Below are 69,903 nucleotides of genomic sequence, written 5' to 3'. Positions count from 1 at the left end.
CACTTCTCTGAAGTCTCACAGCCCCACTCACCTCACAAAGGAATGTTATTCGCCGCCAAATGGAAAGAAGCAGACGTCCCAGTAAAGGAAGAATGAATACAAAAACTTGCAGAATACGCAAAATTAATAACCGGAAGAATAAGAAATCAAGATAACAAACTTTTTGTAAAAGAATGGAAGTGGTTTATTGAATATTTACAGATAAATTGTAAACAGATAAGAACATTGGCAGGATTATTGTAATAATCTGCAGTTTTATAAGAGTATACATTTAAAGCAGATGAAAAAATGAGCAAATTAAGTTCATTTGGATATGCAGAAGATATTGAAAATAAACTTGAGGGACCGCAGAAAGAGGGGGGAAGGAAGACGAGTTTTGAAATGTTAAAATGATTGTAAAATTATTGAAATGTATAAACCTGAAAAGCATAAATAAAATAAAGAAAAAGAAAATAGTTTTGTATGTGTTTCAGGAGCCAGTGGTTTTCGAGGAGGTGGCTGTGAGTTTCACAGAGGAGGAGTGGTCCCTGCTGGTTCCAGGCCAGAGAGCATTGTACCGGGAGGTCATGTTGCAGAATTACGGGATGGTGGCCTCTCTAGGTAAGGATGCCTTTGGCCATAGATGAGGCAGGGGGTGTTGTTGGATTCCAACTTCCCTCAGCCCCCACCACTGGCCAGCCCATGCCAAATCAGGTAAACCACTCTATAATTGTTACTCTATGATGGGAATAGGGGGGCTCCTAACCACTCCCAGCAGCCTTATCAAACACCATCTCCCAGAATTCCTTGGGGGAAGCCATGATCATTTAAAGTAGTAGAAAAAAGACAGTCACGGAACCAAAAACTACACCAAACAAATGAAATACCATGAAAATCCCTGAAACGAGAAGTAATCGACTAAAAATATTAAACTAAATAACAAAAATCACAAAGTTTAAGGGAAAAATTAGAAAAACCTAGAATTGAATAAAACCTTAACGGGATGCTGGCTACAAACCTCGTTTCACTGAACTATTCAGTTTCCTCAGAAGGAAACAGAAAAATCATAAACCTTAAATGATTTTAAACAAACTCAAGAGCAGGGCTGAAACGCTCCCCTGAGTTTACAAAAAAGGTTTGAAAACCTCAATAGCAAGTTTAAGACACAGCCCTATTTAAAGCAAGCCAAGCCGTAGTGATAAGGAATTGAGGGACTCGGCTGTGAAAACTCTAGTATTGCCTTTTAAAGTGGCATGATAGTGCTTTTAAATGTGAGGTGTGAATGTGGCCTGACTAGCAGTCTCTGTCCGGGGTTTCAGGCCGGTGAATCTCTCCCAGACGTACCTGGAGGTACCAGGAATTGAATTTGGGACTCTCTACATACAAAAGTAAATTCTGTAGCACCGAGCAACAGTCCTTCCTGCGTGGATGGAAAGATCTTGGAAGCTCTCTTGCGGCCCCTACATAACCAGCTGTTTGATTTTTATGTTTTGAATCCCTAGAATCTCTGCTGATTCCCAAGCCTGACCTCATCTGCTGGTTGGAAGAGGAAGAGCTCATTGAGCAGTGTACTGAGGAAGGGGAGAGTTTTAAAGGTGGGCAAAAGACTCATCTTTTGTTTCTCTCTTTTAGCATCATCATCATCATCATCATCATCATCATCATTTATTATTTATACCCCGCCATCTGGCTGAGTTTCCCCAGCCACTCTGGACGGCTTACAATCGAGTGTTAAAAACAATACAGCATTAAATATTAAAAACTTCCCTAAACAGGGCTGCCTTAAGATGTCTTTTAAAGATAAGATAGCTGCTTGTATCCTTGACATCTGGTGGGAGGGCATTCCACAGGGCAGGCGCCACTACCGAGAAGGCTCTCTGCCTGGTTCCCTGTAACCTCACTTCTCACAATGAGGGAACTGCCAGAAGACCCTCGGCGCTGGATCTCAGTGTCCGGGCTGAACAATGGGGGTGGAGATGCTCCTTCAGGTATACAGGACCGAGGCTGTTTTATTTGTTCACAACTTAGAAGCAGGAAATAAACAAGCATCTCTGTTTATTTCAGGCTGGAAGAGGGAGAACGAGAATGAACTTTATGAGGCTGCTGCGGAGGGAACTGAGACTCGAGATGTGAAAGAGATATTTGTGAGTGAAGATGGACCAGAGATTCAGGTTGGAAAGCCGGCAGTGAAGGACAGATTCCTTTATTTGCAGGATGTGGAGTTCCACGAAAGCTCGTTCCAAAAGGAACCGTGCAAAGTAAGGAGGAGGAACGAGTGCGCTGTGTGTGGGCAGATCTTCAGTCACAAATCGAGCCTTGTTACTCATCAGAGAATCCACACAGGCGAGAGGCCCTATAAATGCGCACTTTGTGGAAAGAGCTTCAACCGAAGGACGCGACTCACTTCACATCAGAGGCTGCACACAGGGGAGAAGCTGTATAGCTGTTCAGACTGCAGCAAGAGCTTTTGTGAAAAATCGAGTCTTAATGCCCATCAGAGAATCCACACAGGAGAGAGACCCTATAAATGCTTGAACTGTGGGAAAAGCTTCAGCCGCAGCTCAAACCTTATTGCTCACCAGAAAATCCACACGACACAGAAACCCCGTAATCACTCCAAAGGCAGCAAGGGCTTCTCTGTTCAGCCTAAGCACATTTCACATGAGAGAATTCACAAAGGAGAGAAGGATCTGTGTAGTTCCGTAATCTTTAGCAAGAGCATCTCTGATGACATGAGTCTTATTGGACATCCAGAAATATATGCGGAAGAAGATCCTTATAAATGTTTTGACTGTGGGGAAAGCTTCAGTAAGAGCTCCAACCTTTTTAAGCATCAGAGAATTCACTTAGAGCAGAAACCATACAAATTCTGTAGCAATAGCTTTTCAGACAAATCCAGTCTTATGACACATCAAGGCATCCACTCGGGAGAAAAAACATATAAATGCTCAGTGTGTGAAAAGAGCTTCAGTCGCAACTGGAGCCTCCTTACACATCAGAGATACCACAGAGGGGAGAAACCTTATAAATGCTCGGACTGCAGCGAAAGCTTTTGCGACAAATCAAGTCTTATCAGGCACCAGAGAATCCACACAGGAGAGAAGCTCTATAAATGCTTCATTTGTGAGAAGAGCTTCAATCAGAGCACAAACCTTTTCACACACCAGAGAATCCACACGGGAGAAAAACCGTATAAGTGCATCGAGTGTGGGAAAAGCTTTAACCAGAGCTCACATCTTATCAGGCACCAGAGGCTCCACACTGGAGAGAAACCCTACAAGTGCTCGGAATGTGGGAAGAGCTTCACTCAGAGTCCAAATCTCATTCGGCACTGGAAAATTCACGCCAGACAGAACACGTAACGACGGCTTTTTGACTTTTATGGAAAAAAATAAAAGCATCAATCAGCGCACAAGAGAATGACACATTAGATGACGTCTTACGAGAGAAGGAAATTGCTCACACAAATGAGAGGTGGAAGATTCCTGCATTGAAGGTGGTAGATTGGATGACCCATTGGGTACCCTCCACTTCTATGATACGGTCGTGCAGCAGAAGAGTTTCATGTGCATGTAACGTTTTCCTAGATCCCTCTGGGGTTTTTCCCCTGCAGAGACTGCAGCCCCATCCTAGTAGTATAAGCAAGGTAGAGCTATAGAGTTGGAAGTGTGAATGTGCTAAGTTTTCATTAATAAACCAAAACAAAAAATAAATGTAGTGCTCAAACAACTGATAAGAACATAAGAAAGAGCCCTTCTGGATCAGGTTCAGCTAGACTGGTGACTGGGAGTGGCTGCCGAGACCATATAATACCAGTCCTGAGAGACCTGCATTGGCTCCCAGTACGTTTCCGAGCACAATTCAAAGTGTTGGTGCTGACCTTTAAAGCCCTAAACGGCCTCGGTCCGGTATACCTGAAGGAGCGTCTCCACCCCCATCATCCAGCCCGGACACTGAGGTCCAGCTCTGAGGGCCTTCTGGCAGTTCCCTCCCTGCAAGAAGCAAAGTTACAGGGAACCAGGCAGAGGGCCTTCTCAGTGGTGGCACCTGCCCTGTAGAACGCCCTCCCATCAGGTGTCAAGGAAATAAGCAACTATCTTACTTTTAAAAGACATCTGAAGGCAGCCCTGTTTAGGGAAGCTTTTAATGTTTAGTGCTGTATTTTTTAATATTTTGTTGGGAGCCTTATTATTATTATTATTATTATTATTATTATTATCATCATCATCATCATCTCACAGTGGCCAACCAGATGCCCCAGTGTGAAGCCACCAAGCAGACCCTGAGCACAAATGGTACCCTCTCCAAACTGCAGTTCCCAGCACCTAGTATACTGCCTCCAACTGTGGAGGCCGATCATGGCCTCTGTTGTGACAGAGCGTTAGATACTAGATGGTCAGTTTTTTAAAATTTTTGTACCTGTTTCAATCTGCTTGCACTTTGTGCAAGATAAACTTGTTTCCCTCTGTGTTTTTCCTCTCCCTGGTCCTGTATAAAAAATAATAATGCATTTCTTGCAAGATCTGTGCTTGAGATTAGATGTCTTCTTCTTGTTGTTCCAGTCTCCACCACTGCCGTCCAGCTTAGCTTCCCCATTTCCCCAGACGTCCAGAACTAGAGTGCAAATCTAGTAGCTGTTCGAAATGAGATGTTGCCCCAACAACAAGCAAATGAAAGGATTTAGAGAGGCAACTCTGGCGCCTGTCTCCTTCCTGCCAAGCGTGCTTTGTGCTTTCTGGCTCAGATTTTGGCTTAGACCCGTCCCATCTCTGCTCTTGGGGATAATCATGGAGGCTCAAGAGTAGGTGTCGGGGTGGATGTTGGGCACAGGCCAGCAGTAACTCACAAGGCATCAGTGAAATTAATTCTTTATTCAAAAAAACAAAATGTCTCAGGCCTAGTGAGCGCAGCAACTTCCATAACAACAGCTTTCCAGGCAAAGCCAGTCTTCCCAGTAGGCCTTGCCCCTATGAGGCAGGACTGAAGGCCTTCCTACAGTCTTCTCCCTCAGATCCTTCCAGAGCAATCTGAGACTCCAAGGCCTTGTCTGTCGCCGCTCCACCTTCTTCTGGTCCTGGGAGACCAGTGGAGAGGGGAGGAGGAGACACACATGATGCTTCGCCAGCTAACTCAATCTCTGCCTGTGGGCCCCTCACCTCTCCAGGCTCCTCTTCTGCCGCTGGTTCTGAACTGCCCTCTGCCACAGCCTCTCCCTGCTCACTAAACCCTGTTACCTCTCCAGCTTCTGACACCTCCTCCTCCCGTCTTCTCCCTCTAACCCAGGCATCCCCAAACTCAGCCCGCCGGATGTTTTGGGACTACAACTCCCACCACCCCTAGCTAACAGGACCAGTGGTCAGGGATGGTGGAAATTGTAGTCCCAAAACATCTGGAGGGCCGAGTTTGGGGATGCCTGCTCTAACCACTTATTGTTGTCCCACCACCATGCCCTGGGCTCTGAGCCTTCTTCCCCTGGGGGTTCCCCAGTTGCTGCCTGCCACCACTCTTCTGCATCCAGCCAGTCCGTGACATCACGGGGGTGGGGGCGTGTGCATCTAGAGGTGGTGTGTCAGGTCTCTCCCATTCCTCAGCCTTCCTCCAGTGGGACATCTCTGGGTGTTGGGTCTCCAGTCCCTGGTCAGTGGTGGCTGGTGCCCATCGGGGCTGGTAGGGCAGAAGGCAAGGAGCCCAACAGTAGGTGGCGCCAGAGAGCCAATGACATAGAGTCCCCATCCTCTTCCCTGCTGCATTCTCCAAAGGCAACACAAAAGCTGAGGAGGAGGAAGGTGACAGCCAGAGCCGCTTTCTGGACTGCTTGTAAGGGAAAAGGCTGCCTGAAGTTTCCGACTAAACATACGGAAAGTGGCCCATGGGTGATGGAAGTCCACCAACATCGGGAGAGACATAAGTTTCTCCATGTCCAGGGGGTGCTTTGCTAGGGACATCTGCTGTTAAACAGCAACCCATTCTTGACTGTGTGTTGAAAGCCATCAGGAAACCCATTCAGTTAATGGGGGGGGGGGTGTATGTGTCCTGACCTGAACTGGGGAACCACGGTTAAAAAACAGGAAGCAGAGGCAGAGGGACCAACCGTCAGCTTTCACAATGGAGGGATATAAACAGGATCTGTCCTGTAACAAAGGCCAATGCTATTTCAAGCCTCTTGGCTTGGCGTCTTCGGCGAGGATCAATGTTGCTGAGCTCATGGAAGGCACAGAAATGGTTCCCACCCATTCCACAAAACAAGAGCACCCGTAAGAATCTGCTTGGGTTTGGTTTTCCGCAAGGAGGAAAAACCACGAGCTCCTCAAAACAATGGTGGAAACCTGTGGCCCTCCAAATGTTGTTTGCCCATCAGCTGGTGCAAAATGCAGGTATCGCAACTGCTCACATACTGCCCGATAGGTATTTAAAATGGTTGGCATCTGCCTGTCTTGAGAGACAATGGAGTGCGCTGTGGCGATCACACAGGGTCCCAAGACGTTTCACTGCCTATTGATCCCTGTGCCACCACTTTATTTCTCACTGCTGTTGTAAATAAAAATATGCCCTTTTCCCTTATGGGGTATCCAAGAGCCCATATAGAGTCCTTACATAGGTTCCCTATTGGTAGGAGAAAATAACAGAGGCCAACTAGAGAATATTGAGAAGCAAAGCAGCTAGTAAGCTTGATCTTTATTAATCTGTTGCAACAGGGTGCTCCCCTCACTCGCAGGAGAGGAGGAGGACCCAGAAAAATGGAGTGCAAGGCCTTATAAAGACTTTTGAAATTCCCATCCTCTAGATCCAGACCACCCCCAGAAACATTATGCATACATCACAGAAGGGGTGTAACCTAAGACCACCCCTCTGATACATCCCACCTACATCACAGAAATTTAAATGTTGTTTTTCTCCTGTCACAGTTTATCTCCTGTCTGGCAAGTTACTTGATTGGATTTCTTGGGGAGCCTGGCCATTCTTTTGTAGTGGTAAAATACTTATTTCCTGGGCCAGGTCACAGGCTCACACCTTATTCAAACAGACATATCCTTGAGACAGGATTTGTGAGGAAAGAGACAATGGGGAGGCTTTTCCAGTTTAACCTTGCAGAGAAAGGATTTGGTCAGTTAGGAATCAAAATGGTTCCAAGCTGGTCTTCCTGTGTTGATCTATGTATGTGCAGTTATGAACATTACCATATATCTAAGACCATAAAATTCCTATCACATTGCCACCACCCAGGCCCTACCTGGTGAAATACGTATTTAATTGCCTCCCCAAGGGCCCCCCTCCTCAGGGGAAGGACCAGGGCCCCGGAAGGAGCGCAAGTGAAGGCTCTGTTATGACACTGGTACAATAATGAGTCCTGTCAGGGTTAAATTGGAACATAAACTTCTGTTTATTTATTGCAGTTTAACAAGTGTGTGGTTTCATAAATGGTATCGGTCAATTACAATAATGGGGTGCCTATCCAGACCTATAACTTCTGCTACCTGCTCTCACTCACTAAACCACCTCTCAGATATTTACTTGTCTTCCTAGCTCCTAACTGTTCCTGACTCAGCTTAGTTCGCTATACTAACTCAACCTCCCCACAGACTCTATCCCAATTCACTCCCACTCCAACCAACCACCCAACTCCCAACAAACTCCCCCCTTCACCCCTCCCAGAGCCGGTTTTATAGTCCCTCTGACTCCACCCCCTGGGTTCTGATTGGGTAAGCTGTTTAACTATTTCACCTCCCGCACTCTCATATGTTAACATTACATGCACCTCCGAGGGTGAAGTCAAAATGGATGGGGGATCACAGCGCCTGCTGTGGCTACAGAAGCCGGCAACACATAACCACTGCTTCCCAGACACCCTTAACAAACTACATAATTCTTTCGAGAAGCCATGGCTGATTGACGTGGCATGGCACGTGCTTTAAATGTAAAATTGCATATTTTTAATATGTAATGCTGTACTGTTTTTAAAACTGATTGGGAGCCGCCCAGAGTGGCTGGGGAAACTCAGCCAGATGGGCGGCGTATAAATAATAAATTAAAATAATTATTATTATTATATTCACCTGATAATTCTCCCCTCTAGGTAGGCAAAGGTTTTAGCTAACTAGCTAAACAAATGGAAGTTTATTTTGTCCCTGCTTCATGCATGGTCTTTCACAGCACTGCAGGAGGCGGTGATGGCTGCTAACTTTTAAAAGGGGACCAGGCAATCCCATGAAGGATGAGGCTATCAATGGCCCATTGGCATGAAGGATATATGGAACCTCCATCTTCGGCAGCAGTGTACCTCTGAATATGAGATGCGGAAGAGCAGCAGTCAGGAAGGGCAGCGCCTCTCTAGCCTGCCTGGTATCATCTCAAGAGGCATCTGATTGGCCGCTTTGGGAAAACAAGTTACTGGACTAGAAGGAACTTTGATTGGATTTGGTAGAGCTCCTCCTGGTGATCTCATAGTAGGTGTGGAGAAACCTTTGACCCTCCAGATGTTGCTGGACTACAACTCCCATCAACCTCAGCAAGGATTGCCAATGGCTGATGGAATTTGTAGTCCAAACAACAACTGGAAGGCCAGAGAGACCCTGCACCTGCCTTGTAGTAATAAATAGGTAAAGGTAAAGGGACCCCTGACCATTAGGTCCAGTTGTGGCTGACTGGGGTTGCGGTGCTCATCTCGCTTTATTGGCTGAGGGAGCTGGCGTACAGCTTCCGGGTCATGTGGCCAGCATGACTAAGCCACTTCTGGCGAACCAGAGCAGCGCACGGAAACGCCGTTTACCTTCCCGCCAGAGCGGTACCTATTTATCTACTTGCACTTTGACGTGCTTTCAAACTGCTAGGTTGGCAGGAGCAGGGACTGAGCAATGGGAGCTCACTCTGTCACTGGGATTCAAACCACCGACCTTCTGGTCGGCAAGTCCTAGGCTCTGTGGTTTAACCCACAGTGCCACCCGCGTCCTGTAGAAGTAAATAAGTACCGCCTAATTCAATAGGACTGACTCCCCGCAAAAAACATGAAACAGAATGCCCCTTCCGATCGTCAGGAGGAGGGGGGGTTGCGGGATCACGACCCGCTCACACTTGCTCCCGCGAGGCTGGCGCCAGCCTCGCGGGAGGCAGGGATTCCCTCAATTAGCATCCCCTGTAGCGCCAGCCAATCGGCTGGCGGCAGGGGCGGGCCTTAGCAAGGCCACTTAAGGTCGGGGCAGCCCTTGGCTAGCCCCTTTCACCCCTGGAGACGACGCGGTTTCCCACCCACCCGCCCTTTAGGTTTTGCCACTGACCTTGCTATGGGCTTCTGCTGGTCGCCGCAAGGGGCCTGGTAGGAGTTTTTCCATTTGGCTAATTGGCTGGTTTTGTGAGCCACTTGGTTTTTTCGCCTACCTCGTAGCAAATCGTCACAACTCCCTTGGTTTTGGCGGTAGGCATTGGCCGGGGTATTGTCATGCAGGTGAGGTTGTGGGGGAGGAACGCCATCACCTCCCCCAATGCTTGAAGGGTAGTTCGTTAAAGGACTCTGAGGGGCGACGCCTCGCCCGAAACCTACGGAGGCTAGGGCCTAAAGCGCGCCCCCGAGCGGTAACCCCTCGGGGAGTGCCTAGGGATACGCATCTCGGGTGGCTCCCCCTGTTGGTGCTTAACCCTTCCCGGTTAGACGGATAGTCGGTTAGGGGCCAATGCCTAAAGCCAATACCCTTCTTTCCTGTAATCAATAAAGTTGTGGCCATTTTCGCCCATTAACCTAAAACTCTGTGTCCGTTGTCTTCATTTATTCCACCTGTGGGGGGGAGGGAATAGCCACGCAATCACAGCCCAGTACAGTAAAAGCCCATTTTATATATTTTTTAAAACAAAATATAATTGAATTTGACTGTTGAAATGCCATACACGCAAGTAAAATCGCATGACAAAACAGTTCCACATCAGAATGCAGCTTAGGAGGCACTTGTGTTTGATTACTTCGCTGCACGTAGAAAACTGAAGTAGACCATAATCTTTCTCCTTAAAGCTCCCTGTGTGCAGGATGTTTTGTGTTTTACACGGGAAGAGCATCTTAGATCCAGCTCCACTCACATTTCTAAAGATGGTAGAATTCAATAAAAGCGTCTCTTCTGCTGCATGCGCAGATTGGCTTTTAAACTTTACAAGGAAGGGTGTATAAAGGAGGACTCTGAGCCATGGAGACAGGAAAGATAAGAATCGCTCGGCAATGGGCCCCAAAGCTGTAAGCTGGCCACAAGCTACCCATGTGTAGAATAACCAATACCAATAAAAAAGGAAGGGCACCATAGAGATAAAAGAACAAAGTGACTCCCCCAAACCACTTTTCATTGCTGCTCTACAAATCATGCCCTCTTCTATTCTCTTCCCAATTATTCTCCCAAATCTTTGGATTATCTCCTTCCTGGAGGCTGGTAAGAAACTAGCAGGGCTTTTCCAGAGTCGCCCATAGCAGCTGCCAGAACTGAAGACTATTAGCAGCTACAGGCCTCTGGCCATTTCTGATCAACTTTTTTCACTAGTGGGCATCTTTGGAATTTTGAGAAAGCGCCATGAGTGCCAGTCACAAAATGGCTGCCATAGAGTGTGTGGTATGACACAAAATGGCTGCCACGTATCTGTGGGTAGCATAATATGGGGGGGGACGACGACAAAATGGCTGCCACACCTGAAAGAACAGAAAATGTCCATGACCCCAGTATCAATGGGTTGAAAGGAACCCAAATTAGCCGCTGCCACACTTTCTCACAGAGAGAAGCTTTTGGCGCCTCTCCTCAGTTCATAATGGAAATTGGGGTCCTGGCATTCAATGGAAATGCAGACATGTTCAAGGGGAGGTGTTCAAGCCACTGAGAACAGGAACTGAGCAGGAGGAGCATATTGTGGATTTTTGAGGGTATATTTATTGAGACCTTGTACAGGTGCCGCAAGAGATACTGGCAAGGACAATGGCAACTATTGATGCCATGGCGTCAACCCTGGGTACCTGCTCCTTCTCAGGCTATTGTGTGAGCTAGCCTTATGCCTCCTGTCCCATGAGAATTCCCTGATTTCTAGTAAGGTGCATGATTCTGAAAGAATCTCTCTCCCACAACCCTTGAGAATTTACACAACTTCCTCTCCTGTGTGGGTTCTCTGGTGTGCAGTAAGGTCCGATGTGCTAAGGAAGGATTTGCCACAGTGTTAGCAGGGGCCTGGCTTTTCCCTCAAATGCGTTTTCCGATGCCTGGCTTGTACCGAACAGCGACTGAATCCTTTCCAACAGTCTGGGCACTGGTATGATTTTCCGTCCCTGGTGTCTATTAAGTCTTGATTCATTGCGGAATTCCATGCTGCAGTCCAAACACTCGTACGGCTTCTCTCCGGTGTGGATTCTCTGATGATTGCTAAGAGCCGTTCCGTGAGCAAACCCCTTCCCACAGTCGGCGCACTCGTACAGCTTTCCCCTCAGGTGCGTCCTCTGGTGCCTCATGAGGTGCGCGATCTGATAAAATGTCTTCCCACAGCCGGAGCATTTATATGGCTTCTCTTCGGTGTGGCTCCTCTGATGGGTAATGAGGTTCGCGCTCCAAGTGAACCTCTTCCCGCAGTCCGAGCACTTGTACGGCTTCTCTCCCGTGTGGATCCTGCGGTGCCTAATGAGGTTGGATCTGGCGAGAAAGCTTTCTTGGCAGTCTGGACATTCGTACGGTTTCTCTCCTGTGTGGATCCTCTGGTGCCTATTAAAACTTGATTGAGTGCTGAAGCTTTTCTCACACAAAGTGCACAAACTCCTTCCCTTTCCTTTGCGTATCCGTTGTTGCGGGGCTATTTCGCAGGCTGAGCCTTCTGGGCCTGCAATGGCTTCCCTCCTCCAGTCTCCCCTTCCATCGTCTCTCTTGGATCCACCATCACTAAAAAAATCTGCTCCAGCTCTAGACTACGGGCTCTTTTGGACGACATCCCCTGTGGCTCCCCATCGCTGTCACTCATCCAGCCATCACCACCTGAAAAAAAGAGAGCTGCAATAAGAACAGGAGAGGAGAAAGGAAGGCTCAAAAGAGTGAAAGGACCAAATGAATGGACCTATTTATTCAGGGAAATGGAAATACTAATATTAATAGTACTAATAATAAGTAGGCAAAAGGTATAGGACCCCTGTATGGTTAGGTCCAATCAAAGGTGACTTATGGGCATAGCTGTCAACTTTTCCCTTTTTTAAAGGGAAATTCCCCCTTATTCCAAATAGGATTCCTCGCAAGAAAAGGGAAAAGTTGACAGCTATGCCTATGGGGTTGCGGTGCTCATCTTGCTTTCAGGCCGAGGGAGCTGGCATTTGTCCACAGACAGCTTTCCGGGTCATGTGGCCAGCATGACTAAACCGCTTCTGGCACAATGGGACACTGTGACGGAAACCAGAGCGCATGGAAACGCCGTTTACCTTCTCTCTGCCTTTTGATAACTCCTCAGCTTGCAATATCCTGCGGTACCTATTTATCTACTTGCACTGGTGTGCTTTCAAACTGCTAGGTTGGCAGGAGCTGGGACAGAGCAACGGGAGCTCACTCCGTCGAGGGGATTCAAACTGTTGACCTTCTGATTGGGAAGCCCAAGAGGCTCAGTGGTTTAGACCACGGCGCCACCCGCGTCCCTGATAATACTAATACAGTGGTACCTCAGGTTAAGTACCTAATTCGTTCCAGAGGTCCGTTCTTAACCTGAAACTGTTCTTAACCTGAAGCACCACTTTAGTTAATGGGGCCTCCTGCTGCTGCCGTGCCACCGGAGCATGATTTCTGTTCTCATCCTGAAGCAAAGTTCTTAACCTGAAGCACTATTTCTGGGTTAGCGGAGTCTGTAACCTGAAGCGTATGTAACCTGAAGCGTATGTAACCTGAGGTACCACTGTAATACTAATAATAATTCAGTTTAAATCCCATCTTTACTCCTGTAGGGAGTGCAGGGCGGCAAACACGTCAGTAATAAAACATTTTAAAAAGCATTTAGAAACAGTCTAGCAGCAGTCCAAAAAACAGTTCTATCGGCTGTGAGTCCTGGAGGTCCTGCTCCCTGCCTTGCTGGCCTTTTCCCACCTACTTGGGAGGGCGGGGCCTGACTGACTCCAGCTACAAAAGCAGAGGCTGCAGAAGAGGCCAGAGACCATCTTGGCTGCTCTTGCTGCAGACCCAGGTCATGGAGCCCTGAGTTTCCCAAACCACCTCCTGCAGTGAACCATTGACAGGATCGCCAACAAAGGTGGCAGGTTACCTTCTGTGTTTACAATTAATATTCCCCCCCCTCTTGCTAATTATGCTGTATGAAATGTGCATCTTATATTTGACTTCCCTTAATAATGTTTTCTTTTGGAATGCTTGAGATTTATTTATTTTTGCTAACTTTGCTATGTTAAATGTGCATTCTGTAGCTGACCTACACCCTTTGTAACGTTTCATTTTGAAATCTTTAAGATAACATTTTAGTTTCCTGTTAATTAGCTAGCTTTGGATGTATATTTGACTTCCTTCTGTAATGTTTTTCTTCTGGGTTGCTTTACGTTTTAATGCAACTTGCAAACAGCTTTGAGATTTTTCCCCCCTTAAAAATATAAAGCAGTATAGAAGCAAAATGAATAATAGTAAAATAATAATCACCGGGTTGCCTGGAAAAATCCCTCAGCCCTCAGCTGCCTGCATAAACAGGATTGTTTTCAAATTCCTTCTGAATATTATTAAGGCAGGGGCAGATGTAGCTCCACAAACCTCAAGCTCAGGTAATCCGTACCTGGCAAACTGTTCTTCCCTTTCCCAACCTCTCCAATGAGATGCCTCGGAGCAGTTTCAGACAAAGTTCGCTCGGCCTCTGCAAAGCTCACCGCCACCTCCTGGATTAGGTCCAGCTCCTGAAAGAACAGTGAACACTTTCCCCCCTTCTTCTTCATCTTCTTCTTACTTCGAACTGCCGGAACAGCCGGCGTTCTCCATCTGCGCCGAGGGCATTTTGGCCATCCACTTCCCCATAATCCTCTCTGTTTCTGGGATCCGGCGAGCCATGCATATCCTCAGCCAGCCCACAAAGTATGTGCCCCTCACATCCAGCCTGCGGGCCGGCAGTTGTGGGTCCCTTGGTGTGGATAAAAGATAATTTGGTGTCCTCCCACGACGGCTGTGGGCTCTCTATGCTGGAGTTGTGGGGCTGAACCACTCTGAGGAAGTCTTTCCACTGGGCTTGCCAGCTTTGCTGTGAGGAGAGAGAGGAGAGTATGAATAGAAACTAGCTTACTGTGGGGACGCAGGTGGCGCTGTGGGTTAAACCACAGAGCCTAGGACTTGCCGATCAGAAGGTCGGCGGTTCAAATCCCCGTGACGGGGTGAGCTCCCGTTGCTCGGTCCCTGCTCCTGCCAACCTAACAGTTCGAAAGCACGTCCAAGTGCAAGTAGATAAATAGGTACCACTCCGGCGGGAAAGTAAACGGCGTTTCCGTGAGCTGCTCTGGTTCGCCAGAAGCGGCTTAGTCATGCTGGCCACATGACCCGGAAGCTGTACGCCGGCTCCCTCGGCCAATAAAGCGAGATGAGCGCCGCAACCCCAGAGTCGGCCACGACTGGACCTAATGGTCAGGGCTCCCTTTACTTTACATTTACTGTGTGACAGCAGCATTTACACTTGTTGCTCTGTTCGCTTTTGTCTCTAGCGCTGCTGCCTCCTGCTGATGTGTGGCCCTCGAAAGGCTGCCCAGAAAAGGCTCCCCATCCTGATACAGACAACAATCTCGATTCTCCTCGCGCTGTTTGTTATGGGGCCAAAACAGTTCCACCCAGACGGAAGAGGGAGCTATCGGGAGGCTCCAGGGAGCTGCAAGGTTTGCAGAAGTGTGGGCAGGACAGTTGCTTGGCATGCAGAAGGTTGGACCCCCTAGAATCTCCCAAGTGCTGCTAGTAAAGGCTTCCTGCCTGAAACCTTGAAGTGCTGCTACCAGTCAGTGTAGGCAATGCTGAGCGAGACAGACCCAGTTGACCGACTCCGTAGGAGGCTGATTCCTGTGTTCACTTTGCAGGCAGAAAATGCCAGGCAACATCTCAAACTAGGAAGCTACTAGGAGCTTGGGAAATTTGGGAGATCCTCTGCCCGTGAAAGGAGGCAGCAGCCCTGGGGCTGGATGGACTAGTGGTCTGACTCTGGCACAAACTGCTTCCCCCCTCCCCATTCCAACATGTGTTTCACTGCCTTTTGCTAACTCCTCAGCTTGCAATCTTATGCTCTTCTCCCCCCAATGCCCCTTTTCTGCCCCCCAGCCAAATGCACCTTCTACTTACAGGCTCCCCCCGAGAAACAAATTGCAGCCAGCCTGCAGAGGGTTCAGGAGCTCAGCTGGGCAAAGGAGGAAGGTCCTCCACTTTGGACAGCAACCCCCCCCCCGTGGCCCTCCATTTCCTGCCTCTCTAGGAACGAGAGCTCTGTCCCCTTAACCATTCGAGGGCCAAAGTATGCTTGTGTGCCTCTCTCTCTTGCCTGTTTGGGTTGTTTTATAGCAATTTGGGTATTAAAATGCATGCAAAGGAGATGGGGTTTCGTGGCCTCTGCTGTTGCACCCGTTTCTTTCCTTAACCAGGAGGAGCAGGAGGAGGTGGCTGGTCAGAAGGAGGGAAGAATGAGGGGTCCAGATGGAGGAAGAAGGGAAGAAAGGAGGAGAGAAACCCAGCTGAATCCTCCAGGGGGATTTGGAGCAGTCTCTCAGCCAGATCGGATTCTTAGCGGAGTTTGGGTGAGTAAACCTCAAAGTGCAGCCTGGATAGCTCTCTTGGTCAGAGCCTGGTGCTGATAATGCCAAGGTTGCAGGTTCAAGCCCCACATTGGCCAAAACCCCCACATTGACTGCAAGGGGGTTGAGCTAGATGACCGCAGGGTCCCTTTTCGCTCTACGATTCTATGATTAGAAGTCTATTCAGATGTAAGCCCCAGTGAGTGCAGTGGGACTTATTCCCAGGTAAGTGGGTGAACTTCGCAGGGTTGGGGAACCTGTGACGCTCCCTGATAGGACTGGACTACAACTCCCATCATCCTTGTCCTTTGGCCATGCTGGCTGGGACTGATGGGTGTTGGAGTCTAACAAAAATCTGGAAGGCCACAAGTTTTCACCACCAGCACCTCTGGGGTATAGAAATGTAGGGGGAAGCTGTGGTGTTCCTCCAGTAGTTGTGGGACTTCCTGTATGGCCAATGGGCCAGGGATGATGGGAGTCCACCAACATCGGGAGGGATGGAGGTTACAGAATCATAGAACTATTGAGTTTTGAAGGGACCCCGAGGGTCATCTAGTCTAACCCCCTGCAATGCAGAACTATTTTGCCCAACGTGGGGCTTGAACCCACAACCCTGAGATTAAGGCTTTCATTCTCTGCCAATGGTTTCTCCACCTCTGGTGTGTAGGAGGGCAGCCTTCAGCCCCACCTGCGCTATACATTTAGAGCCATATCATGTCACTTGAAACAGCCACGGCTTCCCTGCAAAGGATCCTGGGAACTGTAGTCTGTTAAGGGTGCTGAGAGTTGTTAGAAAAATTCCTATTTTCTCTCACAGAACTAAACTTCCTAAAGTCCTGATCAGAATCCCGCCTGTAAGATCAATCAGCTTTCTGGGAGAAACAAGCAGAGCCTTCTTGCTGGTAGCTCCACTCTTACAAAACAACCTCCAAAGTGATACACATATGATCCTATCAATATAGACCAGACTTTTTGTCCCTCCAAGTGTTGCTGAACTGCATCTCCCATCAGCCCCAGCCAATATGGCCTGTAGTCAAGGCTGATGGGAGTTGTAGTCCAACAACACCCAGTGGGCCAAAGGTTTTACCCACCCTGGGTATAAGCTTTTAAATGGTTTTGATACCCACATATTGAAGGCAGCATTTTCTTTTTAAAAAAATAAAAATGTAGTGCTGCTGTTGATTTGAAAATTGTTTTTAGACTGCTTTATATTATTTTAGACTGTTCATATTATTTCTATTTTATATTCTGTTATTTATCTTCATATTATTTATATTCTTTTAGGCTGTTTATATTAGGACCATTTATATTATTTTAGGCTGCTGTTTTAAGTTCCACTTTTATATCACACAACACTTCTGTGGCTTCACGCTGTGGAATGGCATATAAATTTGCTAAATGTGCTAAATGTGCTTTGGTGTTTTACAGCTGGTTTTCCTGCAAGCTCCCTTGGGTGGGCTTTGCCCTAAAATGCAACCTAGAATATATTATTATTATTATTATTATTATTATTATTATTATTATTATTATTACTACTACTACTACTACTACTACTACTACTACTATGAAGACTGATGAGGGCTTACTGCTAGACTTTGCCCAACATGACACTGAGTTCAATTTTCTGCTCATTCATATGACAAACCTAGACAGCATCTTAAAAAGCAGAGTCATCACCTTGCCAACAAAGGTCCGTATAGTTAAAGCCATGGTTTTCCCAGTAGTGATGTATGGAAATGAGAGCTGGACCATAAAGAAGGCTGATCGCCGAAGAATTGACGCTTTTGAATTATGGTGCTGGGGAAGACTCTTGAGAGTCCCATGGACTGCAAGAAGATCACACCTATCTATTCTGAAGGAAATCAGCCCTGAGTGCTCACTGGAAGGACAAATCCTGAAGCTGAGGCTCCAATACTTTGGCCACCTCATGAGAAGAGAAGACTCCCTGGAAAAGACCCTGATGTTGGGAAAGATGGAGGGCACAAGGAGAAGGGGACGACAGAGGACGAGATGGTTGGCCAGTGTTCTCGAAGCTACCAGCATGAGTTTGACGAAACTGTGGGAGGCAGTGGAAGACAGAAGTGCCTGGCGTGCTCTGGTCCATGGGGTCACGAAGAGTCGGACACGACTAAACGACTAAACAACAACAACAAGATAGTCACCTGACTAGGCTTGGGCTAGTCACTTTCTATAGGCCTCAGTTTTTTCATAGAATTGTTATTGGGAATAGAATTTGCAGAGTAAGGGACTCCTGCAACATTGCCCAGAACTCTTTAGAGCAGGGGTGATGGAACTTGTGGCCCTCAAGATGTTGCTGGACTACAGTTCCCATAATCCATGACCATTGACCTTGCTGTCTGGGACTGATGTGAGTTGGAGTCCCACATACACCTGGAGGTGACAGAAGCATGATGAGATTTTGCAGTCCATATATACGTACACATTTATTTATTAACAATTAATTGCATTTTGACTCCACCCTTCCTGATGGGCAGCTCTTCACTTTACGTTTATCTTCACAACAGCCCTGTGGGGTCGGCTGGGTTGAGAAGTAAACTGGTGCAAAGTACAGGGGTCATTAACTGTTTTGAGAATAAATAATAGATTTTTGGGTACAATATCAAGTAGGTGAGATGGTGGAACGAGAGTCTAAAATTTACAGCATGTGCCACCTTGAAAGAGAATATAAGGAAAATGATGTACCCTTGGTACTTGACACCTACGAAATGGGCAAAGACGTATAGGATGAGTAGTAAATTATGTTGGAAATGTAAAGAGAAGGATGGCGATTTTTATCACATGTGGTGGTCATGTGAGAAAACAAAATCATTTTGGGAACTGATTTGCAACGAATTGAAAAAGATGCTTAAATATACCTTCCCAAAAAAGTCAGAAGCCTTTTTTGCTGGGCTTGATGGGAGAGGAAACTGAAAAAGCAGATCAAAGGTTATTTATGTATGCAACGACTGCTGCTTGCCCAAACAAAACGACTTTGTTTGCCCAAAAATGGAAAGTACAGTACAGGGATTACCAGTGGTGGAGGAGTGGCAGACGAGAATGGTGAATTATGCAGAACTAGCAAAACTAACCTGCAGGATCCAAAACCAAAATTCCGAAGAGATTGGAGTAAATTCATGGACTATATAAATAATAACTGTAGAAATCTGAAGACACTAGCAGGACTGAAATAAATCTTACGACGTGGACTTGACAAAATAAGAAGAAACTGCGGGAAGTAGACTGAAAACGAAAACCTGATGGAGGGAGGGAGGGAAGTCATGGCTCGGCAGAGTGATGGATAAGGAAGTGTGTGGACGACACTTGAAATTTATTGTCTTTGTTTGTATTTTGTTTGTTTAAAATGGAAAATCAATAAAAAAGGATGGGGGGGAGAGAATAATAAACTCTCGTATTTTTTGCTCTATAAGACTCACTTTTTCCCTCCTAAAAAGTAAGGGGAAATGTGTGTGTGTCTTATGGAGCGAATGCAGGCTGTGCAGCTATCCCAGAAGCCAGAACAGCAAGAAGGATTGCTGCTTTCACTGCACAGAGATCCCTCTTGCTGTTCTGGCTTCTGAGATTCAGAATATTTTTTTTCTTGTTTTCCTCCTCCAAAAACTAGGTGTGTCTTGTGGTCTGGTGCGTCTTATAGAGTGAAAAATACGGTGTTCTGTCCTTTGATACCTGAGGTGCATAGCTTCATATAGTGTTCCAGTGGTTTTCAAAGGCTGTGGCAGGAGAGGATGGCAAGGGTGGCAGGAAGATGCAAGGCCTATCAATATTCTACATTGTACTTCCAATCTACTCAATTGCATTTTCTTTCCATTTCTATTACTTTCTTTCACACACTATTAAACCAGCTTTCTACTTCTTTTTCTGTTACACATTCTGTTACGCACAGGGTGGGGGTGAGGGGCGGTGGTGGGACTGAGTGTGGGTATGTATGAATATTTTTAAAGATTGTCTGAAATGAATGAATGTTTGTTTGTTTGTTTGGCCTCTGTTATTTTCTCCTACCAATAGGGAACCTATGTAAGGACTCTTGGATACCCCATAAGGGAAAAAAGGCAGATTTTGTTTACAACAGTTTGTATATCCGTAATATGTATGTATAAATGTATTAATGGGGGGGGTCTACATTGGGAAGGAGCAGTGCTTTTACGTAGCTGCTTTGTTTTATACTGCCTGGATATCCTCCGGTGATATTATATGGTAGCTGTGTTTTATGTTATGAATCAAGCACAGCTAGGAGTTGTTTTGTTTCCCAGTGTATTTCTTATCAGTAAAATATTTGGTATAATGCAAGGAAATGTTTATTTTGAATGTGAACCTCGGGGGGGGGGGTCGTCTACAAACAACAGGTCCCCACGATTCCCCCCCCCAATTTTTTAAATTGATTTTCACAAAATTATAAACCAACAAACAAATAAACTAACATAAATCATAACCTTATTAAAACTAATCTTATTAACATTGTTAAGTGACTTCCTCATATCCCCCTAGTTGAATTTCAATGTATATCATTTTAACGGTTTTCCAAATTCTTATATAATTAACTTAATCACTTAACATGTTTCTTTCTTATTCATTCAGCGTTAAACATATTAATCCATCATTTTACATATTTAAATCCTAAGCCTATCTGGCTATTGCAAGCTTTTTCCAATTAATTTAACTTAACGTATTTAACTAAATAGCCATTAAATTTCATCCATTCTTCCTGGTACTCCTCCTTCTGGTCACGGTCAGGTCAGGTCGGGCTTTGAAAGCTCTTTATGGCTCTTTGGCTTATAAAGCACCTTCGAAACACATCCTTCCCTCTGAAAGAATTCTGGGCCCTGTAGTTTTACCCTGGGCGGAGCCACAATTCCCAGCAAACTACAGCTCCCAGAATTCTTTGAGAGGGAAAATTTGGTATCTGCTTTAAAGGGACAGTGTGCAGGCACTGTCTTTTACGTATGGTGTGTTTGCAGGAAAACAGAGCTGTCCTTAGAGTACCCAGATGTGTGTGTGTTTGTGTGTGTGTGCATGTGCATCAGACTAGCCCTCAAAGTGTTGCGATGTGTTTGCTTGTCTGTGTGTGTTTTGCCTTTGCAATACATCTGAAATGCTTCTCTAAGGGTTAAGCTGACCGAGTCTCTATTCCTAGGATACCTTTGAGGAAGGAGGGTTGTAAACTGCTTTAAGTCACTTCCTGCTTTTCATCTCTCTCTCTCTCTCTCTCTCTCTCTCTCTCTCTCTCCCAAAAAAACCCTCCCCCGGCCACTGTGGGTAAGATCCAGGCTGTGATGTCCATGGCTGGAGGGGATCTGGTGAGTTTCTTGCAAAAGTGTGCATGGGTAGATTAAAGAGAGCGGGGCAGGGGAGATTTGCAGCATGAGAGTTGTCATGAAACTCAAGGGGGTGTCCAATAATTTGCCACATTTGCTCCCTTTCTCCTCCCCCCTTCTTCATCCTCCTCCCCAGCTGGGGCAGATGGAAGCAAGCTTGGCCTTTTAATTTGGAGGGTGGGGTGGGATTTTGGGGAGCCCCCCCCCCAAAAAAAGAGAAAAAAAGGGGGAAGGCAGTTTTCAATTGTGAGAGTGTGGAAAGGGGAGGGGCAAGGAAAACACAGCCCGGTTTGACCCCCAAGGCAAGGAGGGCGGCCGTTGAGGTCACTTTCCCCATCCATCTGAGGTCACTTTCCCTATCCATCTGGCCGCCGCACCTAAAAAACGAATAAACGGGAGATCGCAGAGCTGTGGAAAGGTTCAGAAAAAGTTGTCCAAAATGATCAAGGGGGTTGGAGCATATGATGAAAAGAAAGGTTGTTTTCTGCTGCTCCAGAGAAGCGGACACGGAGCAATGGATCCAAACTACAAGAAAGAAGATTCCACCTAAACATTAGGAAGAACTTCCTGACAGTAAGAGCTGTTTGACAGTGGAATTTGCTGCCAAGGAGTGTGGTGGAGTCTCCTACTTTGGAGGTCTTTAAGCAGAGGCTTGACAACCATATGTCAGGAGTGCTCTGATGGTGTTTCCTGCTTGGCAGGGGGTTGGACTCGATGGCCCTTGTGGTCTCTGCCAACTCTATGATTCTATGAAAAGGTTGCAGCATTTTGTGGGGGGGCATTGTTTATAGAGAAAAGGGAAAGTAAGAGGGGACATGTAAGATTATGCAGGGTGTGTCACAAAAAGTGGGTCACAAAAAGTTTTCCTTTCCTCCCTTCTAATTCTAGAATTTTAGGATGCTAATGAAACCAGATGTTGGTAGACAAGCAAAAGGAAGGACTAGTTTTGCACCTTCGTTCTGAGCCTCATGGAAGCAGCCCCCCCCCCCAGGTGCTTTGCCAGTGGAATATAAATGTTTAATAATTATCTGTACCGGTGGGACTCTCAAATCCTTACATGGGCAAAACGGCTCCCAAGAGGTCGGGAGCAGCAGGCTCCCAAAGTTTGCATGAGCAGAAAAATATACAGTGGTACCTCGGGTTACAGACGCTTCAGGTTACATACGCTTCAGGTTACAGACCCAGAAATAGTTCCTTGGGTTAAGAACTTTGCTTCAGGATGGGAACAGAAATCGTGCTCTAGCGGCGTGGCGGCAGCAGGAGGCCCCATTAGCTAAAGTGGTACCTCAGGTTAAGAACAGTTTCAGGTTAAGAATGGACCTCCGGAACGAATTAAGTACCGTATTTTTTGCACCATAACACTCACTTTTTTCCTCCTAGAAAGTAAGGGGAAATGTCTGTGCGTGTTATGGAGGGAATGCCTACGGGTGGCATGCCTACGGATTTTCCTCCTCTAAAAACTACGTGCGTGTTATGGTCGGGTGCGTGTTATAGAGCGAAAAATACGGTACTTAACCTGAGGTACCACTGTACTTAGGGGGATGAAATTAAGGGAACGCCCCAATTAATTCAAGGGTTTCTGAGGCCTCTCGGTGGTGGTTGTGAGGAGGAAGGGAAAACTGGGAGGGAGGAACGGAATGGAATATTCTGAGAAAGGGCACGGACTGGCTTGCATTCCACACTGCCGTGCTTTTGAACGGGTCCTGATAATAGCAACAAGAACAAATTGCCAAATTCTTCTCTGCTAACTGTCCAGTAAATTCATTTGCGACCTGCGGTAGCCTCCCTTTTTAAAATGAATTATTTATTTGTTCAATTTTAATAATACAACAAGGTGCAGGAACCTGTCTTGCACCAGTTTTCAGAACCAGAGAGGCATAGTAAGTTGACCACAACATAAAAAGCAAAACGTAATCATTTTTTCCCTAGGATTAATATGTTAATTGTTTTCATTAATATATACTAAAATATTTTATTTTATTTAAAAAAACATACTTAAAACAATTCCCGTACTGATGCAGGTCAGGGGGGGATCTCTGCTTAATCGGCTTGTTGGAAGAAGACGGTCTTCAGTAGGAAACAAGAGACGATGCCTGTCTAATATTTGAGAGGAGGGAAATCCACAATATAATTATAATTATTAAAATTTTATTATTTATACCCCACCCATCTGGCTGGTTTTCCCCAGCCACTCTGTGAGGCTCCCAACAGAATATTAAAAACACAATAAAACATCAGACATTAAAAACTTCCCTAAACAGGGCTGCCTTCAGATGTCTTCTAAGTCAGATAGTTGCTTATTTCCTTGACATATGATGGGAGGGAGTTCCATAGGGTGGGAGCCACTGCCAAGAAGGCCCTCTGCCTGGTTCTCTGTAACCTCACTTCTTGCAGGGAGGGAACTGCCAGAAGGCCCTCGGAGCTGGACTTCGATGTCCGGGCTGAACGGTGGGGGTGGAGACGCTCCTTCAGGTATACTAAAGGCCCAATATCACAATATTGTGCAGATGGACCTCCTGATAGGACGGCATTTGCTGGATTCCCCCTCCTGCAGAGTGCAGTGCAAAGTTGGGTATATAAGGAGTGATACGATCTTCTAGCTATAGGGTTTTATATGCCAAAAGCAGCACATTGAACATAGCTCAGCAGCTGACTAGAAGCCAGTATTGCCAATGAGTTTCAACCTAGTCTTGTGTGTGTTTCCTCAGAAGTAGGCATGCATGTGGCTGTAGCTTTAGGCAAAACAGAAGTCCTTACCTCACCTTTTAAAAATAATTATCCCAAGTGTTATAGGTCTCCTCCCTGCCAGTGTTTTGCCGGAGGGATTCAAGCACATTACAGAAAATTAGGTTATGTGCAGTTAAGGTGTTCTCTCTGTTGCAATAAAATGCACTTAAAGAAAGAAATCGACTTTTTGCAGTTAGGAAAGTGGCAGGAAAATGCACTGAACAGTATTTTGCTGCAGGGATTCTACTGCACGCTGGAAATTTAGGTTTTAGAGTGGCTGGGGCTGCCTTAGCTGGATGGGCGGGGTATAAATAGTAAAATTATTATTATTATTCCTTCAAAATGCTCTGTTCCAGCAAACCTGCTTTTTGAAAAATACCCACATTTTGCAGTTAGGAAAGTGACAGTGAAACGCATGGGAAAGTGTGGGATTAATAATAATAATAATAATAATAATAATAATAATAATAATAATAATAATAATATATTATTTATACCCCGCCCATCTGGCTGGGCTTCCCCAGCCACTCTGGGCAGCTTCCAAAAATAATAATATTAAAATACTGTAATACATCAAACATTAAAAGCTTCCCTAAACAGGGCTGCCTTCAGGTGTCTTCTAAAAGTCTGGTAGTTGTTGTTCTCTTTGACATCTGGTGGGAGGACGTTCCACAGGGAGGGCGCCACTACCGAATGAATGACTGATGGGAAGATGCTTAAACACCCTTTTTGTTTTTCTCTGTTCTTCTCATCCTTGGCTTTTCTCTCCCTTTCCTGTAGCGATGAGACCCAATGGCTTTCTGGAACCCTTCAGTTTTGCCTTTCTGATGTGATGTGACTGCCACATTTGGCAGTGTGGCAGAACAGCAGCCTGCAGACTTTTGCGGGCCCACGACGTAGCATCCGACCTCCTCCTGCTCCCCTCCAAATTCTGCCTTTACCCCCAAGAAACTAGAGAGAATGAGAGCAGAACAAGGAGACCCGTTGGCTGTCGGTCTGCAGTTGGAGGCCGCGCTGGAGCACCAAGTGAAGACAGAAGACTCGCAAGACGTGGTCGGCCCCAAAGCGGTGGCCGTGGACCCGTCTGCCGCCCAGGCTGGGAGCAGTAGAGGATGCTGGGAAAGAAATGGAGCAGCGGTTGTCCTGAGCGAGGAGGATGCAATTCCCTTAGACGCGCCTCCACAACGGATGCTGAATTCGACTTGGCCCACGAAGGAACAACCCCTAGCTGAAGAAATGCAGAGCTTCGTGGTGAGGTTGAGTGACGGAGAGGCTTGTATCCCAACCACTGGCCTGGCCAAAGATTTCCTCATGAAGAAGCAAGAAGAAGATGATCAGGTGAGCGAGTTGCATCCTGGTATTTTTTCAAGTGATTATCTGGTGCCGCAGGTGGGTGACAAGTTGTGCATTCTTTCTTTAAAAAAATGTTTAGGGGTACTCTCATTTTGACTCAAGAAAACCACCATTTTATAGTTCAAATTGGGGAAAATAAATACAGTCAATGGACAAAAGGCCTCCATCAGGGGTAGCAAGGGAACTGACGATTCACCGTGCTAGAGAAGAAACTTCTTTTTTTAAAAAAAAATAGTTTCTTCTCCCATTAGATTCACAAAATGTTTAGGGGTATGTGTACGCCTGCGTCCTCCCAGAAAAAAGGCACTGGTAATATGCTGGTCATCTAAGTTGGTCGATTCTCAAATGTTTCACTGTGGCAGGAGTCTCCACTGTTAAGCAAAACAGTGTAAAAGAGCAGTCAAATATTTTAAAATGAGTTGGTAGCAAATGAAGTAAGGCTGATTAAAAAAACAACACTTTTATTTTTAGATCAATTTTGTTCTGAATTTAACAATATTACAAACCACTGGTTTAGGGTGAATAATTAATGAAAGTGGTGGGAAGGAAGGGAATTGGTTACTGGGAAGCCAGCCAGGAAGAGCCAGCCCAGGGCAGCAACGTTTGAAAGCAGAAAACTTAAGGCATCCCCCCCTCCGTGGCAGGCGCGATCATGAGATTGGAAACCGGTTGCCAAGCCTTTAGGTATGTGGCCCTGAAAGCGAAGTTATGGCTATGGCTCAAGCTCTGTTTCAGACCGGTGGGTCCCTTGATTCTGAGGGATAACTTTAAATCTCCATGGGAAGGGGAGATAGTGGAGGAAGTGCAGAAGTGTGGGTTGTCCTCCCTTTATATAGAGTCCATGACGTATAGCCACGCAAAGGCGGTGATTGCGCAAAGATTAAGGGATATTGCCAGACAGGAGGACACAGCCCGTGTGAAACCTGGGTTGTTTCTGGGGGAGCAGTTGTATCGGGCTGCTCCAGCTCGCTACCTGGCGGATATCCACTACGTGGAATACCGCAGACTATTTACTGCGGCTAGGCTGAATGTTCTTGACTCGGCGGTCCTGAAGGGAAGATATGGAGGAGTCCCATATGACCAGAGATTATGCCACTGTGCATTGGGTGAGGTAGAATCCACAGAGCACATTTTACTGAGCTGTCCCAGCTAAAACGATTTAAGACAGTATCTTATAACTCCATACTTACCCCAGCTCAGTTCCCAACAAAGAGGAATCAGACAGCATATCTGCTAAATAAGTCTTCTGGGAAAACAACTTTGTCAGTGGCTAAATTTCTTTTCCTGGCACTCAAGCGTTGGAAACGTATAACTGAATGCCTTGATGTGGGTTATCTGTGAGAGGTCTAGTACTGTGGCCCTACCTTATTTATGTACCCCTATGATGTTATAGTTTATAATTATTGTGTTTTATTTCTGACTATCGGTTGAATAAAGGATATTGATTGATTGAAAACTTAAGGCTTTGAGACAGTTTGCTGCCAGTTTCCTGATCTCAATCTCCGTTTCCTGATCACCGACTTCAGAGAGATCCTTTTGGGGCATCTTGCAATCCTTTGTGTTCCTTTGGGTGGTGCCAAAGAGAAGGCCCTGCGTGCTGAATATATGGGTCACTGCTGGCAGTTGTTTCAGGATCTGGGCCACCGTTGGAAGACTGGAGTCAGGTTTATGTGTGAAGAGCTGGCCCCTTTTATTTTCCTGACTTGGGGGGGGGGTCCCCTCTCTTTGTTCTGTGTGCAGGTGGCATTCATGGATGTGGCTGCTGACTCCCCCCAGGCAGGGGCTCCATCAGACATTTTGCAGAGGCCCCTGTTCAGAGTGACGGCGCACGAAAATGATGGCGACACAGATTTTCCTGGTAAGGATTTCTGGTGCTTGAAGGTCCCTATGGATCACCTATATATTTTGTATTCTTTCTGTCGCTTGAGGCTCCTGCTCTTAAATAAGATGTTAATTTAACCATCCTAGCAAAGTGACATCTTTTATAGCTCCTTGTGTTTCTGTCTTACGGAATTCAATATACGATTCAGCAGCAACAATATAAGGGTTTTGTTACCTTTACCTTACACCATAATTCAAGAGCCTAGTCACTATTTTAAAAACCTTAAACCTGTGGCGGTGAATCAAAAAACTGCGGTTAACATTTGTACTGCGGAGCAGAATGTTTTTCCAATTCTGACTTGATGGGTGAATGCTAACAATTGTCCTTGCAATCCAAACTTTTTAGTTATCCTTACTTCTGAAAGCCTTTCAGTTCAAGCACGATGGACTGGAAAGCGATGCCTTCCTTTGTTCTTTTAATGGAAAATCCTTAACGAAACATTGAGCATTAGCACAGTGGAGAGAGACCGTGTGTTAATCCAGAAGAGTAAGCATAGTTTTGTCATTGGGATCATCCCAACCATTTTGTTCTGGTAAAATTGAGCAATTAATTGTTCACTTTGAGTGCCACTCCTCATTCCAGGTGAAAGATATAGTTTAGTGATTGATTTAGAATAAATGGAGTATGTTGTTAAGTAGCATACATGAGAATACCTTTTTATGTTGTGAACCGCCCTGTGGTCTTTGGATGAAGGGCAGTACACAAATTATTATTATTTGATTATATTTTATTAAGTTACAGTGTTTTTAAGATACACAGTCAAAACAAAATTTCATCCTTTCTCTTACTTTTATCAACTTCTCACCCCATTTTCCATGTTCTTGCTTCTCCCCTTTTCCACTTTATCGTCTATCTATTAAATCATAACTACAGTATAATAATCTAATTGCTTCTGTAGCTCATAGCTCAAATCCTGCTCACACGTTCATCATACTATAATATTTCTTTATAATAGTCTGAAAAGGCATCCGTTCTTCCTTAAAACAGCATTAGATTCTCTTAATTTTGCCAGTTCTGTATAGTCTATTATCCTACAAATTGAATAAATAATTCTAACAATTTTCGTGCACTCAGAACAGGTTCGCAGCTTATCAAAGTATGTTTTATGTTTTCTTTCTTTCTTTCTTTCTTTCTTTCTTTCTTTCTTTCTTTCTTTCTTCTTTACATCTCTCAACACATTTTAGAGTTATTTCTTATCTAGCACACCAATAATGACAGGAGTCGAGTGCCCCGTTTTAAATGTGTTGAGAGGTTAACTGTCTTGTCATCGTGTTGTCTGCTTTGCAGGTGGAGAGCTGTTTGCTGAAATAAGTCATGGCTCATCTTCATTTTGTGCTGAGATAGAAACAGATACTATGGATTCCGATCAGGTGAGGCAAAGACCCTCAAAGGGACTTCCTTTTGTTGCACACACACACCCTGGAGATCCACATTTGGCCCTTGAGTCTTAGGTTCCCCCAGTGATTTTTTTTTCTGGGGGTACACAGGGGTATGCATGCCCCTAAACTTTCTGTGAATCTAACGGGAGAAAATACTATTTTTTTTTTAATTTTTTAGTTTCTTCTCTAGCACGGTGAATTGTCAGTTCTGCTGCTACGCCTGATAGAGGCTTCATTTCCTTTCCTGGTGTTTCCTGAGTCTCAGACAGAAGCGGGCGTTTAATGTGTGAAGCAGTGTGGAATGTGGAAGTGTGGTGTTTTACTGATGAAAGTTTGGCCTCGTTGAGTGGCAATATTTCAATATGAGTAATGCATGTTCTTTGTACTTTTTGTCCATTTACTGTCTTTATTTCCCCCCAATTCGAACCATAAAATGGTGATTTTCTTGAGTCAAAATGAGACTACCCCTAAACATTTTTTTAATAGAAAAAATTGCACTGGGTTCCCCAATCCTGGGATACAGGGAAGTGGAAAGTTTTCCACCTTGCGTGGGACTCTTTGTGAGAATGACTCCCCGCCATCCCCACTTCCTTCCAGGGGCCTGTGACCTTTGAGGAAGTGGCTGTGCATTTCACGGAGGGGGAGTGGGGCCTGCTGGACCCAGACCAGAGAGCCCTCTACAGGGACGTCATGGTGGAGAACTATGGGAACGTCGCCTCTCTGGGTAAGGATCCCTTCGCTCTTTGGTGGAGGGACACTGAGGAAGGACTTGCAGCCCCTGTGGCAGAGAATCGGGCCTTGCATGCAGAAGGTCCGAGGTTCAGTTCTGGGCTGCGAATGTTCTCTGCCTGAAACCCTTAAAGGCTGCTGCCAGTCAGTGTAGGCTATCTTCTTATAATCCTATCACGGCTCTGGGTGAAGTCATCTCAAATATGTCAGCTGGATAGCTCAGTTGGTTAGAGCATGATACTGAGTGCCAGTGTGGTGTAGTGGTTAAGAGCGATAGACTCGTAATCTGGGGAACCGGGTTCGCGTCTCCGGTCCTCCACATGCAGCTGCTGGGTGACCTTGGGCCAGTCACACTTCTCTGAAGTCTCTCAGCCCCACTCACCTCACAGAATGTTTGTTGTGGGGGAGGAAGGGAAAGGAGAATGTTAGCCGCTTTGAGACTCCTTCGGGTAGTGATAAAGCGGGATATCAAATCCAAACTCTTCTTCTTCTTCAATCCCCATATGGGACAGCTGCATATTCCTGCATTGTAAGGGGGTTGAATTAGATGATCCTCAGGGTCCCTTCCAACTCTGATTCTATTTTGAGCCATTCTATGTTGACACATAGGGACGCGGGTGGTGCTGTGGGTTAAACCACAGAGCCTAGGACTTGCCGATCAGAAGGTCGGCGGTTTGAATCCCCGTGACAGGGTGCGCTCCCATTGCTCGGTCCCTGCTCCTACCCACCTAGCAGTTCTAAAGCACGTCAAAGTGCAAGTAGATAAATAGGTACCACTCTGGCGGGAAGGTAAACGGCGTTTCCATGCGCTGCTCTGGTTCGCCAGAAGCAGCTTAGTCATGCTGGCCACATGACCCTCAGCCAATAAAGCGAGATGAGCGCTGCAACCCCAGAGTCGGCCACAACTGGACCTAATGGTCAGGGGTCCCTTTACCTTTACTTTTATGTTGAGATATAAGGAAGGGCCACAGCTCACTGGTAGAGCATCTGCTTTGGAGGCAGGACATCCCAGCTTCAATCCCCAATATCTTGAGAGGTGTCCAAACCTATAGAGAACAGATGGACAGACCACTCTCTAAAATAAGTAGCAGATAATTGCTAACAGCCATTGATAGATCTCTCTAACTCTCAAGGTGAGGAACATCCTGGCCTGCAGAACCTGCAAGACCTTCATCTCCCATCTTCCCTGATTGTTGCCCATGCTGGCTGCAGTGCGGATGGGAACTGGAGTCCAAGAGAATCTGAAAGCCTGCAGCAGATTCCCCTTCAATCCCTCAGTTAGAAGATCTTGCCTTCCTAAATATTGTGCTGGAGTGGCAGTGGCCAGGGTAGTTTCAGAGTGGCTGGTTTGAAGTTCCTCAAGAAAGCCAGAAATAATAGCTTTGGTGTGTGTGGTGGGCTTTTTTCTGTTCTTCTCCAGAAGGGCCTCCGGTTCCTAAACCTGATCTCATCTCCTGGTTGGAAGAAAAGGAAGAGATACTTGACCAGAGCTCTGAAGAAGGAGAACAACCAACAGGTAGATTCTTAATTGCAGCATTTGGGACATTTTAGGGGGGCAGGCAGGGCTTGTCAACCTGGGAAGGAAGCCCATCTAGGAGAATAATAAAGAAAACAGGAAAACAGGAAGACACAATGAGAGATACAGGAGGTGCTGTGGGATTGGTGGAAGTCAATGTCTTGTTGTTGTTTTAGTGTTTATAATATTAACTTGTAAGATATGGGTTCTTTTTTTTCTTTTTTTTAGTTTTCGAATGTTGATTTTTGTGTGTTGTCTATTGTTATTTTTTGATATCTTTCGTGTTGTTGTTGTTGTGTGGAAAATACTAATAAAATTTATTAATTTTTTTTTTAAAAAAAGTAGAAGGAAACTCTGATCCTCCCTGGTTTTTGCTGCCAAGGATTGACTTAGCATGTCTTCCAAACCCAGGGCTCGTGATTAAGCTCCTTCCCTTGGTCATAGTTCATGGTTCCTGAGGAACAAGGCTATGTCCTTGGGTGTGAACCAGGCCACTGTCTGATTCGTGAGGCATCTCCCCAGGGTTTTGGGGGGAAATCTCGTGGTTTAAGGTGCCATTTTCCCCTTACGATCTTCTTGGTCTCCTATTTCAGTGGCCGATCTCTGGGGGAGCGAACACAGCGGGGGACCGGCTGAAGTGGCTCCGAAAGAGAGCGAGATGGAGGAGCCGAAGGAAAGCGTTGGAAATGGAAGAGAAGCCGAGACGCCCGAGGGAAGTCAGCCGAGAGAGACATGGCAGAAGGAATCAGCTGGTAGATTTACTTATTTGAAGATTCATAGCCTGGTTTTCTGTCCAATTCAGACAGAAAGTGATCTTTTCTCCCCTCCCCCTCGCCACAGATAACGCGACTGGGACCTCCCTCAGCATAGAGGACTCCCAAGAGGAAGACCTTTTGTTGGAAGAGCCACTCGAGGCACAACCAGGAGGATCCCAAGAGGGCAGTTCTTTTGTGACTGAAGCTGCAGAGAGTGAGTGTCCGCTACGAGCCAGGATGGGGCCCCTCTGCCTTCCCACCAGCTGCTGTTTGACTGCGGCCACATCTGTACCAGACAACCGAAGCAGTCTTGTCCCGTTTTAAACAAGCCATGTTTCTTTTCTCTTTTTGAAATAATTTTTATTTGGTTTCAAAAAATAGAAACTTACAACAAAATCAATTAAAAGTCCATATAAAGAGATTGCCCCAAATCTCAAGATTTCCCCCCCCATCCCCTCCATGGGTCCTATGTCAATATTTACAACTGCATATCAATCCGTTATCCACATTTTTTTTATCCGTCCAAATTGCCCATAGTCTTTGTTACCTTACAAGTGAGGTTAAAATCCTGCTAATGTTTTCATCTTCTTACAATGGTCTCCTGAATAATAATAATAATAATAATAATTTATTATTAGAAACAAAAAATACAGTAAAATATCACAGATTAAAAGCTTCCCTGAACAGGGCTGCCTTAAGATGTCTTCTAAATGTCAGGTAGTTCATTGCTTTGACATCTGATGGGAGGGCGTTCCACAGGGTGGGTGCCACTACCGAGAAGGCCTTCTGCCTGGTTCCCTGTAGCTTTGCTTCTCGCAATGAGGGAACCGCCAGAAGGCCCTCGGCGCTGGACCTCAGCGTCCGGGCAAAACGATGGGGGTGGAGACGCTTATAAATTATAATTTCCCCCCATTCTTTTTCTAAAGTTCTTGTCCTCTTGGTTCCTAAAGCTTTCCAGTTAATTTTGGCATTTCAGCGTAGTCCATCAACTTGGTTTGCCATTCTTCCCTGTTCGGGATTGTTTTTTCTTTCCCTCTCAGAAGCCATGTTCGTTGAGGGTGCTGAGAGTTATTAAGAAGCACAGCCCTTCTCTTCACAGAGATACAATTCCCTGAGTTCGATAGGAAGAGGGATTGACTGTTAAGCCATGCTGGGAGTGGGGGTTCTGAGAGGGGAGCAGGGCACACTTCCCAAGATTCTTTGAGGGAGGCCATGATGGTTTCTACACAAACTCTCACCCACCGCCTCCGGCCTTCATCCAGGCAAAACAGGTGGCAACATCAGAGTTCAAGGAGCGTGCAAAGTAGGGTTGGTCAGGGGTGTTGCCTGTGAGGTAACTGGGGGGGGGGCGCTTAGGAGGGGCATTTAGCACCAAGGGATGAGGCACCCATTGTTGGGTTAGGGGTAGCGATGACATGGAGCTGCCCAGGTGTGTTTTGGTGGTTAGAATGGCAGACTGGGACCTGTGACTCCAGAGTCCAACTCCACACTCGGCCAGGAAGCTCACTGGGGTGACTTTGGGCCAGTCACTTTCTCTTGGCCTAATTTACCTCGCAGAGTTGTTGTGGGATAAAGTAGAGGTGGGGGGGGCAGGTATAGCACTTGAAACACCTTGGAGGAAAGGAAAGGATATAAATTTAATAACAATACAGTGGTACCTCTGGATGCGAACGGGATCCGTTCCGGAGCCCCGTTGGCATCCTGAGTAGAACATAATACGCAACTGCGCGTGCGCGGGTCGTGTTTTGCCGCTTCCGCGTGCACGTGACGTCATTTTGAGCATCTGTGCGAGTGGCGAAACCCAGAAGTAACGCGTTCCATTACTTCTGGGTTGCTGTGGAGCGTAACCTGAAAACATTCAACCTGAAGCATATTTAACCCAAGGTATGACTGTACAGTGGTATCTCGGGTTAAGTACTTAATTCGTTCTGGAGGTCTGTTCTTAACCTGAAACTGTTCTTAACCTGAGGTACCACTTTAGCTAATGGGGCCTCCTGCTGCTGCTGCTGCCGTGCCGCTGCAGCACGATTTCTGTTCTCATCCTGAAGCAGAGTTCTTAACCTGAGGTACTGTTTCTGGGTTAGCGGAGTCTGTAACCTGAAGCGTCTGTAACCTGAGGTACCACTGTAGTCAGTTGAGGAACACAGGAAGCTGTCTTATACCAAGTCAGATCCTTGGCCCACCCAGCTCAGTATTGTCTTCCCTGGCTGGCAGCAGCTCTCCAGGGTTTCAAACCTGGATGGCCATCTGTCATGGATGTTTAAGCTGAGATTTCTGCATTGCAGGGGGTTGGACTGGATGACCCTTGGGGTCCCTTCTGACTCTACAGTTCTATGATTCTGTAAGCAGGGAGTCTCTCCCAGCCCTGCACAGAGATGTCAGGATTTGAGCTTGGGACTTTCTGCATGCAAAGCGGGTCGTCTATCACCAATCTGTGGTCTTTTCCCTTTTTTATTATAATTTTTCTTAAATTTCTGTTTTACCTTTTAGAATATTCACTTAAACAACCTTAAAACATCAGTGACTTCCGTTCCTCTCTTTCCATGGTTCATATTGCACAACATAAATCCCTGCGTATTTTATATAAACTAAACCATTCAGTATTCCATTATAACATCCACCAAAACTTATTTACACTGTTCAATTTATCTTAATGCTGCCCACATTTTCAGATATACACAATTTTCATCCATATATTCAATAAACATTTTCCAATCTTCTTTAAACATATGTTCTTGTTCTCTTATTCTATATGTTAGGTCCACAAGCTGCGCATATTCCATCAATTTAAGTTGGCATTCTTCTTTAGTTGGGACTTTGCTTGTTTTCTATTTTGGGGCTAACAGAACACAAGCCGCAGTAGTGGCATAAATAAATAACCTTCCCAGGTGTCAAAAAGGTTGTGGTCTCTTCCCTTAAAGATGCCAAAGGGATCTACAGGCAAAAGAACCATTTTTCAGCTCTTTGTTCTTCGCAGAAATAGACTTGTTGCGATTTCACAGAGTTTGAATCTTTTATATTTCCTTCACTTTTGTATTGATCTCTCTCTCTCCCTCTCGCCTAGGTGATGGCTGGGAGAGCGAGAGTGAATGGGAACCATACGGAGTGTTGTCAGACGATACAGAGGATGAAGATAATGTTGGGGATCAAGGAGGACTAGAGCAAAACGGGGACGACCAAACAGAAGAAGACTGGCGGGATAAACCCAATTGCCAGGGCAGCGACTTCAACGGGTTGCCAGCTCCGGCGAAAGTTTACAAAGGCAAAAGAAAAAACCAGTGCAAGGTTTGCGGGAAGAGCTTCACGCGCAAGGCGAGCCTTAAGGTGCATCAGAGAATCCACACGGGGGAGAAGCCCTACAAGTGCACAGTCTGCAGCAAAGGCTTTTGCGACAAAACCAGCTTTCTTAGACATCAGAGAATCCACACGGGCGAGAAGCCGTACAAATGCCCCGAGTGCGGGAAGAGCTTTAACCGGACCACAAATCTCATTACGCATCAAAAGACGCACGTGGAGACCCGGGAGAAGACGTTTCACTGCTCGAGCTGTAGCAAGAGCTTTTACAACAAGTACAGTCTCAAGACTCACTGGCGCAGCCACACGGGGGAAAAGCCCTACAAGTGCTCCAGCTGCAGCAAGAGCTTCTGCGACAAGTCGAACCTGGAAGCCCACTGGCGGGTGCACACGGGCGAGAGGCCCTTTGAGTGCACGGAATGCGGGAAGAGCTTCAGCGACCGCAGGACCCTCCTCCGACATCAGAGAATCCACACCGGGGAGAAGCCCTACAAATGCACGGAATGCGGGAAGAGCTTCAACGACCTGGCCACGCTGCTCCGCCACCAGAAGATCCACACGGGCGAGAAGCCCTATCGGTGCACCGAGTGCGGGAAGAGCTTCAACCAGAGCTCTCACCTCATCCGCCACCAGAACACGCACGACGCCCAGCGCCACAAAGGCCGGTCGCGCAAGACCAAGGCCGCGGTCGGAGCCAATATCTTTTTGGACATCACCCAGAGCTTCACTCCAGAGAGCATCGGCTTCACGCAAGAGAACTATTACGGATACGCTCACCCTGCGGAAACGTTTCACTGGCCCATTACGTCTTACGCACCCGCGGCGGAGGCCGGAGAAGGAGGGGTACCCAACCTGTGGACAATCGAGGAGACTTCCGTCGGAGATCAAGCCATCCTAGTCATGAAAGAGTTAAGCGAGGACAGGACCTTGACGCTGTGAAGGATGCTCAGAGCAGGGAAGGAGCTTCATCCAGGCCTACGGCCATCGAGTAAGATTGTCCGGTCAAGCAAGAAAGCCATGCTTTAGACATTCTTGAAAAGAAGCATGTTTGAAAGCAGAGATGTATCGATCCAAGATCTGACTGGCAGAAGCTCCGTTTGGATCTTTAGGCACAGGATCTTCAGAAAGGGAGATCCAGCTCTGCAGGGAAGATTCCTTGCATTTCACAGCTATGCCCACTTCCTGCTTGACTTAGAGGAGAGATCTATCATTACTGAACAGAGAACAGGGATTCTCAAAGATTACATTTTTGGGTGTATGCCTTCAAAAAAAAAGGGAAAAGAGGCAGAGCATTAAAAATAACACTGTTTTGGTTCTGACCAAGTTGCTGCTCTCTTCAGCTTCCAAAATCGATGGTGATTCTGTACTCTCTCAGACTAGATGGAAGCAAAACGACTGAATGAGATTCAGCAACTGGCTGTGGCAGAATGAATGACAATCAGGGTGGTCTGTAAAAAAAAACACCCCGCTTTTGTCCTCCCCCATATTTCGAAAGATTGTCGTTATTTAACTTGGGGGGAGGGGAGGGAATTTGGACACCCATCCTGCTTGTTCTGACCCACACCAAATTTTAAAGAGGGGGTTTTAAAAGGGGTTCGTTGCCTCTTGGTATCAGTTTGGTTAAAAATTCTAGACTCTCACATTTTTTAACCTGATCGTATAGATTTGCTCTAGCAGAGATGGAAGTGGAAGGGAGGGGTATCATCAGAAAGGTTTGTTGTTTTCCACACTTCTAACATAGTTAAAAAGGGATTATTTTCCAAAACGATATTTCTGGAAACATGTGGGTTGGATTTTGCACCGCATTGGGGGAGTCGCACAATGTTGGGCAGCAGGGCAGTTCAGCGTATTTGGGTTTGTTTGACGGCTGAAGAAAGTCACAGTTATAGAATCACAAAACTAGATAGTACATCACCTGAACTGGGAATCTCCAAGTCTGCAATGGGAAGCATGCGAAAGAGCACTCTGCTTAACAGTTATCAGCTGATTTGTGAGATTGAGACATAGGTTAACAGGTTCTGCTGAAATCTGGCAAAAATGAAATAAATTCCTGAGAACAGGTTCCTATTAATTGAGTTTGGGATGCAGACACTCCCTGCAAATGGTGCTACTGGTGCTACAACTCCCATAATCCCTGAGCACTGGCCATGCTTGCTGGAGCTGATGGGAGTCTAAGAATAAGCGATATAGCTGCGTCATGAATATCGGAGGGAGCTTACCTTATTCCCGAATGTACTGGCATGTGTGGGCTTTAGTTTTTTGTATTAGCAACCTCTGCCACGAGAGTGCAGCATGCTGCAGCGCTTTCATTTTCCTTGCTCTCTTGAAAAAATCATACAAATGTTTTTATATAGGCTGCAATCCTATGCAAAATAGCAAGGGAGTAAAACCCCCTTGAAATCAGGAGGCCTTACTTCCAAGTAAACACGTTTTAAGACTGCACCGAGATCAGCCTTGTGTTTTAACAGCTCGCTTGGTCGCCACAGGCGAGCAGCAATGCCAATCAGGCGAGTGAGTGGGCTCAGGCCAGTTCTCCTGTACCAGCCTTGTTGGACTCCATTCTAGCCTTAAAGGAAGGAAATTCCTCTTCGTAACAGCACAGGAGGCAAATGGTAGAAGATGGACAGATCCTCCTTCCCCACATCAACCAGTATGCTTAATAGAAAGCAGGGTTGTGGTTGTGGTGGTGGTGGTGGTGGTTGTTTTGTTTCCCAGCCTGCTCAGTGGCTGGGAGTGAAGAGGACTTGTGGGCAAATGACTTTTATGAGCTTACATACAAAGGCTGGCTTAGATTCTTGGCTTGGTCAGAGGACCAACCCCCCCAAATCCATAATTTGGGGAGCAAAGAAGCAAAACAGTCTCGCCTCCACACACGTCCCAAATAAATGTTAATAAGGAAGGAGTTTGCTTTTTTTGCTTAAGCCTTTCAAAAATGACAAAACTTGTTTCCATCTAGTTGACCCTAAAATAATTAGGTTCCAAGTTGGTGCTTGGCTCTTGGTCAGTGAGCAATTGTGGTTGGTTGGTATGGTTTTAAAAGCAAATATTATGGGCTATTTTGAGACTAAATCTAAGGTATGGGATGATGAATGCAGCAACCTTTCACTCCAACAGGTATGCTAACACTTTGGAGTACTTTTAAGCCTGCAATGCTGAAATCGCTTCTCGGACTGCAGCGGGACTTTGCTTCTGCATAAAGATGCAAAACAGTTGTGCTGTCATTTGTAATGTAGACTAGAGAGCAACAATATTAGTGGGGAACTGGGCTTAGTGGGTGCACGGGATGTTTTGTGAACAGTACGGAGGGTCGGGTGAGCACGCTGGACCGTCTCTGAGGGGTATATTACCTTCCACGAATGCGTTATGCTAAGCTTTTTGAATATTGAGAGGTTACATTTTATAAATTGCCAATAAAAGCATCCTGTAATTCAAAGAAAATTGCTATAGTGCATGGCGTTTCTCAGAGTTTCATAGCAGTAGCTCATCTACGGGGATGATTAAGGGACAGGGGGATATCGTATGAAAATCATTTCATTTCTTAAATCATCCTGGACATGTCAAACCTTGCCCTTCTTAAATGCTGACATTTACCAGTTAATGATGGAGAAAGTGGGTATGGTTCTTTCCAGGCACTCCGTATTTTTGAGATCTGTCCCTGATTGTCAGGGATTTGCAACCAGTCCATGGGAAATGATACTCTTGTAGAATTGATTCTAGCTGACTGTAGTTGGCCTTGAAACTTACAGTAAGGTACTGTATTAGAAAGAATTTTATCATTATACTTGTTTTGGAAACATACAACCAAATAAATGCTAAATGTCACTCCTCACTTGCAAAAAACAGAAACAAGAAAAATACTTGGTCATCTTATTCTTCTTTTTTTAACCGAATCATCTTGTGCTTTGGATTTACTGATAAATGTCAGGATTTTCTTAGATTGCCATTGCACCCCTCCCCTGGGCTCCAGCGGCCTTAACATTTGTCACGAAGCATCAACGTCAAGGTTTCCAAGTTGTACTGTATCATAGACATTCTGTACATTTTAAAATATTTTAACCTAGATTTTGCTTATTGTTATCCATGCTTAGTCCACATTATTGTTACCTGTCTTATGTCAAAATCCTCTCATTTTAATCTCGTTCGTTTACTGTGTTTGCAAGTTTTTGCTGTGAAATACCGCAATCTGGAGTACCTTGCAATATGACTTTCCGCCATGTTAATATGCAAGTGAAGATAAATAAAGGCAGGTGAGGGGAAATAGGAAAAGCTCGCCATGATCCCCAAGATGTGGGACTCCATTTTGAAAAGTCGCCAACTCTTCAAAAGAAACTGAATTTACTAATGTACACTGCTTTGGGTTCTCCTTGACCATTGTGTGTAAATTCAGGACAGAGAGCAAAACAAATGGCTTCTCCTCCAAATTAAGTCCTCCCCCTATTTTGTTACACTGTGTAGGGAGTCGTCTATGTGTGGAGGTTTGTTTCTGAGGTTTTTTTTAAATAACTGGATGTTGTAGGTGGCTGCCTTTATTATGCATGGTTGCTTTAAGAGTTTTTTAGTGTATTGGCAAAATGTTCTGCAAATAAAGAGTAATGAATGACAATTTCTTTGCACATATTAAATTTTGCATGTCCAGTACCACCAGAACTGGGTCCTGTGTAAAAAACCTGAGGTGCAGAATTTGTTAAGAAAAATGCTGCCAACTCACCAAAATAAAATAAAATCGAGAAAAATGGTAAGGGTTGTACACAGAGCCATACACAGAGAAGACTCATAAAAATTAATGGACCTGACTTGCCAGTAGTACATGTGGGGGAAAAAGGGGATTTAGGGGTCTTAGTCGACCACAAGCTTAATATCACAGTGTGATGCAGCAGCGAAAAGAGCTAATGCTGTTCTAGGCTGCATCAACAGAAGTCTAGTGTCCAGATCAAGGGAAGGAATAGTACAGCTCTGTGCTGCCTTGGTCAGAGCACAACTGGAATACTGTGTCCAATTCTGGGCACCACAATTTAAGGAGGATATTGTAGCCTTATGAGGCTTTGCCCTCGGGTGGGAAAAATACTGCACCCGGGAAAGGGAAGTGGGAGTCAACAGACACTCAAGGAATAGTTTCAGAGAAAAAGCTTTTATTTCTACCACCCATGAACTGGTAGAAGGAGCAAGTGTGATAGTTCACAGAAAGCATGCACGGGTTCACAGTCATGTGCACAAGCATATATACCCATTTCCAGTTCCCTCCCCCTTTCTCCTCCCTCAGGGGTCCTGCCCGTGAGTTCCTCTGAGCATGAACAGAAAGCTGTCTTGGGACTCTTGGGACTCTTGGCACCCTTCCCAGGAAAGGGGGCAGGAGAAGCCGAGGGGGTGGGTCAAGGAGCCTTGGTGGTTCAGCATGTCCAAGATGTTGCAACCGAATGAGATAAAATTCGTTTCTCAGGCCTGAGTATTCTTGGCAATGACAGAGCCTATTCATTAGCCTTTAAAAGTAACATTTTGCCTATGTACCAACATCTTGTGAGAATCCACCGAAAAGCTGTAGCTGTGGGTTTTTAGAAGACAAAGGGAATTTTGAACAGTTTTGAGGCCTGGTTGGGGGGGGGGTGACTTCGGACCTAGGTGGGGTCACCTGTCTTCACCTTCCTTCAGATATCAACAAGCTTGAATGTATACAGAGGAGGGCAACCAAGATGATCAAGGGTCTGGAAACTGAGCCTGATGAGGAACGGTTGAAGGATCTGGGTATGACTAGCCTGGAAAAGAGGCGGCAGAGAGGATATGCGACAGCCACCTTCAAATATCTCAAGGGCTGTCTCTCGGAAGAGGGAGCAAGCTTGTTTTTGTCAGTATCTCAGCTCTCAGTCAGAGGTAACTGGCCTCCCCCGGGCAAACCGAGTGAGATACTTGTTGACCTTCCCTTCTGCGTCTCCCGGCAGGCAAGGTCGTAAATCAGCGATCCTCCTCGTCAGACGTGAGAAGAACACACACCCTCCTTCTCCCTCCCTGCATTCCCCCAGGGAGGGGAAAAGGGACAGACAGGAGTCTATTTACATGTCTTTTATTCCTGTCGTTTCAGCAGTACATAGAAACGTGACTGCACCCTCCAGACTCCAACAGAAGAGTCACAGCTCCACCCCTGTACTTCCAGTACAGGTCAGATGACACTCTGAGCTAACATCCGGTGCTCAGTACAGAGAATAGACTCCCCCTTTTTCCCAACAGTACAGTTCCAGACCACAACATCCTGTTTTGCTTTCCAGCCACCTGCAGCTGGCTTTTGCATTGCTGCTTTTTTCCAACAGTTTTCTCCTGCTCTGGATGGTAGGACCTGAGCCAATGGATTCAAATTGCAAAAAAGGAGATTCCAAATAAACATTATAAAGAACTTTCTGATGGCAAGAGCTCTTTGGCAGCCATAGGAAATGCAGGGAGCAGGGTGTCACTAGGCCTGAAACAATGGGGCCTGGTGGATTTCACTCAGGATAGAGTTGGAGAGGCCATGGGTCCACTGCTTGCATCTGCAATATTAGGATGTCCGGGGTCTTTCAGCAAAGTAGCGTGCTAGTTCTGTTAACGCCAGTCCATCGCTGCTTCTCGTTCGCTCTCAGATGGAAGTCACGCCATGCAACATAGAGTTCACGTTGTGTGGTGTTTTTTTCAAGCGTTTCCAAACTGGATAGAATAAATTATATAGTGGGTTTAAAACAATCCCCCTCTTCAGAAAACATACAAGCACCACCTGCAGAGAGTTGTCAGGAGACACCCCCCCCCCCATTCCCATAATTCCCCGGGAAGGGAGATTGTTTGTTAAAGCCCTCTGGTCATCGGAGCTTTGCGAGGGAAATAACGAGGTTTCCCAACAACTGCTAGGACATTGCGGGTGCCCTGGCACCCGTGGGCACCACGTTGGAAAAGGCAGATGTGGGAAAATAATACTGAGCTGCATGGACCAATGGCCTGATGTAGTTATAACAGGGGTCAGCAAACTTTTTCAGCAGGAGGCCGTTCCACTGTCCCTCAGACCTTGTGGGGGGCTGGACTATATATTTTTTTTGGGGGGGGGGGGGGAATGAACGAATTCCTATGCCCCACAAATAACCCAGAGATGCATTTTAAATAAATGTTTATGGGACTGCCTCTCCTGGTATGCCCCGCAGAGGGCCTTAAGGTCCATGAATAATGAATAATCATAGTTTAGAGGTCATGGGCCCTAAGGAAGTCAGATTATCCTCCACCAGGGCCAGGGCCTTCTCAGTGATGGCTCCGACCTGGTGGAATGCTCTGTTCCATGAGACCAGGGCCCTACAAGATTTTTTTTTTTTTCAGATTTAAAAAAGTTTTTATTATAATCCAACATCTAAAAAGACATATACATTATTAATAATAAAACAAAGCACAAAAAAACAAAGGTAATAAAATAATTCAAGAATCAGTATACAATGTTTCCGTTCTTTGACTTCCCACCACCACGACGAGACCTCTATCTCAGCAGTATTTACAGCAGTGTCCTTTACTAACTATCGTGTTTTACCTCGCAATTTTTAAATTATACCTACTGTGACTTTGGTGCTTCCTAATGTCGTCTCCATGTATGAAAAAAATTTGTTCCAGTCCTTAATAAATTTAGTGTTTTCCTGATGCCTAATTTTCTGCGTCATTATTGCTAAGTCAATGTATTCAATTAGTTTAGTTCGCCAATCCGTGATTGTTGGAATACTGGGGTTTTTCCATTTCTGCGCTAACAGTACCCTAGCGGCTGCTGTTGCATACTGGAATAGGGTTTGGTCGTCCTTGCTAATCTCACTACCCGCCATTCCTAAAAGGAATGCTTCGGGCTTTTTTGGAAAGGTATACTTTAGCATCTTTTTTAGTTCATCATAGACGGAGCCCCAGAACTTCTTTACTACACCACAGGACCACCACATATGGAAGAAGTCTCCCTCTTTCTTTTTACACTTCCAACAGGTCTTATCTCCGGTTTTATACATTTTAGCTAATTTTGTTGGGGTGATGTGCCAGCGATACATCATCTTCTCCATGTTCTCTCGGAGGCCGACACATGCTGAAAATTTCATGTCTTTGGTCCATAGTTTTTTCCATTTTTCATATTCTAAAGGATGTCCTATATCTATGGCCCACTTTATCATAACTTCTTTGACTTCCTCATCCATAGTATCCCAGTCTAGTAGTTGGTTATACATTTTAGTTAGGAGCTTAGACTTCCCTTCTATTATTTCTAACTGGAATTGGGATTTATTTTTACTCATACCAACTTTTTTGTGTTCATTCCATAAAGAGTGAATTTGGTGGTATTGTATCCACCCCATTAGTTTATCTTTTAACTCTTCGTAGGGTCTAATTTCCCATCCTTTCTCAGATCTTTTCAAGAGTTCCGCATAGGTCCATCTTCTACCTTCCATATTCACTTTTTTAATTACTAGAATATCTATGGGTGACAGCCATAAAGGGGTATTTTTTTCTACCAGATTCTTACACCTGTTCCACACTTCCAATAACGCTCCTCTTATGATGTGATTGGAGAAACTTTTGTGCACACCTCCCTTGCCTTGCCATAGGTAGGCATGCCATCCAAACCTAACATTAAAACCTTCCAAGTCTAGTAAGTCGGTGTTGTCCAGCACTATCCATTCCTTCACCCAACATAAACACGAGGCCTCATAGTAAAGTTGTAAATTCGGGAGCGCAAATCCACCTCTATCTCTTTTATCAGTGAGTAACTTGTACTTGATTCTGGCCCTTTTACCCTGCCAAATAAATCTGGAAAGGGTCCTCTGCCAGTTCTTAAACATAGTTGTACCCCTGATTACCGGGATGTTTTGGAACAGGAATATCATTTTGGGGAGGATGTTCATCTTGATGGCAGCCATTCTCCCCTCCCATGAGAGGTGTAATCTGCTCCAGCAGTCTAGATCTCTTTTGCATTCGCTCCACGTTCTATTGTAATTATCCTCCACCAAATTTATATTTTTCGTTGAGAGCCAAATACCCAGATACTGAACCTTTTTTGATGTCTTTATCCCAGAATCTAATTCAATTTTATTTTTTGTTTGTTCGTCTAAGTTCTTTACCAACATTTTTGTTTTTATTTTATTCAGTTTAAACCCCGATAGTCTCCCAAATTCCTCCATTACATCAATGACTGCGTTTATCCTCTCTAGGGGTTCTTCTATTGATATTACAAGATCGTCGGCATAAGCCTTAACTTTATATTCTTTTTTACCTATCTTAATCCCTCTTATTTCCGAAGTTCCTCTAATCTTGTTCAGTAATACCTCCAGGACCATGATGAATAACAGGGGTGATAAGGGACACCCCTGCCTTGTACCTTTTGTGATCTTAAATGAGTTTGTTAAATTACCGTTGATGATAAGTTTCGCTCTTTGGTTTGAATAAATTGCTCTAATGCCTTCTAGGAATGGCCCTCTTATTCCTACCCTCTCCATACATTTAGTAAGGAATTCCCAGGACACATTGTCGAAGGCCTTTTTGGCGTCTATAAAGATTAGGGCGGCAGGGATATCAATCCTGAGATCCAGATATTCGATTATGTTGACTACATGTCTCACATTCTCCTTTATTTGCCTGCCCGGCAGGAATCCGGCTTGGTCTTTATGAATTACTCTACTCAAATATTTCTTAAGTCTGTTAGCCATTATTCCTGCGAAAATCTTGTAGTCATTATTAAGCAATGATATTGGTCTATAGTTTGATATGTTAAGTGTATCGGAGTCTGCTTTGGGTATTAATGTGATATGTGCCTCTCTCCACAAATCAGGCATTTCCCCTCCTTGGAGGATATTATTAATTACACTACAGAGTACTGGGACCAGATGTTCCTCTAGAGATTTGTAGTATTTTTGAGAAAGGCCATCTGGACCAGGGGCTTTTCCGGGTTTCATTTTCTTAATTGCGTCTCTAACCTCCTCCATAGTTACTGGTTCGTTTAACATTATCTTTTCCTCATCTATTAAATCTTCTTTCCCGTTCCTTTCCAAATACATTCCTATCTCATTTGTATCTTCTGCCTCTTTCTTTTTATACAGATTTTCGTAATATTGAAGGAAGTTTCCCTTAATCTCGCTGGGATCTTCTATTATTTGGTCTTCGAATTTAATTTTATTAATCACCTTTTGCTTTTGTTTTTTCCTCAACTGCCACGCTAACAACTTACCAGTTTTATTTGCTGATTCAAAGTATCTTTGTTTCATCGTCCTTATTCCCCATTCTATTTCCTGATTCAGCAGTGTTGAGTATTGGGTTTGTAATAATTTATAGTTTTGAATATACCTCTCATCCCCAGGGTTTGTTATTAGTTTGTCCTCTACTTCTTTTAGTTGTTTAGTTACCTCTTCCTTCTTTGCTTCTCTCAAGTTCTTCCTATATTTGTTCTGTTGAATCAGAAAACCTCTTAGGACTGCCTTACTGGCATCCCATACCACATTAATTTTAGTTTCTTTATGTAAGTTATGATCAAAATAATCTTTCAAGACATTCTTTGCCTTATCGGTAATCTCATCCTGATCCAGTAAGTAATCGTTCATTCTCCATCTATACGGGCCTGATGGGGTACCCTTTATTTCCAAAAAGATTGAATTGTGATCCGATAGCGTTCTGGGTTCTATTGTACATCTCCCCGCTCTCAGCGAAAGTTCCCTGGAGACCCAGATCTGGTCTATTCTACCCCAGCTCTGGTGTACTCCAGAGAAATGGGTGAACTGTTTCTCTGTAGGGTTTTTGTATCTCCAGATATCTATTAGATCTAAATTCTCTTGGAGATCATCGAAAGTTTTTGGGAGTTTCCCCTGTTTCCCTTTCCTATTTTTTTCACTTCTATCAATATTGGGTTCCGGGACTCCATTCAGATCCCCTAATAAAATTAGTTTATAATTTTCTAATTCCAATAATACTTGTTCCAATTTACTAAAGAACTCGGTTTTGTTTGTATTAGGGGCATATATCGATACTACATTAAATCTTTCCCCTTGGTGGGTAATTTGGATCCCTAGGATCCTCCCCTCCTCATCTTTGCATATTACTTTGGGTTCCAGTTTTTCTTTGGCATAGATGACCACCCCTCTCTTTTTATTCACCTCTGAGTTAATAAACCCCTTTCCCAGCTTTTTATTGGTCAGTATATGTTTATGTTTTTTGGCCACATGTGTCTCTTGGCAGCACACCACATCACATTTTTTATTTTTCAAAACTTTCACTATTTTATTTCTTTTGGATTTCTCATTTAGACCGTTAACATTCCATGTTAAAAAAGTTAGAGACATTGTTTAGATAAAACGTAGCGTTTGTGTCCGATTATTAATTCTTTGCTTCTTCCTCTTCCTCTGATTCTTCCCCTGTTTCTTCCCCTTCCGCTACGCTTCCCCCCTCGTCCTCCTCTCTTTCTCCTTCCTCCTCCCCTCTCTGTGGCTTCACCCCCCCTCCCCCTCCCTCCCCTCCCTCACATCCTTTCTTCCTAATATTCCACTCTCGTTTTTAGTGAGCTCCTTCTCGTATCTTCTCAGGAACTTCTCTACCTCTAATGAGCTGGTCAGTTTAAATCTCTTATCCTTGAAAAAGAAGGCGATTCCCTCAGGGAATTCCCATCTATATTGAATGTTGTTCCTTCTCAGAACACCTATTATGTGTCTGTACCCTTCTCTCTTACGCAATAACCTGACCGGGATCTCTTTCAGGACAATTATTGGTCTACCGCCTATTATGAGTTTTTTATGGTAACTTGTTTTAAGTATCAAGTTTCTCATTCCTATTGAGTTAAACATTACTAGGCAGTCCCCTATGGGTTTCCTAGTTCTGTTCTGGTAATTTCTCGTTTTAATCCTAAAGGCGTTTTCTATTGTATACGCGACCTCTTCTTTAGTCTCTAACCAATTTGCTAATTCAGTAATTATTTTTTCTTTAATGTTCTCTTTCGTTTCTTCCTCTATGCCTCTAAATTTTAAGTGCATTTGTCTTTGTCGCATTTCAGCCATCGCTATGTTGTCCCATATCTGCTCCTGTGATTTGTTCAGCTCTCGCAACTCCTCCTTCATTTTCTCTGTCTCCCTTTTCTGTTCTCTCATGTCTTTTTGCATTTTTTTGTTAGATTCCTCAAATGTCTTTGCTTTAACTGATAACTCTTGAACTTTCTTTCCGAGCTCTCCTATAGCTCCCTCTATTCTTTTGTCTATTCTATCTTGCATTTCCTCTAATTTATTTTCTATATTATTTTCGTTCTGCTTAAGTTCCTCCTTAATTTTTAGCCACAGAAAATCCAAGTCTTTGATTTCTTCCTGTCTAGAAATTTTCCTTTCCCCTGGTGTTCCCCCTCCCCTTTTCCCATTCTTCCCCTGCATTTTTGTACCTTATTATTTGTTGACCTTTTCAGTGCTAATTCTCTCCCTTTAAGGGCTCACAATCTCCTTGTTCCCCTCTGTACTACTATCCCAGATAGTCTGTTTGGTTACACAAAAAGATACCATCAAAATCCCAACCGGTTCCCACACGGAGTACCCAGAGCTTAACCAAGCCCCATGTCTTCAAAATACCAAAAAATCGGGGGAATTATCCAAAAGACAAGCATAGGGAGACAAAGGGGTGGGGGGAGGCAAATGGGTAATTTATGTAAACTTTACGAGATAGGTAAAAGAGAGGTCAGTCAGGAAGGTTGGTAAAGGGATGTAACAATAACAGTGCAGAGAGCCGAACAGCCACTGAGTTAACTAAGTGGGGGGGGGAGTGGGGGGGAAGGGCAGGGATTAACCAAGAGAGGAGGTGTACACAGGTATACAAAAAGCCATGGGTAACAATTAAACTAAGTCACTGGGGAGTGGGGGGGGGGAGTTGTTACGTCTATTACAAGTAATTATCCATCTTTAACTTCCTTTGCATCAATAACACAGCACTCTTGCATCGGCCCAAGAAAGACCCATATATCTTAAGTACATAAAAAAGAAAAGCAGATGCAGTCCTTAGTCAATAATCATTTCCAACTTTCAATAGTAAGTCTCTTCAGGGGGTGACCGTATTAGGTTTGTCTCCTCCCTCTTTGTGCTTCTCCTGCTCTCTTAGATTTGTTCCATTAACACTTACTGCTTGCTGCTGTGTGTGCCCACTAATTCGCCAATAAAAAATCCATAAAGCATCACAGAGAAAAACCAAACTTAGGCAATATTCCAAACTAGGCGTCCAAATAAGCGTCCAAATATAGGTCCATTCATGAGTCCACGCCAAACTCCCAACGGAGGTGTACGTTGCTTAGGCAAACAGTCTTTGAACCTCCTATAAATGGAAGTCCGGTTCGTTCATTTAGTTTAGCCAGTAAAGAAAAGAATAACCCTCCTCCTTCTGAGCATACACAGTTCAGTCGTTATGCAATATTCTGCTCTCTTACTAACTGCGGTTCTCTGAGTCTGCACTCTTTTCGCTCTCCGTCGGGTGGTGACCATATATAAAAACAGTTACTGCTCGGACTCACCCATCTATGCTCCTTCTTTTCACTGTTATTTTAAGTCCAATAACGATGGGGAATCCGTTTTTAAACCTCTTGAGGCTCGTCGCCTTTTTCGGTGGAAGCTTGAGGCATCGTAGCTCGGAGACGGTAATTCCCTGTTGTGCGCCTGCGGCTCCGCCCTGTCTCTCCTCTCTGCCAAAGAGGGGAGGACCCACGGATGTAAACGCCGCTCCGCGCCGCTGGGAAACCTTCCCCCAGGGGTTCCCCCCCTGGGCTTTCGCTTTTTGAGGGGCGCAGTGCCCTTGCGACACCCCCTTATCTCCGAGATATTCGAAAAGCCCTTAGCGTGGCTTTCCGCGCTTCCTCACCGTCCGCGGCCGGAACCGGAAGTCCGGGCCCTACAAGATTTAACTTCCTTCCGCAGGGCCTGTAAGACAGCTATTCCACCTGGCTTTCAACTTGAACTTAGCCTGATCTTTTATTCCTCTTCCTCCCCTCCCCCTCCCCTTTTTATGAAGATTACCCGCTCTGGGATCCCACAGCTAATACTCCCCTGGTCTCCACGCTGGCCCAAATAGGACTAATTTAGCCAGCTAAATGTTTATTGGATGGTTTCCCCCCCCCCCTAAATTGATTTCTAAATTCTGTATTTATTGTTATTCATGTTTTATACTGTATTTTATGCTGTTTTTTGTTGCATCAATTAAGTGTTTTAAATTTGTTGTTAGCCGCCCTGAGCCCGGTTTTTGAACTGGGAAGGGCGGGGTATAAATAAAAAATCATTATTATTAATTTATTATTAAAAGCACACATTCTACTCAGGTAAAAACACCAGGCAGGCCCCACAAACCACCCAGAGATGCATTTTAAATAAAAGCACACATTCTACTCATGTAAAAACCATAGCTGTCAACTTACAGATTTGAAAATAAGGGACCAGCAGTCAAAAGAAGGGACCTGCAGCCTCACCTGTTCCAGGCACTCCAGTCTTCCTGTCCTCCTGCAGTCTGGTCAAACTCATGCTGGTGGCTTCGAGAACACTGTCCAACCAACTTTGTAACCAGAGGTTCAACTGAATAGAATCTGAATCACATGCACCACAAGGCCTATGCAGCCTCAACTTAAGATGGCTCACCGGCCTGGACTTGCACTGCAAAGTTTGCAGCAGCATGTGCAGCAAAATGGCGTCCAGCATTCAAAAACCCCCTCAGCTTGCATTAACTAGCCACACACAAGGCATGCAAGCTCCACCCCCCAGTCGTTCTTAGACTTCTTATTGGGTGAGCAACACAGCCAAGCAGCACAGTTGGAGCCTCCCTCCTCCCTGGCCAGCAGGGAGGGAGGGAGAGGAGCTGCTTCCTTTGAAATTTAAGGGACATCCACTCAATAAGGGACAGCAGCGGAACATGGCGCTGGAATAAGGGACTGTCCCTTCAAATAAAAACATGCTGATTTCCAGTCCGTCCACGGGCCAGATTTAGAAGGTGATTGGGCTGGATCCGGCCCCTGGGCCTTGGTTTGCCTACCCATGGGTTATAAGGCAGCATCCCTTGTTCCCTGCATAAGCCCCATGTTTTGACCTCAAAACTGACAGTCGAAAGGATCCCAGGCCGTACTGTTTAAGTATGTGGCTCTACTCTTTCCTCAGACCCCCCTTCCTCTTCCCCTGCCCCAATGTGGTGTCATGATTTGACTAAGATGAGAGACCCAAGTTGAAATCCCCAATGAGCCACAAAACTTTGCTGCGTGACCTTGGACCAGTCGCTATGTCTCAGCCTGCCCCACCTTCCAGGGTTGTTTTGAGGATAAGCTATGAGGCAAGATGCTCTACCTACCTGGCAAAGTTACCCAGCAAGTTTCCTTGGAGCCAAAATTCCCCCCCACCTCTTATTTTGAGGAATTCACTGCTGTATCATTTGAACAAAGCCTTAGTATTAGTAGCAGTACCCTGCCCATCTGATTGTGTTGCCCCAGCCATTCTGGGCGGCTTCCAGCGTATTTAAATAATAATAATAATAATAATAATAATAATAATAATAATAGACATTAAACATTGAAAACTTCCCTATGCAGGATATACATGGAATATAAAAACAGGGACTAGATTTAGAGAGGCTCAATTCTTTATTGAGCTACTAGATGCAGGATATACACCAAATATGAAAAGCAGGATTGTCGAAAAAAACACGCAGTACTATCGTGACATTGTTAGGCGAAAGCAAAAAAGCAACATAAATTACGGTAAACCTTAGAAAAACTTAGCAAAATGATTTTGTGTGTGTGTAGTTAAGAGAGTCAGAGTGCCGCCAGTCAGTCAGTTGCTTGCAGGAGGGATGGAAATACCAGGAAATTTAAGTTTGGACAACTGAAATAGCTTCAGGCACTTTCAAAAGGAATGTCTTGATTTTTTGCAGTTAGGGAAGTGGTTTTTATTTTATTATTCAGTTATACAATTTATATACCATTTAACTACAATAGTCTCTTAAGAGGTTTACAAAGATTCTACATGAAAAACCACAAAGGTCGGTTAGAGCTATAGGATCAGCCTTCAATTAAAATGCCTGTTGGTGAGGCGGGCCCTGAAGTATCCTGAACCCAAATTATTTAGGGCCTGGGAAATTAATACAAGGAGCCTGAACCTGCCCTGGCAGCGTATGGGCACCCAGGGAAAACTTCCGAACATTGGGTTTTGTGCTGGCAATATTCTGTCCACATCAACAGTGTAGCTGCAACATTTCACCCCAGCCCTGGACAGAGCACAGGGCAAAAACTGAGCCTTGAGGTTGTGGCCAGTGCCAGTCCTACTCAAGAGTAAACCCAGTGAAATTAATGGCCGTGTGGGAAGACAGACGAGCAAGACAGGATGTGGTAGAATGGAAGCGTAAGCAAATTGGATCAATACAGACTGGATATAATCTAACCCACATATGGAATTTGATTTGTTGAATTGGGATGAATATTCACAGAGTAATAAGATGTGAAATTAGTTCTGTATGCAGTAACAGCAGCCAGAATTTTGCTGGCACAGAAATGGAAACAGGAAGAGATGCCCACGAAAGAAGAATGGAGGATGAAACTGATGGAATACGCAGAAATGGACAGATTGACGGGGAGAATTAGGAACCAACGTGGCCAGAGATTCTCCGAGGACTGGAAGAAATTTACAGAGTATATCAAAAATTTCTGTGATGAGCAAATAACGTTCGTTGGCTTCCAAGAAGCTCTGTGAAATTACTGTTAGAAATATTGTTTAAAAAATATGATGTGATTAAGAGTATTTGAGTGCAATATAATATTGGGAAATGTGAGACGAGGATAAAAAAAATAAACGGAAAATTATCAGACAAGCTGAGGGAAGTTCTGGAAAAAAGGGTTTAAGTTAAAAATGGATGTATAATTTTGTAAAAATGTTTTTTTTATGGAAAATCTAATAAAAAATATTTATAAAAAAAGACTATTCATAGAGTAACAGAGTTGTAGTGTTGGAAGTGACACTGAGGATCACCCAGTCCAATCCCCTGAAATATAGGAATGAATATGCAGCTGTCCCAAACAGGGATCGAATCTGCACAAAGCTCTAATGACTGAGCTGTCAGCAGATATAAATAAATAGATTGTCTGGAGGAGCCTTAAGGTCTAGGATGTTTTATTTTGTATTAGATTATTACATATTTTGTATCAAATTATTACATATAACAGTATTGTACACCCACATATAATAAAATACCCCACCCTAACCCAGAAGATGTTTAGGCAATATTACTGAATGAAAATCCAAATAAGTTCTTATTCCAGGCAACTATTTACGTTAACCAAATCATTTTATAATGCGAGTGGAGTCTTCCGTTTTATCTTTTGGCCACATGCATAATTAAGCTACACCAATCACGACTAGGACCTTTATTGGAATAATTCAATAATAATAATTTTATTATTTGTGCCCTGCCCATCCGACCGGATTGCACCAGCCACCCTGGGCGGCTTCCAATAGACATAAAAACATACTAAAACATTGCACATTGAAAGCATAAACTCCCAAACCACTCAGCGGCTAACTTGAAAAGCAACCTTATCAGACAACAACAACAAAATCGGAAGGCGATTCCAGCATGAAATGGCTGAACCAAGATTTAGCAATAAACCTGTGCCAATTAGTCATGGCTTCCCCCTGCATACGCAACTCGATCATTGGATTCTGCAGGAGAGAACCTTCTGCAAAACACCGTCCTATCAGCATGTCCATGCGGCATGATTTTGGAATCAGGCCTTCCGTGTGGTGGCACCTACCCTTTGGAACTGCCTGCCACTGCAAAACAGATACGCTGCATATTTACAGGCCGTTTTTCACCGTAGATGGTCACAGGGTTCGAAACTAGCCGGGTGCCAGGGGCATTTCGCGCCTAAAGATTCTCCCTTTGCGGGCACCTTAAAAAGTCTGGGTGCCATTTTTTGCACCTGGCTGACACTCAAGGATGACTGAATTGTATGTGCTTTGAAGCCTCGAAGTACAGTGGTACCTCGGGTTACGTACTTAATTTGTTCCAAAGGTCCTTACCTAACTTGAAACTGTTCTTAACCTGAAGACCACTTTAGTTAATGGGGCCTCCTGCTGCCGCCGCGCCGCCAGAGCACGATTTCTGTTCTCATCCTGAAGCAAAGTTCTTAACCTGAAGCACTATATCTGGGTTAGTGGAGTCTGTAACCTGAAGCGTATGTAACCTGAGGTACCACTGTATATGTTAAGGATAGACAATATGTTTAACAATAAAGAGTAGAGTGTTTTGAAAACTGAAGTATCGTACCAATATTTTTATTGTGCAAACACCAAATTAAACATATATGAACAATTTCTGTTAAAAATGTGATATTAACAATGCGTCACTTATGCGAATTGTGTATTAGTTCATGCTTCTCAAAATAATAAATAATAACTGTTGCTGACCTCCCCCCCAAATGGCGACTAGACATTCTGTTTTGGCGCCCACAACCCAGGTCCCAGGAGCTATTTGGCTCCTAGCGTTCCTATCCCAGTTTCTAAAACTGGGTGGTCACAAAGCAGTTTACAGAGAAATAAAACAATCCACGAAGCATAATAATACAACAACAAAAATATGTTTCATAAATAGGCACAGTATAACTTACTTAAAATACCTGCTGAAATAGACTGACTGTTGTTCAATGCCTGAAGTTCAACATGTATGTGCAATTTCAGGTGGAAGGGAGTTCCACAGGATTAGGCCCACAGTGGGGGGCCACTAGGGGGCGCATTGGAAGATGGCCAACAATACCATCTCTCCGACCCACACGGGGTAATTAAGAGGCTGTTATGGGAGTAGGCAGCCTCCCTTGTTGCCCCAAGGAAATGGGGAACACTGCCCTTGCCTGCTGTGCCCATAAATCACCCCCTAATTCGAAAGAAGGGGGTGAGGGCCCTAGGCAGAATGCCCCCATGTGGACCTCGGCTCTCCTGGACGGTGTCTCTGATCGCGCACTAGTTGCAGCAATTTGGAATAATTAATTACAAAAGAAGCAAATGCACATATTTCAAGTGAAGAAGGGGAGTGAAGTCTGCTAATTTAAGTGACCTCTGCAAAAGAAGACAACGGGCTGGAGAAACAGGAATATTTTACGATGAAGATACACCAAAGGCGGGGTATGTTGACAATGGGGCTGAATGGGGGGGGACGACCTTTTTTACTTTCCTTCTATGTGATTTACAAGAACCCCTCCTCATTAGAACCGTCGGTTGAACTGACCCAAGCAGGTTGATTAAGGTCTGTGTGGAGATAAACTTTAACCAAAAGTATGTTTTATGGAGACTGAGAAGCAATAAGAGCTTTTGGAATGGCGCAGCAATTAATTTGGAGTCGCCATCTTGCCAAAGGATTTATAGCCGGGAGGAAGAACGGATTTGTTTTCAGACTGCATTCCTAGTGAATCTCCTAAGAGGTTTTGAGTATGGAGGCAGACTGGCGAAGATTAATGACGCTAAGATTGTTTTGATGTAGGGAAGTGATGTTATATGGAAAACGTCTGGATATGGCTACTGGATAAAAAAAAAAATATTCACGCAGGATTACAAACTGTTCTAACCAGCTTGCGGAGACTATCAGAGGTCACAAAGAGAAAGGAAAAATATATGAAAACAACAACAAGAGATGTGGAAAAATAATAAGAAAGGACTGGATAGTGCTGTGAACTTCATAAGGTTAGATTTGTGGACATTAAAACAGCAGTAAGAAGCAAGAAGTTGATTGGATCCCTTCGGAACTTGAAATATGGGTACCCCCAACAAAAATTTAAAATTCGGCTGTGTAATTTGGAATTTATGTAATTTGGTTTGATTTGATGTGATTGGTCGGTTAATAAAAAATTATTCATAAAAAAAAGGATTAGGCCCACAGTGCTGAACGCATGGCTCCTGGGGTTATAAACCATGCATTTGCGCCATAAATTGTGAGTCCCGCAAAGTGCTTGATGAGAGGCAGGGATATAAGTGATCAGGCGAGCCCTAAGATATTCTGGCCCCAAGTTGTTAAGAGTCTTGTAAATTAATACAAGAAGCCTGAATTATCCTAGCCAACTGTAGACTGAAATAGTACAAGAGAGTCCCAACATAAAAGGGATTCCCTGGTGTAGACAAAGTTCCCCTTTTAGGGTTGAAAATGTGCGCATTCAGATAATAAGAGCCCAGGAAGTTTCCTATGGCCCTGGTGGCATTGCAAACCTGTTTGCATTTTGGACGGAGGTTTTTAAAGAACTGGGAAACTTTTATAAGCTGAACATCAACGTGTCTCCAGCCCCGGCAGTAGTGGGAATAATGAATAATGCTGACTTTCCAAGCTGTATATAAAGAAATGTTGTCATTTCTGCTTGCAGCGGCTTGAAAACTGCCAGATGCTGGCAAACGGCTAAAGGCCTGAGAACCAAAGGGTCTGAGAAAACTGGCAAAAAAACTAACATGCCAAATCCACGCTGCTAAAGAACGTGCCCCTCTTATTTCTTGCCTCAATAATGGACTGGATGAGAGCCAACAAACTGAAACAAAATTGAGGCACTGTTAGTGGGTGGTTCCCTAGACCAGATGGTTGTGAGGTTTGCAAGACGGTTTGAACATATTATACTGATCCTGGTCCGACTGCACTGGCTACCAATTAGTTTCCGGGCCCAATTCAAAGTGCTGGTTTTGACCTATAAAGCCTTAAATGGCTCAGGACCACAATACCTCAAGGATCGACTCTTTCCATATGAACCCACCCGGACCCTGAGATCATCTTCTGAGGCCCTCCTTCGCGTGCCTCCTCCCGGAGAGGTCCGGAGGGTAGCAACATGAGAACGGGGCCTTCTCTGCAGTGGCTCCCCATCTGTGGAATGCTCTCCCCAGGGAAGTTCGTCTGGCGCCTTCATTATACACCTTTAGGCACCAGGCAAAAACGTTCCTTTTTAAGCAGGCCTTTGGTTGATTTGATTGTCATCCTAGGCCCTTTCAAAATGTGGCTTTTTTGGAGGGGGTTAATAATAATAATAATAATAATAATAATAATAATAATAATAATAATTTGTTACTTATACCCATCTGGCTGGGTTTCCCCAGTCACTCTGGGCAGTTTCCAACAGATTAAAAATAAAACATCAGTCATTTTAAAAAACTTCCCTAAACCGGGCTTTATTGGGTGGTTGTTTTTATTTTGATTATATATTTTATGCTTTTATATTTTGATTTTGTTCTGTGAACCACCCTGAGATCTCCAGGTATAGGGCGATATATAAATTCAATTAATAATAATAATAATAATAATAATAATAATAATAATGGATGGCATGGCAGCAGTGATTTCTCCAGTGTCTCATGGTACTCTGGAGAGGTCTACTTGTGTTATTTGCATAGCGTGACAATTTATTCTCCTTTCATTCAAATGCTCTCACGGGTGAATAATGCAAAGACAGTATTGCAAACTGAAACAGAAAAGGGAGACTTAAAAAAACAGAGCTGCAGAGCATGTTACAAGCCAAGTTCTACCCCAAATGGATTCTCTGATGCATCAAAAGATTTGATTTTTGGGCAAAACATTTCCCACATTCTGAACAGTTGTAAGGCTTCTCTCCTGTGTGAACTCTCTGGTGTCTCACAAGGTGGGATTTTTGGCCAAAACGCTTCCCGCACCCAGTGCAACTGTAGGGTTTCTCCCCTGTGTGGGTCCTCTGGTGGTTTGCCAGGTTCGATTTGTCGGCAAAACCTTTCCCGCACTCCCCGCAGCCGTAGGGTTTCTCGCCCGAGTGGGTTCTCTGGTGTCCGCTGAGGTGAGCCTGTTGAAGAAAACCTTTCCCACACTCCAGGCAGGTATAGGGTTTCTCTCCCGTGTGGGTCCGCCAGTGTTTTGCAAGCTCCGACTGCTGTGGGAACCCTTTCCCGCACTCCAAGCACGTGTAGGGTTTCTCCCCGATGTGGACCCTGTGGTGGATCACAAGGGCCGAGCACTGGGCAAAAGATTTACCACACTCGGTGCATTTATAGGGCTTCTCTCCCGTGTGGACCCTCCGGTGGTTCACTAGGTCGGAGAGCTGAGGGAAAGATTTGCAGCACTCGGCGCATTTGTAGGGCTTCTCTCCCGTGTGGATTCTCCGGTGTATCACAAAAGCAGACTGCTGAGCGAAGCTTTTCCCACACTCCGGACATCCGTACGGTTTCTCTCCGGTGTGGAGCCTCTGATGGCTCGCGAGGCAAGACTTGTAAGCAAAGCCTTTCCCGCACTCCGCACATTCGTAGGGTTTCTCTCCCGTGTGGGCCCTCCGATGCACAACGAGTTTGGATTTGTAAACAAAACGTTTCCCACACTCCTGGCACCTATACGGTTTCTCTTCTGGGCGGGCGCTCCGACGGCTCCCGAGTTCTGTCTCCCAGGGGAAACCCTTCCCATTCTCCAAGCAGTTGTAAGGTATCTCTCCTATGTGGATTCTCTGGTGTCTGGCGAGAGATGATTTCCGAGCAAAACGTCGGCTGCACTCCGGGCATGAATGCCTCTTCTCGGAGTTGCCTGAAAGGAGAAAAGAGCAAAAAACATAAGACGGGGATTCACTGCTGTTCCTTGTAAGAAGCAACCTCAGAAAACGGACAAGGCAAGGGTCTCCAACATGGTGCCCACGTGTGCCCGCCAACACCTCCTATGGTGCCTGCTGAGTAAAGACCGCTTCAAAAATCCACATTAGCCTCTCCAATATTAAATGGGCCCCCACATTTTATCAGATGCCATGACTGGACATCCAGCCTCCCGCTTGTTCTGAACAGAACAGAAAAACAAAGAGTTTCCCCTTCGTTGTTTTCATTATTAGCAGGGATGGAGGGAAACTGAGAGGAAAACGACAATTCAAAATGGAAATTTGGGTAAAGCTGGGAGTGGAGGGTTTATTGCACCAGAGCTCCAGATCTACCATAATCTCATGCCTGAATCCCACCCCCAAATAGTGGCTGTCTGGAAGTGCCCTGAAACTCAACCAGAATGTCAAACAGAGCATTGCAGGGGGTTGGGCTAGATGACCCTTGGGTCCCTTTCAACTCTACAATTCTATGATTTTATGATCGGTAAAAAGCACATTATGCCCATTGATGGGGCAGCCGATGGCAGAGCTTCCTTGTCCAGTTTCAAATTCCCCCCCCCCGTTCTTTTATATGTGGCAACCATTTTGTCTCAAGGCATGCCCCCAGCGGCAGCCATTTTGTGACCACAGCATTCCAAATACACCCACCGGCCCCAAAAAGGTTGGTGGTGCCTGTACTAAGAGATACAGAAAGGAGAAAAGAAAACCATATATAAACCATTAAGACCCCTTCAGACTTGGTACAATGATAAACAAGTCATTCCCTGCCATCCTTGGGTGGAGGGATAAGGGTGGGCAAATGAGAAGGGGTAAAAAGGTTTGCCTTAGCTGAGGAGCTGGATCTGCCCATCTCTTGGTAAAAAAGAAGCCATCATGAGGCGGCAGACATTGCCAGGTGGGTCAGGGAGGAAGAGAAGGGGAGGGAAACAGTCCCATGAACCTCCTTGATCTTATCGGAGGAGCCGAGCCACTGCAAACAAATACAAAAGAAACGTACATTTTGGTGAGCATAGCATTTATTTGTTCATTATGGGGACACCTTGCCTTCTCTGCAGAAGACTCAGGGCATGGGACATACTTTCCCCTGTGTTGTGTATTGAGTCAAAGGATTTTGTATCTGTATTATTATTGTCTGTATTTGCATTAGGGTAAAGTAACTGCCTTTTGGTTCCAGAGGGTACAGCTACTATTGGTTCATTTAAGCTGCTGTATTTGGATCCTCTGTCTTATTGGTTCCCTCCAAAAGGCAGGACTGTGATTGCCTGATATTGTTCCCTCCAAAATGTATCCTTTCTTGCTAGTCCCCTGTCCCTATAAATGTAGCTTTCCTCTCCCCAGTCTTCAGTCTTGTTTGCTTTAATAAAGAAGTGTTACTAGAGAACTGTCTCCAGCATATTATGTCAAGAGAGCTGAAATCACAAACCCCACGTCACAACACCCCCCACCCCTCAATCTTCTCCTCACAACAACCGCGTGAGGGAGCTTAGGCAGTACGCGTGAATGCCCCAGAATCGCTCAGTGGCCTTCACAGCCGAGTGGGGATTTGAACCTGGAGCTCTATAGTAATTGCAATATTTTAACCCAGAAGTTGGAAAACTCTGGCCTCCAGGCCCCTGTCTCCAGCCAGCCCCCATGCGCTTCACCAGGCTACACCCCCTCCATCATAAACCTGCCCCACATCCTCCTCGAGGGCCTTTGCCCCATGTATCCTCAAGCTATAACACCATGAAATCGCATCTAACACGGGGATTAGGCTCCGGACTCGGCGCCTAAGGCAAAAATTTCGTATAGTCAAAATTACCCTTGAAAATCCCTTAAACTGCCCATAAAGCACACTGCGGTACACACCTGTATACGATGAGGATGAAAGAATGAAGAGGGCCGCTGTACACACTCGGGCGATTTGTCTTTCTGTTCTCCTGACATCACTGCTGAGGGGTCACAAGGGTCTAATGCCGATCCGGCAGAAAACGGTCCAGGCTTGCGTGATGAAGAGTGTGTCACACACAAGGTGGCTGGCTCTGTGTTCGCTCGAGGAGTCGGTTGCGAAGGCTCATCGGCTGCCAGTTGTTTTTTCGAGGACAACATGGCGACCGGCAACTGCCGCTGCTGCCTCTTCAGCTGCTCAAACATTTCTCGGTAGGGCCTCAAAGCTTCGGCGATGCCACGTGTGACTTTGAGGCTCTGCTCCATGGAGGGATCGTATTCCGAAATCAAATCATTCAAGTGCTTTGCCGCTTGAAACACCTCGGCAAATTTGGGAAGGTTCCAACTTGCCGGCTCTTCCTGCTCGTCGTCATCTTCCTCTTCCGATTTTATCAGGTCCTGGGGCTCTTCGCTAGCCGACGTTCCTCTATGGCCCTCGATTAATTCTTCTATTTCTTCCTCAAGGATGTCGCTGAAGCCATCGCCGCCCAATTGCCTGGCCACCCGAACGATGTGTTCCACTTCGTGGTGAATGGTTGGGAAACCCCTGAAATCATTCACACATTTCTTCCACAGGTTTCGCCAACACGCGTTGACCGTTTCCGGCTCGATCGCATCCGTGGCTTGTTTGACGTAAGTGATGCAATCGGCGATGTTGAAGGACTTCCAACGTTCGACCGCGTTGAGGCTTGGATCGGCGTCCAGAGCGTTGCAGACCCGCGAGAACATAAGACTTGTGTACTTGGCCTTGAAGCAGCGAACGACGCCTTGGTCGAGAGGCTGGATGGCGGAGGTGGCGCTTTGGGGCAGAAAGACAACTTCGACGTCGCTATGCGCAAACCGGACTCCCTCGGGGTGGCCAGGAGCATCGTCGACAATCAGCAACACCTTAAAGTCAATTCCTTTCTCTTCGAGGTACCGCTTGACCTCCGGAACGAAGCATCGGTGGAACCAATCCAGGAATATTGCTGCCGTCACCCAAGCCTTTTTGCTCGATTGCCAGAACACAGGCAGGAGGTGTTTGTCCTTGCCTTTTAGGGCACGAGGATTTGCAGACCCACAGAGCAGGCTGGGCTTTATTAAATGCCCGGCCGCGTTGCAACAAAACAACAACATCACACGGTCTTGGGCCGCCTGTCTTTCTGCTTTCGAAATGTACGTGCGGCTGGGCATTTTCTTCCAGAAGAGCCCCGTCTCGCCAGCGTTGAAAACTTGTTCCGGGAGATATCCCTTTTCTTCTATCAGTTTCTTTAACTGTTTGGAGTAGGGTTTCGCTGCTTGTTTGTTGGTGGGGCCAGCCTCGCCAGGGCTCTGCCCGTTTTTCAGGTTGAAGCGGTTCCTGAAGCTGTTGAGCCAACCTTGGCTGGCTTTGAACTCCTTCTCGTCACAAGGCCGCCCTTCGTCGGTAAGAGGCTTGAACAGCCCGTACAGGTCAAGAGCTTTTTCTCGCATCATGTTGCCGTCGACAGGAAGGCCTTGGCCGTTCATGTCTTCCAGCCACAGGTACAAGGCCTTTTCTGCCTTCACCAAAGTCTGATCGCGAACTTGGCTCGTCACCTTAGCCGTTATGGGAGCACCGGAGGCCACGGCTTGACGGATTTCTCTCTCTCGAACTTTAATGGCACGGATGCTGGATTCATTGCGGCCGTATACGCGGGCCACTTTGGAGACGGACATGCCGGTCCTCAATAAATCCAACACGGCCACTTTCTCCTCCAGCGTCGGAACAGATCGCTGCTTCTTGCGCTGCCCTCCGGGTGACCTGCAGGCAGCTAGCTTGCGTTTAGGGGCCATGGGATATGATGAATACTGTCCTTGAAGGACGGCGTGCTCGGCCAGGAAATCGCACTCGCGCTCACCCCAAGACGGCTCACTAGGTGGAACTGCCCACACTTGGCTCCGACAGTCGCCCACACCTTGTTTCGACAGGTACATGGAGTTGAATTCATGTGCGTTAAATGTGCTTATGACGTCGCTCCACTGTAATGCCTTTTGCTCGCCTGAATAGAGGACGGAAAGATGTCTTGTATGGAACGTAGATGGACGTCTGTTGGCCCGCCCACTTTTAACTTTGGCTCCACCCACTTTGTCCCTGGCCACACCCTCCACTGGCATGAGGCCCCCAGAAGGCTGCCACAAGGGAATACGGCCCTTCGCTAGAGGGTCTTCCCACTTGTGTTCCATGGGGCACCCCACAAATGCTCCACAGAGGCCTGGAATCCCTTTTAAGGACGGGGCAGAAATCCCATTCCGTTCCCATTTAAAGCCAAATTTATCCTTCCCGAGACAGTATGAGGACATAGATGCAGCCACCCTTTGAAATGCACACTTGTCCAAATTTCATGATGCAGTTCTCCCACTGACGTTTAGAAAAAGGAATATATGAGGTAAACGTGGGCATAATAATATGTCTGCGAAAATAGCATCCCAAAATGCAACACAGTGGCTAGCAAAAATGGGTACGTTGGTCAAAACGGTGGGCAAATGTGTGTCTTATTAGGAGAAATAATTTCCAAGAGGTTTTTTTTTAAAGAAACAAAATTGGCAGATTTGCTGCAGGAATGTGGAGAACGAAATTGATTATCAGGAAAATGAGAAGAGAAGCAAAATTGGTGGGTCCTCCCTTTCCCAATCAAAGTAGATATGGTCACACTCTCAGGCAGTTGGAGGGGGAGGGAGAGGAAATGAAACCGTTTCAGGCAACTGCTAATTGTTGAGGGCCGGGGGTCGGAATCCCCAACTTATCCCAAGCCCCTTACCTGTGTGTGTGTTGGAGATCACAGTTTCATCCATCCCCTGAGAATCAGGCACCCACATGTCTTCCCCTTGCTCTAGCCGGGAGATGAGGTCAGGCTTGAGGACTGGAAATCCTTCTTGGGAAAGAATGAGGGGGGAAATCAAGGTCACAATTGGCCGACTGGGTTTTATACATATAAAGCGTATGATTTTTTTTCTTATTAAGCGCCAAGTAGGCTTATACAGAGGGGACATGGGTGGCGCTGTGGGTTAAATCACAGAGCCTAGGACTTGCCGATCAGAAGGTTGGTAGTTCGAATCTCCGCAAATATATATATATATATATATATATATATATATATATATATATATATATATATTTGTTTTCGTAGATTTTCACGGGTACAGGAATGCAGGTTTTGGTGTCCTCGGGTGTCTTCCCGTGTAAAAGTTGGGGTGTCTAGGCGACGTTTCGACGAGGTCTCACTCGTCATCTTCAGGCTGGTGCTTTCGGCTTCTTGTTACTGGAACAGAGCTCTGTTCCAGTAACAAGAAGCCGAAAGCACCAGCCTGAAGATGACGAGTGAGACCTCGTCGAAACGTCGCCTAGACACCCCAACTTTTACACGGGAAGACACCCGAGGACACCAAAACCTGCATATATATATATATATATATATATGCTTTCGTAGATTTTCACGGGTATAGGAATGCAGGTTTTGGTGTCTTCGGGTGTCTTCCCGTGTAAGAGTTGGGGTGTCTAGGCGACGTTTCGACGAGGTCTCACTCGTCATCTTCAGGCTGGTGCTTTCGGCTTCTTGTTACTGGAACAGAGCTCTGTTCCAGTAACAAGAAGCCGAAAGCACCAGCCTGAAGATGACGAGTGAGACCTCGTCGAAACGTCGCCTAGACACCCCAACTCTTACACGGGAAGACACCCGAAGACACCAAAACCTGCATATATATATATATATATATATATATATGCATAAACTTAACAAGACTAAGCCTATGTAACCATTTCAATCTTTCATTTTGCCTGGCTGCAAATTTTAATTTTTATGCAATTCACTCTTTCTATTAAACAAAACAACAGGAGCAGAAAAGGAAGCTTACACAAATATACTATTTTCTCCCCTTTCTCCCTTCCTTTATTTCTTCATTACTTCTTTTCTTTTCTTCTTTACTGAGGTTTAACTCCAAGTTATACAAAAGGAGAGTTTATACCGAGTCAACTTTGCTGATATAGTCTACGTATAAAAACTCTGTATATGCCTAAAGGTATAGGGACCCCTGACCATTAGGTCCAGTCGTGGCCGACTCTGGGGTTGCGGCGCTCATCTCGCTTTATGGGCCGAGGGAGCCAGCGCACAGCTTCCGGGTCATGTGGCCAGCATGACTAAGCCGCTTCTGGCGAACCAGAGCAGCGCACGGAAATGCCGTTTACCTTCCCGTCAGAGCAGTACCTATTTATCTACTTGCACTTTGAGGTGCTTTCGAACTGCTAGGTTGGCAGGAGCAGGGACCGAGCAACGGGAGCTCACCCCGTCGCGGGGATTCAAACCGCCAACCTTCTGGTCGGCAAGTCCTAGGCTCTGTGGTTTAACCCACAGCGTGTCCCCTCTGTATATGCCTTCTTGGCGCTTAATAAGAAAAAAACCTCATACGCTCTTATAGGGGAGGCCCTTAGCTCAATGGAACAGCATCTGCTTTGCATGCAGAAGGTCACAGGTTCAATCCCCAGCATCTCCACTTAAGGCTGGGCGAGATCAGGGCCTCTGGAGAGCTGAAATATTGCCTGAAATACTGGAGAGCTTCTGCCAGACAACACTGAGCGTAAGACATTTTCCTTCGCTTTCAGCCATCATTTCAGGATGAATGAATGTTTAGACATAATTTCAGAATGAACGTTTGGCTGTCCAACACCAAAACAATTCAGAAAATGCATTTACATTCTTAGGCAGACCACAAGGATTACCCTATACACCAGTCTTCCCCAACCCGGTGCCCTTCAGATGGTTTGGACTATAGCTCTCATCAGTCCCAGCTAGCGTGGCGAATGGTCAGGGATGATGGAAGCTGTAGTCCAACGATATGGTAGGCAAAGGCTGCTCTACAACCTTGGTTACGCTTTCCATTTTAAGATTTTATCAAGGCACAGCCACCTTCCTTACCCAGCGAGGACACATTCCCATAATTCTCCAGCATGACCTCCCGGTACAAGGCCCTTTGGACCGGGTTCAGCAGAGCTGCCTGCCCTTTGGTGAAATATACGGCCACGTCTTCAAAGGTCAACGGGCCCTGCAAGAACAAAGCAAAATCTGAGGGACACGAGGTGGCAGACACGCTTCCCCCGCTTCCCAATTCTTCCTCAAAACAACCCTGCGTGGTAGGTTAAACGGCTGAGAGGCAAGGACTGGCACCAGGTCAACCTGTGAGCTTCATGGCAACTTGAATTATTAAAGGTAAAGGTACCCCTGACCGTTAGGTCCAGTTGTGGATGACTCTGGAGTTGCGCGCTCATCTTGCGCTGTACTGTTTTTAACACTTGATTGGGAGCTGCCCAGAGTGGCTGGGGACTCAGCCAGATGGGAGGGGTATAATAATAAATTATTATTATTATTATCTTGCTCTATAGGCTGAGGGAGCTGGCATTTGTCCGCAGACAGTTTTTCCAGGTCATGTGGCCAGCATGACTAAGCCGCTTCTGGCGAACCAGAGCAGCGCACGGAAACGCCGTTTACCATCCCACCGGAGAGGTACCTATTTATCTACTTGCACTCTGACGTGCTTTCGAACTGCTAGGTTGGCAGGAGCAGGGACCGAGCAACGGGAGCTCACCCTGTCACAGGGATTCGAACTGCCAACCTTCTGATCAGCAAGCCCTAGGCTCTGGGGTTTAGACCACAGCACCACCCACGTCACAGGAGACACTTATTTTCCTCACAGATCAGCAGTTCCCAGAGTATCCTGGGGTTGCGTGTTAAACCAGTCTGGGAAGCGCAGCTCTGTGAAGGGAACTGGGGTCTCCTTGCAGCTGTCTACGTCCTTAACAAAGTAGAGTTCCCTGGATCCTTTGGAGAAGGCATAACAGTTTAAAGTGGTATGATACAGCTTTAAATGCATAGTGCAGACGGTGCCCAAATGACGTGTGCCACATTCTACACTTAAAGGTAAAGGTAAAGGGACCCATGACCGTTAGGTTCAGTCACAGACAACTCTGGGGTTGCGGCGCTCATCTCACTTTACTGGCCAAGGGAACAGCTTCCGGGTCATGTGGCCAGCAGAGCAGTGCACGGAAACGCCATTTACCTTCCTGCCAGAGCGGTACCTATTTATCTACTTGCACTCTGACATGCTTTTGAACTGCTAGGTTGGCAGGAGCAGGGACCGAGCAACGGGAGCTCACCCTGTCGCGGGGATTCGAACCGCCAACTTTCTGATCAGCAAGCCCAAGGCTCTGTGGTTTAGACCCCAACGCCACGCTTGCATTCTATGCTTAGCTGACCATAAAAGTACTTTGCTTAGAAGGCACCCCCTGTAAATTTATACGCCTTCCTCTCTTTCTTCCCTCCCCTCTTCTCTCTCCCAGCCTTTCCTGTTTTCGTTCAGCGCCAGCCCTACTGTCAAGCAGTGAGACAAGGTGCTTCAGTGGGCAGATGCCAAGGAGTCTTGGCAAGTCGTTGCAGGACAGAGCTGTGTGTCCCATTTAGCCTGCCCTGAACCACCCAAGCCCTTATTTTGCCCTCAGGAAAATACTGTCCCGTCATCAGTGTTGAAGTCAGTCTGTGTAAGCATCATACGTTTAAAGGCGCACTGCTTCCCCACAAGAACCCTGGGAGTGGGGCTGGGCGATATCTGGTTTTCAACACACATCACCAGCTGAACTTTGTGATATACCAATATATCACGATGACTTAAATCAGGAGTCAAACGGTAGGGCTGGGCGATCATCTGGTTTCCAACATTGTGACAGATCAGCAGCTAAACATGTGCGATATAATCCTATATCACGATATATAATGACATCTGAAGGCAGCCCTGTTTAGGGAAGCTTTAATGTTTAATAGGTTATTGTATTTTAGTGTTTTGTTGGAAGCCGCCCAGATTGGCTGGGGAAACCCAGCCAGGTGGGCGGGGTATAAATAAATAAATAATAATTATTATTATTATTTCTGAAATAAGGATGGAGCTCTGCAGAGGCACTGGCCAGCTTCATGGTTTTCCCCATCCTCATCCAAAAATTTCCTACCTGAGCTGACTCCACCAGAGTATTTTCTCTTCTCCCTTCGGAAAAAGGGGGGGATCCAAGTTCAACTGAGGACGTCATTCGGTACTGTGAGGGATCTTTAAAAAAGAGATTTCTGTTATTTGCGGGTTGGGGAAACTGAGCTGCATTTTATGGATTAAGAATATACAAACATAAAAATCTCTTTACTGGATCAGGCCGCATCCTGTTCTCACAGTGGCCGAACTGGAAACCTCAGAACCTCAGTCCAACAGCCCTCTCTCCCTATTTGTGAAACCTGAATCTCTCAAAAAGTATTTTGCAAAGCTCAAAGTGATATTTGATTTCGGGGAAGGGTGTGAGAGAGAATCAAAAGCCCAGTCCTCTACATTTTCATGAAAACAGTGAATTATGGATGTATTAAGTATGACTTAATCAGCTGCCACATTATAAATGGTTCTGTAAGAACTGTATATTACAGTCTATTACAGCAATATACAACCATACATTGGAATTGGAAAAAAAAGAATTCATACTTTTTTGTGGCACCTTAAAAACAGCTGGGTTTACAAGCATTAAACAAAACAGAGCCGAGCAGTTTTATCCTGTTTCCACTTACTGTTTTTATTTAATCCACTCCACTTGGTTTATTTAAACCAGGCAGCCCCCAACTCGGCCCTCCAGACGTTTTGGGACTACAACTCCCATTATCCCTAGCTAACAGGACCAGTGGTCAGGGATGATGGGAACTGTAGTCCCAAAAAACATCTGGAGGGCCAAGTTCGGGGATGCCTGATTTAAATCACGGACTTGTACATTGACCACTAATAATGAATCATGTGTTGCAGATATTCTTGCAAATTTATCGTGCTATTTTTGCGACGTACAAATGACATTCAGAGACTTGGTCTTTTCAGTTATACCGTTTATTATTCTTATGATCCTTGTTTATAAAATCCAATAAAAAGTTAATTAAAAAAAAAAACCAACCAGCTGGGTTTCTATGCCACCTCCAAATTTTGCGCGCACCTTGTTTTGCTGGAACAAAACAACATCTCCCTCTTTTCCAAGTTAAGGCCCAGCCAGATACGGACGGAGGAATGTCCTGGCTTGCTTTTCTGCCTTTTAAAAGCAGGCTGGTCTTCAGAAATCAGCAAGGGAAGCTTTCCACGCCGGGGAAATAAAACGCAGTCAACTTCCAGCAGCCCCAGTCTGCTGCTGCAGCAGGAGCACAGGAGCAGAGGCTGATCGAAGAAGCTGGCAACCTGGGAGAAGAGCTTGCAATTCTCCTCGCCCCCCGTTCCTCCCCTTCAAGCTGCAACTCACCGGCGCCAGGACCCATCCAGAGCAGGCAGGACCCCCTTTGCATCTCCAGCGCTTCCCCACTACCTGCCTTTGTGCTCCGAAGCTGGGCAAAGGCAAGGGAGGCAGCCCGCCAGCAGGAAAGGCCAGGGCATGCTGGGAATTGTAGTCCCCGCGCCTCCCGGCCCCTTGGAAGGCAAGGGCTTCTGGGAATTGTAGTACGGCATGCGCATTGGTTTGGAATCAAAGCGCTATCTGATGATGATGATTATTATTAAACCAACAACTCTCTTTTTCTTTTTTGGGGAATTTTGCAAATGCTTGTTTGTTCTGCAATGTTTGTTGTGCGAGGAATTGATATCTTAGTGTGTCAGCACCCATTTATCTGAAACTCTTTGCTTGCATTATTAGTGGTGTCAGCTTTTTAAATATAGTTTTTGTTTAAGGTAAAGGTAAAGGGACCCCTGACCGTTAGGTCCAGTCGTGGCCGACTCTGGGTTTGCGGCGCTCATCTCGCTTTATTGGCCAAGGGAGCCGGCATACAGCTTCCGGGTCATGTGGCCAGCATGACTAAGCCGTTTCTGGCAAACCAGAGCAGCACACAGAAACACCGTTTACCTTCCCGCCGGAGTGGTACCTATTTATCTACTTGCACTTTGACATGCTTTCGAGCTGCTAGGTTGGCAGGAGCTGGGACTGAGCAATGGGAGCTCACCCCGTTATGGGGATTCGAACCGCCGACCTTCTGATCGGCAGGCCCTAGGCTCTGTGGTTTAGACCACAGCGCCACCCGCATCCTAGTTTTTGTTTAGGCAAGCCTTAATCAGAAATGTAATTTCATTATGCCTTTTTGGTTCCGTTTAAAACAACAACAACCCTGTTTATCTGTTTTGATATTATTATTATTATTATTATTATTCATTTTTTATAATAATTCTTATTATAATCTTTTTTGTTTTACAATTTCAAATAAACATTTTGCAAACCTGGAAATATCCAATGAGTTCCCTTCTTCTCTTTCAATGGTTCATTTTACATATCTTACATCCCTGGATATTTTACAATAATCATTCAAATCAATTTTCCACTATTATATCCATAAAGAATCATTTACTCTGTTGAATTTATCTTAATGCTGCCGTACACAACTATTTTCCATATACTCAATAAACATTTTCCAGTCTTCTTTATGAATGTATGTTCTTATTGCTCTCTTATTCTATAGATAATATTATTATTCTTTTAAGTCTGTTGGTTTTTTTTGCTTCCCTCTTACAGATATTTTATGTAAACTGCCTAGAGACTTTTTCTTTCTGTCAATTAAGCGGTATTTAAATTTTGTTGAACAACCTAGATAATAAAAATATATAATATGATGTGTGTAATGAGCTGATCTGGTTGCCTGGAGGCCATAAAGGGCCAACAAATTAAGAACCTATGGATGTTGTTGTCAGCATCTGTCTGTCTTGAGAGACAATGGAGAGTCTCTCCATTGTCTGCTGTGATTGCAGTGTAATAAAAAAATTAAGGTCTTATAAATATAATAAATGATCATAAATGTACCAACCAGGCACATACATGGGTGTGTGGACCACATGTCTGGAGCAGGACGGGAGGACCGCCCTGAAACAATTTTGAGTCCCAAACTGACCAAATGTTTTCTCTGCAAGGAGGGAGGGGGTGAGGGAACCTTCCCATTGTCTCAGGAACTGGGTAATCACCATCTCAAAGGAATGGGCAGACTACCAGGAAAGGCAATCAGATAAGGCAATATCAGAAAACCTGGCAGACAGGAAAAACAACAACATTCAATTTTCTGTTGTAGACCACCTGTTCTGTGATGTAGGTATGAGGTTTGTGGGGGGTGGTCTTGAGCTCCGGGGCAGGGAATTAAAAATGTCTATATAAGGGCGGGCACACCTTTGTCCAGGTCCTCCTCCATCCTCCTGCTTGTGAGGGGAGCACCCTGTTGCAACAGCTTTAATAAAGATCAGGCTTACTAGCTGCTTTGCTTCTCAATATTCTCTGGTTGGCCTCTGTTATTTTCTCCTACCGATAGGGAACCCACTTAAGGACTCTACATGGGCTTTTGGATACCCCATAAGGGAAGAAGGACAGATTTTGTTTACAACAGCAGCACCAAAGTGATCTCATTGGGGCGCAAGCCTGGGCAGCGTGTCTGGAGGTCCTGGGCTGCCCAGATGACAAGCCTCACTGATGTGCTCCAAAGGAATGCAGAGAAAGACGTTTGGCACCAGCTTGGCTCCAGGAGTTGCCGGAAGGAGGCACACAAGGTGACAGCCAACAGTGTCAGGGTCTCCAATCGGGATTGCTGTAATAATAATAATAATAATAATAATAATAATAATAATAATAATAATAAATTTATTATTTATACCCCGCCCATCTGGCTGGGCTTCCCCAGCCACTCTGGGCGGCTTCCAAAATAATATTAAAATACTATAATACATCAAACATTAAA

The 69,903-nt window shown here is 45.4% G+C and overlaps 3 protein-coding genes and 2 long non-coding RNA genes across 11 annotated transcripts in view; 2 read left to right on the top strand and 3 right to left on the bottom strand.

The window, feature by feature from the left end:
- The window catches only part of LOC310701235 (uncharacterized protein), a 6,586-nt gene extending 2,083 nt beyond the window's left edge, over positions 1-4,503 (top strand). Inside the window, exons 4-6 of the mRNA XM_083491809.1 lie at positions 474-600; positions 1,482-1,574; positions 2,044-4,503. Of these exons, the coding sequence (XP_083347935.1) occupies positions 474-600; positions 1,482-1,574; positions 2,044-3,341 (1,518 nt within the window). The 3' untranslated portion in view covers positions 3,342-4,503. The remainder of the gene's footprint in view (positions 1-473; positions 601-1,481; positions 1,575-2,043) is intronic.
- A 5,281-nt stretch (positions 4,504-9,784) lies between these two features.
- Positions 9,785-15,563, bottom strand: LOC310702113. 3 transcript variants are annotated; one of them, XR_014523253.1, is made up of 3 exons: positions 15,261-15,563; positions 13,729-13,846; positions 9,785-11,954 (listed from the first exon to the last, which is right to left on the bottom strand). It is a non-coding gene; the product is annotated as an uncharacterized lncRNA (long non-coding RNA). The 3 variants fall into 3 exon arrangements; XR_014523254.1 differs by lacking the exon at positions 13,729-13,846; XR_014523255.1 differs by lacking the exon at positions 15,261-15,563 and having other exon boundaries at positions 13,729-14,182.
- A 13-nt stretch (positions 15,564-15,576) lies between these two features.
- Positions 15,577-39,274, top strand: LOC310701217 (uncharacterized protein). 2 transcript variants are annotated; one of them, XM_083491745.1, is made up of 9 exons: positions 15,577-15,709; positions 24,544-25,101; positions 26,857-26,974; positions 28,286-28,368; positions 28,975-29,101; positions 30,527-30,622; positions 31,216-31,374; positions 31,463-31,591; positions 34,442-39,274. In XM_083491745.1, the coding sequence occupies exons 2-9, from the start codon at positions 24,724-24,726 to the stop codon at positions 35,608-35,610; spliced, it is 2,259 nt and encodes a 752-aa protein (XP_083347871.1). In that variant the 5' UTR covers positions 15,577-15,709; positions 24,544-24,723; the 3' UTR covers positions 35,611-39,274. The 2 variants fall into 2 exon arrangements, with proteins under 2 accessions (XP_083347871.1, XP_083347870.1); XM_083491744.1 differs by lacking the exon at positions 15,577-15,709 and adding an exon at positions 20,735-21,018.
- A 2,019-nt stretch (positions 39,275-41,293) lies between these two features.
- Positions 41,294-51,697, bottom strand: LOC310702199. The gene is made up of 2 exons (XR_014523349.1): positions 49,103-51,697; positions 41,294-41,340 (listed from the first exon to the last, which is right to left on the bottom strand). It is a non-coding gene; the product is annotated as an uncharacterized lncRNA (long non-coding RNA).
- A 4,080-nt stretch (positions 51,698-55,777) lies between these two features.
- LOC310701158 (tigger transposable element-derived protein 1-like) lies at positions 55,778-69,364 on the bottom strand. 4 transcript variants are annotated; one of them, XM_083491550.1, is made up of 6 exons: positions 67,446-69,364; positions 66,144-66,238; positions 64,066-64,192; positions 61,915-62,028; positions 59,078-61,155; positions 55,778-58,199 (listed from the first exon to the last, which is right to left on the bottom strand). In XM_083491550.1, the coding sequence occupies exons 1-6, from the start codon at positions 67,486-67,488 to the stop codon at positions 58,101-58,103; spliced, it is 2,556 nt and encodes an 851-aa protein (XP_083347676.1). In that variant the 5' UTR covers positions 67,489-69,364; the 3' UTR covers positions 55,778-58,100. The 4 variants fall into 4 exon arrangements, with proteins under 4 accessions (XP_083347676.1, XP_083347677.1, XP_083347675.1 ...); XM_083491551.1 differs by having other exon boundaries at positions 55,778-57,168; positions 61,915-62,025; positions 67,446-69,363; XM_083491549.1 differs by having other exon boundaries at positions 56,736-57,168; positions 67,446-69,358.
- Positions 69,365-69,903: the final 539 nt, after the last annotated feature.

The sequence above is a fragment of the Podarcis liolepis genome (assembly GCF_965112155.1).
Source record: "Podarcis liolepis genome assembly, chromosome: 2".
Lineage (NCBI taxonomy): Eukaryota > Metazoa > Chordata > Lepidosauria > Squamata > Lacertidae > Podarcis > Podarcis liolepis.
This window is presented reverse-complemented; position numbering and strand designations above follow the sequence as displayed.

Coding starts and splice junctions, on each gene's coding strand:
- LOC310701217 (XM_083491745.1), top strand. CDS start 24,724: ATGAGAGCAGAACAAGGAGACCCGTTGGCTGTCGGTCTGCAGTTGGAG. Junction 28,369..28,974: donor ATACTATGGATTCCGATCAG/GTGAGGCAAAGA, acceptor ACTTCCTTCCAG/GGGCCTGTGACCTTTGAGGA. Junction 29,102..30,526: donor TGGGAACGTCGCCTCTCTGG/GTAAGGATCCCT, acceptor GTTCTTCTCCAG/AAGGGCCTCCGGTTCCTAAA.
- LOC310701158 (XM_083491550.1), bottom strand. CDS start 67,488: ATGCAAAGGGGGTCCTGCCTGCTCTGGATGGGTCCTGGCGCCG. Junction 66,239..67,445: donor CTGGATGGGTCCTGGCGCCG/GTGAGTTGCAGC, acceptor TCTTTTTTAAAG/ATCCCTCACAGTACCGAATG. Junction 61,156..61,914: donor GATCTCCAACACACACACAG/GTAAGGGGCTTG, acceptor TCCTCTATTCAG/GCGAGCAAAAGGCATTACAG.